The following is a 72,089-nucleotide window of genomic DNA, read 5'->3' as shown; positions in this document are numbered from 1 at the left end:
GGTCACAGCCGAAGTCCATCAGTAACCACACACTATGGCCAAAAGCCTCCTCTCTGTGTTCTCTGTGGAGCCAGGGCATCTTTATTTCAAACATCATGTATTCCTCCCATGGAGGGATTTCACAAAAGAACAGTCTGGAATAGTTATCAAGTTGCTTGGGACCCTAGCACGTGTGGGCCCTCCATTTGGGGGACCGTACTCAACCACTCAGGTTTTACAGCATCCTTTTTTTTTTTTTTTTTTTCAGACAAACCAACTTGTTTGTTAATTTGCCTATAAAGTGAGCCTTCATATTTCTCTGGAGACCCATTCACTAGCCATACCCAGAGTCGTGTTTTTATTTGGAATTGTTGCTAGAATAACATTCAAGGCAGGAGAATCACTGTGGTCCTTTCTCTGTCATAACATATAAACATATGCTGACAGAAGGCAAAGCAAAGAAGAAATACATGTGTTGACTTTGTCAGACTAACTTCCTGACTTTCACAGGCTCTGCTTAATGACCCTACCCATGCCTCAGAGACGTGTTTCTGGAAGATCATGTAAAACTCTATTGTGAGATTTCACAGTGGGCATCACTAATGTCTGACACTCCACACGTCACTGGATGGCTCCAGGCATGTGACAGCAAACGCTCAAATGGAAATAGTTTTCATCCCCTTTAGTTGCCAAATTCCAACAGCCACTCAGCTCTTTCAAGAGGATGGAGAATTCCCAATCAGCTGCAGCGGAGCACCACACAGCTTGAGATATGAGATCAGTTGGTCCAGACATTGGCTCATATCTCAAATACCAGCACCCATTCTTCTTTTATTTGCTTTCAACATGGCTCGTTGGCACACCGTCTGGAGACCAGGCACCATGTGGGTGCTGGGAAAAGATAGCTTTTATAGTCTCACGGTTTGCGAAATAAGTTTTCATCCTTGTCATGTTGATTTTTTTTAAAACCCTTTGTTTATTTGGCTGTGATATGGGCTCTTCATTGCATCATGAGGTGTATAGGCTCTCTAGCTGTGGCTCACAGACTCAGTAGTTGCAGCACATGGGCTCTTGGGGGCATGTGGAATCTTAGTTCCCCAACCAGGGAATGAACCCGCATCCTCTGAATTACAAGGCAGATTCTTAGCCACTAGACCACCAAGGAATTCCCATCTTTATAGTGTTTTAACAAGCTCCCACGAAGGCTTTCTTCCTGCCCTCTGACCTGTTTGCAGGGAGTTTCTCCTTTCCTAAGGCCCCCAAAGAGCTGACCCACAGGGAGAGAGTGCCCGGTGCCTTGTGCTTGAGTTCTTGCATTCACTAAAGAAACCCAAGGCAGGAGGACGGGGCCTCTTTTCCAGAGTAGTTGTGCTCCCTTTGTCCTCTAGCCAAGGTTCCCTTATAGAGAGAAGGGTGACTGTTGTTCAACTTGTTTGTCCAACCTCCCTCCTCCCTGCCCTTTGCTGTCTGTCAACTCAAACTCCTACCCCGACACACTGGGAGAAAAGCTGTCACCACTGAAAGGCCTCAACTGCCCTGCAGCGCTGAGTCCCTCTGCCAGCTCCCTCAGCCTGGGTACTGGCAGAAACACCGTGCCTCCATTTCAAGGACAATGAAAGGGGGTGATGAATAGAATTAAGCTCCTTTAGGTTTCCTTTTCAAGTACACTCCACCTCTAGGCACCCCAAAAAGGCCCCCAGGTTTTTCTCGCCTTCTTTTCTAGTAAGAAATGACCTAGAGAGGAAACACTACTGCTCAAATTTAAAAGGCTTCATCACTGGATTTTTCTATGCAAATCAAGAATGCTGATCAGCAGGGGCACAGGGAAATTTCCTCCTTTCATAATATTAATTTATGGAGCACTTGCCCCAGTTTCCTTCCTCTGACTCTGTTTGAACTGCCTTCTACTCACTTAATGAGATGCAGTTTTCATTCTCATTCCAAAGATCTTTGTGAGTTTGGGGGTACCTAACAGAGGAAGTTAGCTTGTCTTAAGGCCACCTTTGAAAGGTGGCAGAAAATGACTGAACCAGGATTTTCCAGTGCTAAGGGTTAAGTGTGTGTGCATTCAGGAGGAGCTTGTGTTAATTTAGAAAGAGGAGCAGGGCTTCCTTGGAGAAGAAAACAGCAACCCACTCCAGGATTCTTGCCTAGAGAATCCTGTGGACAGAGGAGCCTGTTGGGCTGCAATCTATGGGGTCGCACAGAGTTGGACATGACTGAAGCAGCTTAGCATGAGTGCATGCATTGGAGAAGGAAATGGCAATGGCAACCCACTCCAGTATTCTTGCCTGGAGAATCCCAGGAATGGAGGAGCCTGGTGGGCTGCCATCTGTGAGGTCACACAAAGTCGGACAAGACTGAAGAGATTTAGTAGCAGCAGCAGCAGCAGCAGGGCTTCCTTGGTTGCTCAAGTGGTAAGGAATCTGCCTGCCAATGCAGGAGACATAGGTTCAATCCCTGATCTGAGAAGATTCCACATGCCAAGGCGCAACTAAGCCCATGAGCCACAACTACTGAACCTGAGCTCTGGGGTCCGCAACTACTGAACCCACAAGCTGCAAATACTGAAGCCCCTATGCCCTAGAGTCCATGCTCTGCAACAAGAGATGCCGCTGAAATGAGAAGCCTGCGAACTGCAACTAGAGAGTAGCCCATACAACAACGAAGACCTAGTACAGACAAAAATTAAAAAATAAAATTTAAAAAAAAGGGGGGGCAGAAAAGCCTTCCTTATGCGTCTACATTTACATTGCAAACTCATTCTCTTTCTGTAGCTTTTGCAGAAGGCTGCAGAGTCTTTCTTCATTCACCTCTTCTCCCTCCTGGAGCAAAGCATGGCTGCTGGGTCCACAGCTATCTGTCATTCAAGTGTCATTCATTTATCTTTTTGGAACAAGACATAGATCACCATTAGCCACAAATTTACACACTCTGTGCAAGAGAGGGAGAAAATTAAAAAAGATGAATCAGGGACGGTGGCTTAAATAACCCAAGCTTAATGACGTGTTAGTGGTATTATGGATCACTCTTTCTGATAGGGTACACCCGGACCATAACTGCTGGCATGGGTTTTTGAACAAATAATTCCATTTAAAAAATATTACTGTACTGGTTTAGTTCTTCTATTATCTTCTAACTTATTGTCTATTTTATTGCTTTGTTCTAGCTATATTTTTTTCAGATTTTTAAAAGTTAATTGGAGTACTGTTGCTATACAACATTGTGTTCACTTCTGCTATACAGCAAAGTGGATCAGCTATATATATATATATACATAGTCCCCTCCTTTTTAGATTTCTTTTCCATTTGGGTCTCCACAGAGCACTGAGCAGATTTCCCTGTGCTATACAGTAGGTTCTCATTCGTTATCTATTTTATACACAGGAGTGTAACTACACTTCTTATGTACATGTTACTAAGCATTTTCTGATAACTCTCCATTGTTTATAATGAAAAGTAATATTGAAGAGTAGAGCAGGGAGGAGTCAAAGGATATTGCTAAAAACATCCCAAGAAACCCCTCATCCCGAGAGTCACCTCCATAGGCAATGCCCTAACGATGGATGCACTTATTCCCATGTAACTGATGAACTCAAACCCAAGCTCACCTTTCAGAGCCTAGTGAGACATGGTCCTTCTCTGTCAAACTTGGTGTGATTCTCAGATAATGTGTTTGCTCTGCCCCCAAAGTATCCTGTATGACTCTGTTGTGAATACTGCCTTTCACATCTCCCTCCCCAGCCAGACCATCAGCCTCTGAAGAACAGGACTGTGTCTTTCATCTTCTGAGCTGTGATGCTTGGCACGTAGTAGGGAGACAGGAAGCGTCTCCAGTGGATGTTTAAACAGACTTCTCCCCACCTCTTTCTCACCCTTCCATTTGCCTGAATTTCTGCTAATTGACCCAGAACATTTCCTTTATCCTTATCATGGCCAGTTGAGATAAGGATGCTTACCAAGCCTCTTTGAGAGTTTGGAGTGATATGACTATCACACAGATTGTATGAGTGTGTTGAATGTTTTTCAAAAGCTTACACATATGTTGTAGCACATTTATTATTCTGTCAATTAGATGATCATAAGCTTTTTTCTAATCCAGAAATAGAATCCCAAACTCATATGGTTCTTAAGTAATTTACACAGTCAATGCTTTGAGACTTCTTTTCCTCATCTGTGAAACGCAGGGATTGAATGGAGTTTCTTCGAAGGCTCTTTCTGGTCTTGAACTGTCCCTGAGGATTAGCCCAATTATGTGGCATGGGTAAAGTTGGGATGGGAAGCAGGAGGGAAATAACAGGCCCACGCAGCCATCATAGACTTCAAGATGCAAAATCTCAGAAGGGTCTATTCTGATTAGTTCTCATGACTGCCAGCTGCGACTTCAGTCACAGGGACGGAACTGAGGGAGAAATTTCCCTCCGTATGAAGTAGGCTGAGAAATGGACTGGGGTGAGGTCAGGGACAGACTCTGAACACTGATAAGCTTCTCTTTTATTAGCTATGAATTGTTTCCTTCTTCCTCTTGCTATCCATTGCAATACATAAAAATACAAATAAAATATTTTTTAAAATAATTTATTTTTTTCCCATTAAATAATATTTGGAAAAATATATTAAACATGTTCTTTCTTGGTATTAGTATTTGGGGGGGGTCAATCTTCTAAAAGATACCCAAGAAGAAGCTAAATAATAGTATATAGTCACAGCACACTTTCATATGTTACTGATTCAGTTGTGCAGACTTGTTTGTGACAGTTTTTCAAAATATAACCCTATGCAAAAAAGAAGTTTCAGATCAAAACATTAGCTTATAACATAGATGATTAGAAGGATTATTATACTTACATTTTAAAAATTGTGAATGAGTCTATAAGTGGACATGTGCCAGGTCCAGAAAGAAATATTTTGAAAGATTTCCAGTGACATGACACTTATAAGTAGATATGTTGTAGCTTTTGCTGCTGTTTTTGTTTTATTTATTTTTTTTTTTAGAGTCAGTAGGCAAGAACATTACATGTCATAGAAGGGATACTTAAGAGAAGCATAAGTTTCTTTCTCTGTGTGTAATCTTTCACTTTTGCTATACCGTTTGCAAGATTTCAGTGTTGCTCTGATGTTTTGATACTCTGCTCAGGAAATTTTGGTAATAGGGACAGCTCATTTATTCTGCTGTTCCATGTCTAAATTCTACATGACTAGTTACACAAACATGCAAATTATATTTAAATGAGCTTGACTGGGCAGATTCATGCATATTTGTTGTTGTGACTTTGCCCTTGGTTGTGCTATATCTTTTTTTCCTTTTTTTTTTTTTTTGATAAAACCTGAACAATAGCTGCACGCATGCGGTTTTGGACTCAGTAGTAAATTCAATGTCTTTTTTTCAATTTATGATGTTTTAAATTCTAAAGAGTCTTTTAAGGATGAAAATTCACATGTACATCCTATTTTAAAAATAAATAAATCAACATTCTATTGAATAAATGAAACGTGGAGATTATTTTTTATTATTATTATTTTATACTTACGGTTCTTCTGCTTACTATATTCTATCTTTTCATTACTCTTTCCCCTTCTAAGCACTTTATCAACCCCCCCCACCCTGACCCCTTCCCCCCCATACCCCATTCAGTGCTATCAGTACAGTAGCTTCTGTGATGCAGCCTCTAATAAAGTGACAGGGGATGGTGGCTGGCTGTGTTATAGCCAGCTCGCTGGTGGGATCAAGAAGCAAACTTCACCATTCACCTAAAGCTTCACCAGTAGGAGAAAATTGACCTTGGTCTAATTACAAATTAACAGCATTTGTCTTTCTAAAGCAGCAAATATTTTTATCTGTGGTTGTGTGTGTGTGTGTGTGATTTTAAAGTGACTGTCGACTCAAAACTGTCAAAATGAATGCTTTGTTATGCAATTTTTTTCAAAGCGCTAGGAATTGCATTCAGTCTTTAGGATCCTGCTAATGACTTTCCCCCATGTTTGGCTTGTTCCAGGAATACTGGATAAGAAGACAAAGAAGCAGCACCAGGGATGGGAACCCCAGACCAACACAACTTAAGTGAAACTGTCAACCCCCCAGGGAGACATTAATAGTTTATTGGGTATGGAAGATGCATAGCAAAGTGAAAGAAGAAGGCTAATAACCTTTAACATTAAGAAAAGTAACTATTATTGTGACCAGTGTAGCATGAAGCACAAACAGAATACTCTCTGGGCAACAAAAAATAACGTGCAGTCCACTAGAGCAATTAATAAAATGAAAGCGCAGTTTCTTGCAGATGGATATGCAAGGGAATAATGGTGCAGGGCTGCGCTGAGCTGTCATGCATCAGATACTACATCTGTTATGGAAATCAGGGGAAGTGGGGGCCTTTTGTTCATGTGCGAGCCCTCCCAACAGAGATTTGGCTGGAGTAGATTTTCTTGTTATTAAACATGATTTCTAGCTAGTCGAGAGCAGATGCTTCTGCAGCATTTGGAACTAATAACCAACCTTCAAGTGCGTGCCACCCCTTCAAGAGGCTGGTACTGTTGGAGAGACCAATTTCAGCTCAGAGATAATGTGTTCAGTTCAGTTTCTACTTTGCACATGAATGACACGGAGACCAGATGAGCCTTCTGGCCCAGAGTTTGCTGGAGACAGTAAAACAATGACATTGCCCTAAAGAGGACCTGAGCTTTCCAGGTGTGCTTGCGAAGGATGACTCAGAATCAAGATAGCAAGGTCGACTTTAGTTGCAGAGCAGAAAATGGGCATAAAGGGAAAAACGTGCAAACTTGTACAGTATTTGGCAGGCTCAGCCCAGGCCTTTACCTGCCTCTCACATCTGGGCTGTGACTTTTGTTGAATGAAAATGACTCATGGGTGCTGCAGGTCACCATCTAATCAGTAAAGAAAAACACTTTTCTTGATAAACTATTTGAATTTGACTATCTAACATGTTATTTCTGAAATTTTTTTCCCTTTATTTTTCTTTGAACACAACATATGAATTTAACAACAGCAACAAATAAGTAGACCAAACATCCCTTCCATCCTAACTCTTGTGTAGATGATCGTTTCTAAATAACAAATAGGCATTTGGATCAAATCTTTGCAATTGCAAAAGAAATTTGAATGTAAGTAAAGAAGGTTCTTTTTTTTTTTTTTGGTCTGAAACTCAATATTAATATCTGAAAAGTTCTAAAATGTAAAGATGAGGAACACAATTAAGTATATTTTTTACATTTGGTAGGTATTCTTATTAAAACAATAATATAGTCAGAAGTAGGTATGAGTATAGATATAGTCCGATTTCCTTCTATTTTTTATTCCAAGAAGTATCCTGTAGCTAGAATTTGCCTCCTTAGAAACAAGACAGTTGTTCTGGGATGGAACCCGTGCTAACCATGACACAGCTTGAAACGGTAGCATATTAGGCATTTCTAAACACGAAAAGCCTAGTCCCTGTTTTGTTTTTATTATTTTGCCCAAATTTAGAGGCTGCATTTTGAACTTTCTTACTCAACCCTTAGTTACACTTCGAAACTCTATTCCTCAATATATGAATTTTGACATCCTCTCCCCAAAGCTTCCCCTGTGAATCTATGTGGCTTGTCTGTTAACAGCTGCCTCAACCTGTTGAGTCCCCATCTACCCCATGGGGTCTCTTATTTCATTCAGACACAATTCAAAGTATAACTAAAAAAAAACACGTAGACACTGGGTCTGGGTCTAGGCACTGAATTAAACCGGAAGGTTTGATAGATTAAATCTACTCTTAAGAAACGTGCCTGCCAATTCAGAGATAAGCCTTCCAACTAAGGCTTTACGATGTTGCTCCGTAGCTGGGACCTGCAGGCACTAATACCATAACAACAGCAGCAAAGTTTGCAAGCTGCTCTAGTGTATCACGTGCTTTCACAGGGTTGGTGGTATTTGATTTGATCCTTAGTATGATTCAGAGAAGGAAGCCAGTGAATATCATTACCCTCAGTTTCCAAAGAAAGAAACTGAGGGTGAGGTGAGCCAACTGTCTCACTGGGACATAGCTAGAAAGTGGTGCAGATGGGGTTGATTCCTGGGACTCTGACCCAGAAAGGAAGGATCCATTTAAAAGAAACTTAGTTTTTAACTGTTTTATGCCCTGTTCCTTTAAAAGCACAATTGATTTCCACCCGCCCCCCAAGATTATAGTTAGAATTTTTGCTAAAATCCAGGACAAATAGGATCGAATTTTTGAAGCTGACACCTTCTTTCCGTAGCTGCTAAATTTCTGTCATGTTGTTCGGCAGGTGTTAGAGATACTGACTATAAGAAGGCTTTTTAAATGAAGTGTCAACCTGGACATCCCAGACACTTGTGATCTATAAAACTAGGGTGGGTATATATTTTTTATGACTATTTTTCACAAGCAGGGTTGTTAACCCTAATGCCCTGGCCCGTTTCCAGATAAAGGATTACAATTTGCCTTGCTAAAAACGTTCCCTGCTGCTTTAATTAGATATGGTATTTTCCTCTCCCTCTTCGGCACAGTCTGTAGCACGCTCTGTCCTGTCAGCCAGCTGCTATCAGTAACTCTAGGAGGATGAAATGATTCTTCTAATATCAAGAGACAAAGCAATAGCCACAAAGCTGGATTTCAAAACAATATATGAACTAAAATGACTGATGGTTAATATTTTAAAATTAAACCATAGAATAAGAAAGAAGCTTTGAAGATTATCCCTTTAAGCTGGGTCAGAGAGAGGCCACATTTCCAGGAAACCAGAGTACCAAATTAATTTAGCCAACTCTGCTTTTAAAAAATCTGTCCAATTCTGGCAAAAAAAAAAAAAAAAAAACAGAAAAAGAGAAAGAAAGTCAAACCAATTGCTTCTTGTAAAAGGGTCTACTCAGTTGTTCTGTGCATAGTAAGAAAGTTCAGCAGATTCCTATTAATTTCCATGACAGTAAATAATTTTCAACCCTCTACTAACATCCTAAATTGGATAAGGAAGCATTCAATTTAGCTAAGTGAAAATCATTTAAACCAAGGACCGGGAAAGCAAAGAAAAAAGAAAAGGAATATTCCACACCTTGGAAGTGGATTTGTGAAGAAAAATGAAATATTCATAATGTGTGACTGTAAGACAGTTTTTGTGGGATTATGTGGGGAAGGCTATATCCCATATGGTGTTTCCAGACTGCATCCCAGAGAGCTGCCATAAGGTGAGAGCTGGCTTGACAGAGGCAGCGTCCATCTGCATTTGGAGTTGCTGCCACCAGCCGAGCAGATCTCCGTATCTGGACCTGGCTCCAAAGCTGGACAGTCCACTTCGAGGCCACACAACGACTGTCCTCTGCTTCACAAGTGAGATTGCTGTGTCTGACTCTGTCTCCCAGATAGTGTAAATGACTGTCTCCCCACTACGAAAATCATTCCCATTGTGGGTTGCTTCCTGTGTGCATATATTTCCATGGATTCCTTTTATTCATACTGCTGCTCTACCTCACCGTTCACACGCTTCTCTCTCCCTTTTTTGTTTCACTGACCCATTTTTCTCCCTTTCATTCCTAATGAACCACAAAACTGGAATTTGAAAGAGGCAAGTACCATTCTTCAGGTCCTTAATACACTCATTTAGGAAAAGTCTGAACATTTGCGTAATAAATCTATGGGGTCTCAATGGCAAACATGGCAACATGGTATATTTACAGCATGGCACATGGAGCCCGTCTTGAATGCCTGTGTTCAGAGAGGTTATCAGGCCCAGCAATATAGAGTGGTGGGGACTGTGGAAAACTAAAGGGCTCATTTCCTGTGTAAAAGGGGAAGCTTCTACTTAGCATCACACTTGAACTGTGAAATATAGTAACTAATTAATTTTTTTTGAATTCCCCTAAAGTCAAGCTAAACACAAGTATGTCCACTGGCATAATGCCTTCTCAAGAGAATGGTTAGACTGTTTTACTGATATTAAGTTCAATGAAGCACCAAAGATTTACTGTAGAGCACAGGAAACAATATTTAATATCTTGTAATAACCTATAATGGAAAATAATCTGAAAAAATATAACTGAATCACTTTGATAAATAACTGAAATTAACACAAAATTGTAAATCAACTATATTTCAATAAAAAAACTCAAATTCAATGAAAGACTAAACCAGAGAACAGTCTATTGTTCAAAGATGAGAGGTTGGTTCTCTCAGTCACCCCACTTATGCAGAATTTCCCATCAGCAGTGGTCCCGTGAAGGGGACAGACACATCATAGGAAGGACAAATCAGATTACTGCCAACTCTAAGGTAGGATTCTAAGACTAGGGACTTTTCCAACTATACCAAAATCCTTTTTTCCTCATTACTGTACTTCATTCATCTCGGAGGTTTTTTAAGTGTCTGGTTAAAGCAGAAGTGTATAAAATGTTCCACATATAAGTGATATCATATCATATGTGTCTTTCTCTGTTTGACTTACTTCATTCGGTGTGACAATCTCTAGGCCCATCCATGTTGCTGGAAATGGCATTATTTCATTATTTTTTATGACTGAGTAGTATTTCATTGTGTATATGTACCACATCTTCTTTATCCATTCCTCTGTCAATGAACACTTGGAACTGCAGAATAATTAACCAATGCATTTAAAAAATAAAGAATACAAATCAATAAGAATAACTGTGGTTGACTACACCAGGTTGGCTACCAGGAGACCTGATTTCTTTGCTTTTACCAGATATATGTCCTTGGACAAATCATTTAACATGTGTTGAACTTGTATAAAATAAGGTAGTTGAACTATATCAATCTAGTCAAAGGCCTAGGTCAGTCTTACATTAACAGCAGACTCATTTTCTCAAATGAGTTTGCCTATAGAAACCACTAACAGAAAAGATAAAAGTAAAGTAGCTTGTATGAAAAAATTCAAGGCATCTGATGTCCTGTTGCAATTACAGGAAGGGCTCCTCCAAGCCCATTTTGAAGACACTGGACAAAATTATGTTTACATTCCTCTCTACGGTTGAAATTCAGATTCTCAATTTGCAAGAGTACATGCAATTCTACCCACAGTGAAATAAAATGATTTTTTTGCTAAAAATAAACTTCTTCCACAACTTCATATCAGTATTAACAATCCCCTATTATATGCCCACTGAATTTAAAAATTGTCCTTGCCTTCAAGAAGCAATGCATTTGTGAAGATGAGGTTTTAATATGAAATGAAAATCCATCATAATAAACCAACTAATAATGATAGACAAACTTTTCATATAGTAATTGCATTAACATAACTTAACTCAGCTTATCCAGTAATAAATGAAGTCAACATTATTTTATGGTCCAAATGACATGGACTCAAACTCCTAGTTCCATAATATCCCCTAATTATTTCTGGGACTCCGCAAGGGTTACTTCATTTGTGCTCACAAAATTCTGTCTGCTGGAGTCATTGGCCCTCAGTGAATAATCAACTGCTATAATCTTTCTCTGTGACTTAGTTCCTTCTGCCAGTGTCAATGGTCTTCCAAAGAACTTGTTTGTTATCCTGTTGCTGATTCTTCTCAGGCAACAACCCATCTTGTGGATGCTCCAAAAGTCCCCGCTCTGTGAGCTCAAGCAGCTCCAATTGCTGTGGAAATGAGAGATGCCCCACTCTTCCCAAGAATATGCATGCTCATCTGCCTAGTAGATCTTCCAAGCACTGCCCTGCATTTCTGGAGTCCTGAAATGACTCTTAAGAGCTGGCACTAGGGTTTTTCACTCTTGATTTTGTGATATAAACTCTCAGCTCACCTCTCAGTAATTTAAAATTGCTTTTAAGCAAATTATGCTTTCAGAGAGTAACCCCTAAACTGGAAGGTCACTTCTTTTATTGGCAAAGTTAGAGGTGCTTTTTGAAGATTTTCTTAATGTGTTGTTCAGGATAGGCTAGAATATATGCAGCATATTCAGGATACACAGGAACAACCCCTAAATCTTAATGACTTGAAAATCAAGATTAATTTCTTATTCCTGCTATCTACTAATCATGGGTGAGCTCGAGGTCATCGTGAGTCTTTGATGGACTCTGATTCATGCAGGAGAGGTGACTTGGTGATTTGCTGGGCTCTTCTCTATGTCATTCTATAAGGCAGAGGGAAAAAATTCAGAAAATCACACATTGACTCAATGTGTCTCAACCAGAAATATCACACATCACTTAACTTCTCTATTCATTGGCCAAAGTCAATCATGTACCCACACCTAGCTTCAAAAGAGCAAGATTCTATCCTACCATATGTCCAAATATTTGATTAAAATTAATGATTACTATTCCCCAAAACAATCTTCCACAAAAGCTAATTAGAATCTCTACCTCTAGAGATAGAAAACCACTTGCAATATTAAAGGCCATATTCTTTGCCCACCTTCTACTTCCCAATATTCCCCAAATCTCCAAAATTAGTATTACCCAGCAACTCAACTTAGGTTTGTTAAAACAGTTCAGAGCATGGAGTAGCTGTTGACATGGAGAAGTTAAGGAAGGTCATGAAAAGAGAAAGACTGTAAATTGGACCTTGAGGGAAAGGATTTAGATTTTTTTTTTAAGGAAATGAAAAAAAACAGTGGAAACAGGAAGAGAAGAGTGGGCCGGGAGACTGTGGGGAGCCATGAATAGGGAGTTTGCTTCACTGTGCTGTACTTTATGTACAATAATGAGACTGGTAGTTTAGAAACAGGTTGTGAAAGGCCATGATAAACAGTTGGGTCTTTGTTCTACAGAAAATAGGGGCCATTCAAGATTTTGAGATGGGGTGATGATTGCAATGCAAGAAGGTAAATATGTTCTTGGAGAAGCTGATGGATTGGTAGAAGGAAGGCTGATAGAAGAAGATAATTAGTCCACTCTTGCTATCATCAAGGCCTAGACAAGGATGGCGTCAGCAGGAATGGTGGGGGAAAACTGCTAAGGAAAGCTCGGGAGAGGAAGGTTTTAATAGGATTGGCTCTGTGACTACAGGAAAGGAGAAAAAGAGAGTAACCAGGTCCATGCTTACTTATGCCTCTGGTTAACCCTGCCAAGACTGACAGCTCTCTCTCAGTGCACTGGGTGTGTGTCTGTGTGTGTGTCTGGGGGAGAGAGAGAGAGATAGGGAGAGCGCACGAGGGAGGGAGAGGGAGAGAGAACAGTGAGGGGGAACTGATGTCTGTGGATGCCTCAGTAAGACTTCTATTTTTCTAGCTGCGTGTATTAAGTTGGCCCTAGGTATTATTAAAAGAGACTCAGTGTCCGATAAATTGGGTAGTATATGATAATGAGTGCCTACTATTTTTAGGATAAATGGCCATTTTGCTCATTGAATAGTATATTGCTGAACTAGTAGGAACATTTTGATTCCAGTGTTTTATCCTTAAAATCCTTCTCTTGGACTTCACAATTCAAATTGCCCTAAAACACAAACTAGATCTGGCTTTTCAGTTAATTGGTGCCAACTTCCTTATGAGTTCAAATCAAGCCTTCATATATTTTATCTCCCTACTCAGCCCATCTATCAGACTCCCCTTGCAGAATCAGAGTCTGTGACTTAAAGTTTTATCATATTTTGCCTGCGAACATAATTCCAGCAACATAATATTCATATTTGTAAAATTTTCTTTTAGCTTATTCAAGAGGTTTTGCTCATGGCATTTTTCCAACTGACTGATTTAAAGGATCCACAGGGCCAGCTGCAATTTCTCCTAAGGACTCTACATTCTGGACTTTATCCCCAGTTACTGCAGGTATTGCTTTCATATAGGATTCAAAAATACACATTGTATTCCCAGTCCTCTCCTCCTTTCTTCAAGAGCTGCCCACAGTCTAAGCTGCCAGCTATAAAACACACCTCAATATTTGCATTTTATACCCCAGGACTTGAGCTGGTTCACAGTGGAAGGAGACAGTTACCAAGTTCCCAAAGGTATTTTTATTCATAACTTTATTAAAACCATCATTGTGTCCAAGTTAATTATTTATAAGAAAGAAGATAATTTTTAAAGTGGTGTTTTAAAAAATTCCATTTTTTTAACTAAATTTGTTAATACACATCTCTCACTGAAAGTCAACACCAAATCAACTTTTAATCATAATCTGAAGTCCAGTATACTGAAAATGGTATCCTACTGATGTCAGAATGCACTGATCATAAACAGCTTTGAGAGTAAATAGATTATTATTCTCCAGAGTTTGGAGTCATATTTGGTCTGATCCCAGTGACTATAATCCTAACCACCACTCTTGGGCTCTTACTTATAAGATGTCAAAATACCATGCAACTTTAATAAAACAGTGTGGTTCAGCCATAATAATAGAGAAATGCTGCTGTGCTCAGTTGTGTCTGACTCTTTGCGACCCCAAGGACTGTAGCCTGTCAGGCTCCTCTGTCCATGGGATTCTCCAGGCAAGAATACTGGAGTGGGTTGCCATTTCCTCCTCCAGGGGATCTTCCAGACGTAGGGATCTAACCCGCACCTCTTGTATTTCCTACATTGGCAAGCAATTCTTTACCACTGTACCACCTGGGAAACCCATAGATAAATAAACCACTGGAATAGAAAATAGATTCCAAAAAGACATGTCTATGAGAGAATTTGGTACATGATGATGGTATGGAAAGGATGAATTATTCAACAAACAACACTTTGGGGGAAAAAATAAATTGTGATCTCACTTCAAACAGTATACCAAGGTAATTTTTGAATGAATTAAAAAACTAAGTGTAAAAATCAAACCCCTTCACGGATCACAGCCTTGTCATGGCATAGGGGTTTGAATAACTTATTGAAGCTATGAGCCATGCCATGCAGGGCTACCTAAGACGGACAGGTCCTACTGGAGAGTTCTGACAGTGTGGCCCACTGGAGGAAGGAACGGCAACCCACTCCAGTATTCTTGCCTAGAGAACCCCATGGACACTATGAAAAAGCAAAAATACATGACATCTGAAAATAAGCCCCCCAGGTCATCTCTAGAGATCTTTTCAAGAAAATTGGAGATATGAAGGGAATATTTCGTGCCAGATGGGCACAATAAAGGACAAAAGTGTTATGGACCTAAGAGAAAAGATTAAGCAGAGGTGGCAAGAATACACAAAAGATCTATACAAAAGAGATCTTAAAGACCCAGATAATCACGATGCTATGGTCACTCACCTAGAGCCAGACATCCTGGAGTGTGGAATCAAGTGGGTCTTAGGTAATATTACTATCAACAAAGCTAGTGGAGGTGATGGAATTCCAGCTGAGCTACTTCAAATTGTGAAAGATGATGCTATTAAAGGGCTGCACTCAATATGTCAGCCGATTTGGAAAACTCAGCAGTGCCACAGGACTAGAAAAAAAAAAGGTCAGTTTTCATTCTAATCCCAAAGAAGCGCAAAGCCAAAGAATGTTCAAATTACCATACAATTGTGCTCATTTCATACGTAAGCAAGCTAATGCTCAAAATCCTTCAAGCTAGGCTTCAGCAGTATGTGAACCGAGAAATTCCAGATGTACAAACTAGATTTAGAAATGGCAGAGGAACTAGAGATCAAATTGCCAAAATTTGCTGGAGCATAGAGAAAGCAAGGGAATTCCAGAAAAACATCTACTTCTGCTTCATCGACTATACTAAAGCCCTTTGACTGTGTGGATCACCACAATCTGTGGAAAATTCTTAAAGAGATAGGAATAGCAGACCACCTTAACTATCTCTTGAGAAACCTGTATGCAGGTCAAGAAGCAACAGTTAGAATCAGACATGAAACAATGGACTGGTTCAAAATTAGGAAAGGAGTATGTCAAGGCTGTATATTGTCACCCTGCTTATTCAACTTCTATGCAGAGTACATCATGTGAAATGCCAGACTGAACGAATCACAAGCCAAAATCAAGATTGCCAGGAGAAATACCAACAATCTCAGACATGCAGATGATGACACCTTAAAGGAAGAAAGCGAAGAGGAAGTAAAAAACCTCTTAATGAGGGTGAAAAAGAGAGTTAAAAGGCTGGCTTAAAACTCAACATTCAAAAAACTAAGATCATGGCATCCAGTCCCATCACTTCATATCAAATAGAAGGGGGAAAAGTGTTAACAATGACAGATTTTCTTTTCTTGGGCTCCAAAATCACTGCAGATGGTGACTTCAGCAACGAAATTAAAAAATGCTTGCTCCTTGGGAAAAAAGCTATGAAAAATCTAGACAGTGTATTAAAAAGCAGAGACATCATTTTGCCAACAAAGGTCTGTACAGTCAAAGCCATGGTTTTTCCAGTAGTTATGTACAGATGTGAAAGTTGGACCATAAAGAAGGCTGAGCACTGAATTGATCCTTTTGAATTGTGGTGCTGGAGGAGACTGTTGAGAGTCCCTTAGATAGCAAGGAGATCAACCAGTGAATCCTAAAGGAAATCAGCCCTGAATAATCTTTAGAAGGACTGATGCTGAAGCTGAAACTCCAATACTTTCTTTGGCCACCTGATGCGAAGAGCTGACTCATTTGAAAAGACTGATGCTGGGAAAGATTGAGGGCAGGAGGAGAAGGGGACCACAGAGGATGAGATGGCTGGATGGCATCACTGACTCAATGGACATGGGTTTGGGTGGACTCCGGGTGTTGGTGATGGACAGGGAGGCCTGGTGTGCTGCAATTCATGGGGTCGCAAAGAGTCAGACACGACTGAGCGACTGAACTGACTGACTGATGCACACATACATGCACGCAAGGACAGAAGTGGGGCAGGGTAACTCACTGCTAACAGGGGCCTGGTAAGAGAAGAGCTGGTGGGTGAGTAGAATATAATCTCTTTTTCATCTATAGTATATTTTACTCTATTGCCTACTCTTATTTTAAAAATTATCAGAAATTTTGACTACTTTGAAATAAAATAATTCTTCCAAATAAAAATTTGCTATTTCTGTATGTTGATGAAATGAGACAAGAATACCATAAGTTCCTTTCAAAGTCCTAGCTGTATCATTAGGCAAGCTATCTTTTCTCTTCAGATTTGAGCGTCAGCTTCCTAACTTGTCTCTTGCCTGCAGTCCAGTTCCCATTATCCCCTCCTATTAGTCTTCACAGACATGACATGTGGAGAGTAATGTCCCAGCCCCCAGCTGTGTCACCTTGGATGTCACTTCTGCAGATTCCCCTATCTAAATGGCTGTACTGTTTTAAAACATTGTGTGCTTTTTCCCTAATACCACACAGCACGTTTCTTTATTTACTATCTGCTTCACTACTCTGTCCATAAGAAAAGGGACCATCTCTGTGTGGTTCCATACAGAAACTTCATCATCTGGCACATGAAGCATGAAGTAAATAAGTAAATAATAAGGTAATTATTGAATGAATGAATGAATTTCTTGAATAGACAAATACAGATTAAACAAAGGAATAAGTAACTTATTCAAGACAGGAACCACCATTTACAAAGTATATCCACCACGGGGAAATAGAAACCATAAATATCATTTACACATAGCCAGAGGGGATTTAAATACAGGTACCCAGAGAAGAAGTGGGCAGGAATTGAACACTCTCTCTTGATTTTCTTAGAGTCATTTTGAAAAAGAAGCATTCCAGGAAGAGCTAAGTGATGAAGGTCAGGTTTGTTATTTACAGACCTCCCTGCATTTTCCAGCTGTATTTCAGGTCAGAAATGGCAAGATAACAGGATACGCAGGGGAGCTCTTCTTAATTCTGTAAATGAATGTTCTAAAAGAAACATTGGTGAAAGACACAGCTCTCAGACCCTGGAAGGAGCATAATGTAGGACTGGCCTGAGGGAGGGGAAAAATAAATCAATAGCTTTAACAGAGAATGAGACCAGTTTCTTTACAGCTAAGGTTGGCAAAGGGGGAAAGCCTCAGGGGCACTGATATTGGCACTGTCTCCATCAATTTCCTCTGGCTCTGCTTGATAACAGATAACCAGCAGGGCTTAGGGATGCAGTGGAGTTGGCTGAGCCAGGCAGGGGTAACCGGGGAAGCCCAGCTGGGCTTGCAAAGATGACTTCCCCCTGCTCAGTTCTCTCGATTCAGCCATTGGAAGCCCACGGGGCATCCACTAGGCGAGAGCTTGACCCCAGGAACATTAATTATATGGCTGAATCGAAATTAGGCCCCCAATCAAGAGCTTTTCCTTCATTAGCCATTGTATTCTAGCCACATAATGAAAAGAAATTAAAAGACTTTAACCATGAAAATCCTACTACTGAGGCTAGATCCTCTCAAATCATGCAAAGAACTAGGCATAGTACTCCTCAGTCCAATTGGTTAATGGTGGACAAACCTTTTAAACCTAAACTTTGTCCTTATCATAGGGGTCTGTGTTCTTTAAGGGAGAGAAAATGGTTTCCCATAACAGTATCCATTAATCAAAATCAATAACCATAAAAGCAATTTTTTTTTGAGTGGAGGGAGGAGAAACCATCTGGAAAGAGAAACTTGACTCCTCAGAAAAGAAACATCCTCAGCCTAGTATCCAAACTAAATAATCCCTTTACCAGAAAAGCAAAGTCCTTTTGTTAAAAAACAAAGCAAACAAACAATGATATCCTCTAACCTTAGCCTATGGTATAGTCTTTCTGTTTGGGTTTCTTTTGGTTTGCTTATTTACTTTTTAATATAGGCATCACTTTAGATTCCAGACTCTCATTCCTAAATTTAATTATGGCATCTTTCTAAAATTACATTTGTTGAGATGGATGCTCTGACCCATCTCTTCTTGGTCTGTCTTTCATAAATATCAAATTTTCATGACCCTGCCTCTCTCATCACTCTATCTTAACTACTTTGCCCCAATTTTGAGTTTAATGTGCAAATGACATTTATTGGTCATTTACTTAGAGATTTTAGTATTTATTTAGTATATGCTTTGGCCACCTCATGCAAAGAGTTTACTCATTGGAAAAGACTCTGATGCTGGGAGGGATTGGGGGCAGGAGGAGAAGGGGACGACAGAGGATGAGATGGCTGGATGGCATCACTGACTCGATGGACGTGAGTCTGAGTGAACTCCGGGAGTTGGTGTTGGACAGGGAGGCCTGGCATGCTGTGATTCATGGGGTCGCAAAGAGTCAGACATGACTGAGCAACTGACTTGATCTGATCTGATTTGATCTGATAGGCAATCTACAACTACAGAAAGTTAACTTAGAGGATGAACTAGAGAAAGTTAACTTTCTAACCTTTTCTTATAGGCTTTTAGTATTTTGATTTAAAATGAGAGTAAATAAGATTACCTTGATATGAGAGGAGAAATGTTCTTTTTTTCATTTTCTAGCACATAAGAGGAAATGTAAGACCTAATTAAGAATCAGAAGTCTCTAATTTTACTCTTTATATAGCAAACATTATTACTATTCATGCACCTTCAGTGCAACCTCTGAAGTGTAGCCTCAGCATGCCTATCATGTTCTTCTGATTTTTTGTGGTCACCTGGAGATGATGAAGTAAAACTTGGAGGAAGCCAACCTGTTTCCTCAGCCTGTGTTCCCTGCTGATGGCAAGGGAGTTTGAGGTCTACCTGTGTTAAAGCAAAGAGTTTCAAAAATTATTTAACTAACTTCAGTCATTTCTCTCTTGATCTCTCATAACTAAAAACCACATACTAGCATTTTTCAAATGCAGAACATAAGCTCCTACTAAGAGGCAGGATAGTGCAGATCTGAAGCTGCTTGAGAATTAAATAGGTTTGAGTTCAAATACCAACATCACAATACATTAGATATGTAAATTCGCACAAATACATAAATGCAAAAAAAAACACATACATATAAGTATACATGCTTGCTTGCTGAGTCATGTCCAACTCTGTGATCCCATGGACTGTAGCCCACCAGGCTCCTCTGACCATGGAACTTTCCAGGTAAGAATACTGAAATGGGTTACAATTTTTACTCCAGGGGATCTTTTGGACCCAGGGATCTAAGCTGCATCTCCTGTATTGGGAGGCGGATTCTTTACCACTGAGCCACCTGGGAAGCCCATATGCATATGTATATACTGTCTAAGTCAGTGGTTGCTATAAATCATTGCTAGTAGCAGTTATATTCCCTCTATACTCTATTCTCTCTATGAACAACTATATGGATCGAATGTGTAGATGTATTTCCCTTTGAGCTTCAGTGTCCCCACCTGAATCCTGACTTAAAGAGTTGGAATCATGTATGTAAAGCACTTGGCACCTAGTAGATGTTCATTGACTATTATTTTTAATATATTTTTTTTTGTTATATGAAAAGTACAATGAAATATAGAAATAAAATAAATATTTCCTAATAACAAAAAAACAATTAACTCCTTTCTTTTTCTTATTTGACCAGAGACCAGGTTGGCCAATCTGGACATGGAGTAGAAGCATCAGTATATTTTTTTTTCCTAGGCAATTGTGCTTAAATAGTAATGAGTAGTTTAAATATTTTTTCCTAATGAAATAATCTTGTGACTTTCCATGTTATAAAATTTACAGAAATTATCCTTCATTCAAGTACTGAAACTGGCAAGAAATTAATCTTAAGAGGAAATCTAGTTTAACTTGCAGCTTCTTGCCATCTCTCTGAGGAGATGCATGGTCAGAAACCTCCAGACTGTCATTTGTTTTTCGTAAATGCGGGCATCATCCATTCAGTAATATGTGTACTTTCATGAGGGAAAAACTGCCTGATCTGCAAGAAGTATAAAAAATTTGTTTGAGAGAAGTGATATCCAAACATAATTATCTTGTTGTTTCAAGAATTTATTTTTCCTTTATTACACAATAATAACATATCTGTCAAGGGAAACATTAGAAATACAGATTTTAAAAGTCATTCAATTCTGCGGTCCAAATATAACTGTTATTAATAATGATGAATAACAACCACTGACTTTAATCACTATGTATATATGTATATACGTATCTTTGTTTAAAAAATGATATGTAGTTTGAAACTTAAAAAAATAAAACTTAGGATTCCTTCAATTGCAAATGACAGGATTCTCAATGCCGTATGACTTAAAAGAGGGAATTTATTGGAGCTTGTACTGAAAGGCTGAGGAGACATGGATTAACCCACTGTAATCATTTGGCACTATAGACAGCACTTTGACAAGTATGCTGTGAAGGCAAAAGCAGATTCTACTATGTAGTAATAAGGTTTTGTACATGTGCTTAAAAATAAATATCTTTACATCAACACATACGCTTTTATAACAGTAAAAGGACAGGTATTTTATTTTCAGATGCTTTGTTTCTTGATTCATTCGATCAATTTCCTGTTGAACATGTATAGTAAGATAGTGATTTAAAAGGCAGACTTAAAACCTAGTTGATTTACCTTGGGCAAGTTACCTAACCTCAGTCCTCTCATCTATAAAATGAGGATATTGACAGCACACACCTGATAGAGTTATTTCAGATTTGAAGTGAATTAATTCATGTAAATAGTTCAGAGCAATTCCTGACATAGAATAAGTACTCAGGAAAAGGTGGTGGTATTATTATTATAATTCCTACTATTATTTATTGTCAGAGTGAAGAACATATTCTCTTATGTGAGATAAGAAATTTAGCAGTGTTTCTATTCTTTTTTCCTATTTGTTTATACAAGGTTAGATTTGGAATACATGATAGCATTTTTAGATTTGGAATCCATATCATTATTTTTATGGTATTAATGCTTACCTTCCAATTCTTTTACATATTTTGATAATATTTTGACATTTATATTTTGCTTTGTAGCTAAACGTATAGATATGTTGTGGGTGTGTGTGTGTTTAATGCTTTAATTTTGACAACCAGCTCCAGTTTATAACATGATCTCTTAGCTACTCATTTTATTTTTTCTCACATGGTATATATTTAAGAAATGTTTTTAAGAAAGAAACATAGATACTACATTTTATGTGTCTACTCATATCTGTGCATTTCTGATTTCTTTACACATAAAGGAAAATTTGACACAGTATGAAATTCTTGACTTAAAATTGTTTCTTTTGAAAACCTTTCAGGTCTGTTATTATTGTTATTGTTGTAGCTTTGGCATTCTATTATGCACATTGAAACTGGTTTATTTTTCTTTTCTTTGTAGTAAAATTTTTTTCTTTGAACTTTATATGGTTTTATTTTTTTACTTCACCCAAGATACATTTAGACATAAATCGTTTTCATTATCTAGAGCACGGTGATCCCATTCAATGCAGAGCTTCCTAAGGAAAACTTTCCTTTATGATTTTTTTCGTTGTTTTTCCTATTCCATTAAAAAAAAAAAAAAAAAAACACACAATTTCACATATGCTGGGCTTCCCTAGTGGCTCAGATGGTAAAGAATTTGCAATGCAGGATACACGGGTTTGATCCCTGGGTCAGGATGATCCCCTGGAGAAGGGAATGGCTACCCATTCCAGTATTCTTGCCTGGAAAATCCCGTGGACAGAGGAGCCTGGTGGGCTACAGTCCATGGGGTCGTAAAGAGCTGGACACGACTGAGCGACTAAGCACAGCACACACGCTAGTTTTCTGCCCTTCCCCTCTACGTAGTTCACTGGGTTGGATATTTTCCATTTGTCCCACAGATTGTCTCCATCTTTTCCACTATGTTCTATGCTCTGGGAACCTGATCTTTATATTGTATAACTGATTTTCCTGGCCCTCTACCTTTCAGTTGTCACTGGCCGGTGGGAGATATCTTCAGAAGGTCAGGGGGCAGGAAAAGTTAGATATTTATTTCCTGAGCTTGTTGCCTGCTGGGTCAAGGCTGAATCTAGCTCTGATCACAACTTCTGCAGGCCTTCTTTTTCTGCCTTCTCCAGGGTTCACTGCTTGCTGCTCCCTCCCCCCTTCTGACCTGGGGGTGGTGACTGGTCCTCATTGTTGCTAGTTGCAGAAGCTTCATCGGTATTTCTTGGTTTCCCTGGTGGCTCAGTTGGTAAATAACCTGCCTGCAATGCAGGAGACCTGGGCTCAATTCCTGTGTTGGGAAGATCCCCTGGAGAAGGAAATGGCTACGCATTCCAGTATTCTGGCCTGGAGAATTCCAAGGACTATATAGTTCATGGAGTCGCAAAGAGCCAGACAGGACTGAGTGGCTTTCACTTTCACTTTCCACCGTACCCAAACCGTTGCTCACAGTTCCTTCTTTAACCCTCAGTCTACTTGATTTTGTACTTAATCATTCCCCACAGGAATGTTTTCTCCTTAGAAAATTTTCTCTAATTTTCCTAATTTTTTTGTCCTCCTCTTCATCTATGCAGGTTTCTTAGTTTTATCTATGGATAGCGACTCTTTAATGCTTTCACTGGTGTGGAGGTATTAAGGATAATGAGCTATTACTCTACAATGTTTATATTTAGTACACTTGCATTGATTACTTATTCAGTTTTCTTATAAGGAAGACAGTTTATTTTAGTTATATTTTAAATTAAGTAGTTAGTTTGCTTTTAGCTGTGCTGGGTCTTTGTCGCTGCATTGCAGGCTTTCTCTAGCTACGATGAGCTGCTCTTTTTGAGCACAGTCTCTAGAGTGTGGACTCAGCAGTTACTGCACATTGGCTTAATTGTCCTGCAGCATGAGGGGTCTTCCTGGACCAGGAATCCGACCCATGTCCCCTGCATTGGCTGGCGGATTCTCAACTACTGGGCCACCAGCGAAGTCCCCTTCAGTTTCTTTTATACTTTACTTAGATTTTTTTTTTTTTAATCTCAACCTGTTTTCTTTTTAATAATTGTCAGTCCTTGCTTAGTAGAATACATATTTTCCCTTGCTATTTTGTTAGGTTGCAAATGTTTACAGACATTTTCCCCTTAGGGCTGCAGACAATCATTTTCAAAGACAAGAGCTTATTGTGAATCTTCTTGTTACTATTCCCTTCTCTTTCCAGCAGTCTCCCCCTCCACCCCCACTCCCTACCATGCCTCACAGGCTCCAGTTTTCTTTCTCTACTTCTCCTGGACTGAGGTGTCGCAGTGTAACGAGCCTATACCTCCCCGCTCTTTCTTCTCAGTTATTCCTGGGTTGTACGTAATTTGTATACACATAGAAAGATGCTGACAGGATGGTCGGCCACCGAGACGCACCCAGGGATAGATAGTGATGGTTGCCCAGTTCTTCACTATTACATGTTCTAAGTCTTAAAGTAATGGATGGATATTAGGAGAGTTGTGAATCATTTATGTACTTTTATTAGGTGACCCCTTTTGTGTAAAACAAAACTGTGATATACGAAGCAGTAGCATGTTATCTTAATTAAGAGTATAGATGTTCTTGGTTTTGCTGTCAGCTCCACCGTGTACTAACCTTATGTGAGTCACTTAACTTCTCTGTGTTTCTGTTTCCTTCAACTGAAAAACAGGGAAAATAATAGTAACCAAACTTACAGGATTGTTTTGAAGATTAAGTGATTAGAAAAAGGAAAGTCTGAGAACCAAACCAGGAATACAGTGAATACCATGTAACTGCACTGTTGCTGTGACTTGCACCCTGAGGAGGTTTTCCCTTGGTCTGATTCCTTTATAATTAATGCCAATTATCTAAGATCTTAGCAGTGAGTCATTTGTCGGTTACGGTTTTTGATGTTTTAGGTTTTCAGTTTCTTCTTTGTCTTCCAGATACTCTATGAAACACGCATTGAGCCATTTGAAAGAAATCTTTAGATTTTCTTGGAATGAGCTGGACCACCAATACATTGTATATGCAACCAATAATTTCTGAACACTGTAGAACTGCTTATACTTAAATGGCTTTCAGAGTAATTTCTAGACTTTTTAGATAGAAGCTGAAAAACCAAGTTTATGAAATTCAACATTACAGTTTGGAACTTTGGAAATGTTTTATCCTAAAAAAGAGAAGTACTGGGTAGGAGGTGTGTACTGTATTGACAGAGGAAGCAACATGCATGAGCCACGTGCACTGTGGTGAACCGTATCTCCAGACAATCTGGAACCAAGCTTCAAATCCTACCCGGATGCTTTCAGTCTAACGCTGCTTAAGGGAATCCCAGACTTTTCAGAGGAAATTACAAAGGCAAAGATTATACTGGCCTTGTAAACACTTGAACAAGGAAGAATTCTTTTCTGCTTTTATCCCCTTCAGTTTGCACCAGCTTATGTAGAATGTTTATTAGGAAAGAAAAATAGATGAAAAATGGGTTCCAACTTCCACTTTTGGTATTATCTATATATTTTTAATTCAATTTTTACTTAGCAGTTTCTAACATTATTTTTGGGTTTTCCTAGTGTCTCAAATGGTAAAGAATCTCCCTGCAATGCTGGAGACCTGGGTTCTATCCCTAGGTCCAGAAGATCTCCTGGAGAAGGGAATGGCTCCCCACTGCAGTATTCTTACCCGGAGAATTCCATGGGATTGCAATGAGTCGGACATGACTGAGTGACTAACACAGTGTTGTTTTTGTGATTAACACAACATACACAATGTTGTTTTTGCTTATAAGAAATTCCAACAAAAACTATTAATTACATAGTTAAAAAAATCCCAGAAGCAATTGGGAGCAATATTAAAATGTCAAACAGCTCCATAAATAATAGTTTGTTCACCAAGGTATTCACATCAGTTCATGTCTGATTTTTTTTAATCCAACTTTTAAATGTCATGTCCCTTCTATATGTACATATTTGCAATATGAATTGTGATTTAAATTACTGGGAGTTAATAAAAATTGCTGTCAAAAAAACTGTTCAGCTATTCAGTTACCCTTTACTGCAGCAAACTACTGTCTTGCACTATCAGCACAGTCATATTTTAAACAGAGTCAGCAATTTAATGAGTCAGAGAATTGATTGACTGTGAATTACATGGGTCCAAAACAACAGGGATGTAAATTATTTCTATGCTGGCATTTTATTTAAGTTATGTGATAATTATCTCAACTCTAAACAGGCATACTTAGTGTTCTACCAAAACAAATTGGTGATAGAAGAAGTTTAGGAAGGACCAGTATGTTTGTTTTAAATCTGGCGGGTCTATCTAACATGTAGTGAAGCAAAGATGTTGCCATTGTCTAATTATTGTAGTCTAATATGGAGAACCAAACTGAGGAATGTTTTAATTAAGCAGAAAATGAACAAATCTCCACTTGGTTATGGCTGTGCTGATGAAAGCTCAGGGACATCTCTGAGCAGTGTTTTGTTTTTAATGGTGTGCTTCTTGTGTCTTAGCAAAGAATCGACCTCAGTAGGATACCTCAAATGTGGGCATATATGTATATGTTTTCCCTCAAGTAAAAAATATAAATACTGTGCTAAAATTGTGGAAAGGAGAGGACCACACATGTAAATGAAAGACACTTCAGAGACTAAAATAAAACTAATGGTGTACTTAGAGCTCTTTACATGGCAATATGCCCTTTGATGAAGATGATGGGAGAGTCGGGAACTTTTATGTATGAGACGCTAGAAGGATAATCATGTCTTCAGCAAAAAGGCATGCATAAGCTCTGACATAAGTTTCACCTCCAAATGAGTGGAAGGGCAGGTTTTATGTTCCGGAGTTTACCCATACAGGAAGCAATTGAGTTTCTAAAGATGAAAGCCTGTAAAAGGTCTTGGGAACCAGCCAAAACCAGCTAACATCACTGACAGGATATGATGGATGATAAAAAACTATGTAAAGAATAGAGATATAATCTTTCAGTTGCTTGATTGATTTTCTACAAAGAAAGATTTTAAATATGCTTAAATACATAAATTCTTCAGCATTGTAATATCTAAGAATAAAGATCTGTTTTTAGTGGTACTTATTATTTACCTTCAGAGAGCAATGAGAATGACAGAAATGTAAGCACCTTTAAAGAAAGAGAAAGTGTTAGTCGTTCAGGAATATCTGATTCTTTGTGACCCCATGGACTGTAGCCTGCCAGGCTCTTCTGTCCATGGAATTCTCCAGACAAGAATACTGCAGTGGGTTGCTGTGCCCTTCTCCACGGGGTCTTCCCAACCCAGGGATCAAACCCAGATCTCCTGCATTGTAGGCAGACTCTTTACTGTCTGAGCTACCAGTGAAGCCAAGTATTTTTAAAGTGGTATTTTAAAATAAAAGTGAAATTTTACCTATGAAGTAGGACTGACTACAGCATTCTGTGTAGGAAATGCAGGCCCGTGTTGTCATTTACACTACTTGCTTATGTATTTCAGTAACAGTGTTGCATAACTTTGCGAAAAACTTAAATTTCAACTTTTTATTTGTTATCGTTTTACAAAATCCTGTTTCTAAAATTCAGTCTCAAGAATTCAAAACACAGATTAAAGTTTCTGATTCATTTTTCTTCTTCTTATGTTTCCTGTGTCTTTGAATCTCCCACCCCCAAAGTTTGCTCTAATGAGACATTCCTTTCTGCCTTCTTCCTGTTTCAAAACTTACCCCTTTTCCTACCCTGTGAAAGCAACCCATTTCTGACTAATTTTTAATTACTAGACTCTGCTAAGGAAACTAAGAAATCAGTTCAACCTAAATCAAATAGATGGTAACAGTTATTTATGTCACTTTTCCAGTGAGAAGAAGTCCCTAACACCTGGCAGCTGGCCCACCATTCACAGTGAGGTCTTGGTGTTGTCCTAATAAACACCAATAATTTCATAGAACATCAGCATCAGACCAGGTTACTCTGGGACCATGATAGATCTAGGCAAAAGCAAAACTACTCTGTAATAATGTCTGAACATGACGAAATACGAGCATGATCCATGTCACAAAGTATCGACTATCTCCTTGCCCAGATAATATGAATGATTATTGCTTATTTACCAATGACCGATTTAGTATCCCTTTCTTCTTTTTTTTCTACTTAAAATTCATTAAGATATCCAACCATAGAATTAATCCCATATTCTGACAGCACTCAATCCAGAGTGAGTTCTCTCCTCCTTGCCTCCTTCTTCAAGTCACCTAGCAAAAGCTCAGATCTTACAAGTCACTCTTAACACTTTCTTGTTGAGAGGCCCTATACTCTCTCATTGTCGTGAGAAGTATTCCCAATAGTGTTTTCTATAAGTGTATTCTTGGTCTTTTGTGTGGTGAACATCGACACCAGGTAACAACCAAGTTTAATAGCTTACAAAATTCAAACTAGTGACTAAAGGTGAGGTTTTCCCAAAAATGAATGGGTAATGCTGAGATCCTGTTGGTCAGATAAGCTTCCTCCCCTAAATGTAAGATAGCATTGCTTAAGGTTGTATATCCATTTTCATTTATTTAATCATTAATTCATACATTCTTTTGTTAAATAAATATTTGCTGAGTACCTATACTGTATTATATATACATGTATATAGTACATATACTATACTATATACTATATATGCCAGCAAATTTGGAAAACTCAGCAGTGGCCACAGGACTGGAAAAGGTCAGTTTTCATTCCAATCCCAAAGAAAGGCAATGCCAAAGAATGCTCAAACTACCACACAATTGCACTCATCTCACACGCTAGTAAAGTAATGCTCAAAATTCTCCAAGCCAGGCTTCAACAATATGTGAACCGTGAACTTCCAGATGTTCAAGTTGGTTTTAGAAAAGGCAGAGGAACCAGAGATCAAATTGCCAACATCTGCTGGATCATTGAAAAAGCAAGAGAGTTCCAGAAAAACATCTATTTCTGCTTTATTGACTATGCCAAAGCCTTTGACTGTGTGGATCACAATAAACTGTGGGAAATTCTGAAAGAGATGGGAATACCAGACGACCTAATCTGCCTATTGAGAAATGTGTATGCAGGTCAGGAAGCAACAGTTAGAAATGGACATGGAACAACAGACTGTTTCCAAATAGGAAAAGGAGTTCATCAAGGCTGTATATTGTCACCCTGCTTATTTAACTTATATGCAGAGTACATCATGAGAAACGCTGGGCTGGAAGAAGCACAGGCTGAAATCAAGATTGCAGGGAGAAATATCAATAACCTCAGATATGCAGATGACACCACCCTTATGGCAGAAAGTGAAGAGGAACTAAAAAGCCTCTTGATGAAAGTGTAAGAGGAGAGTGAAAAAGTTGGCTTAAAGCTCAACATTCAGAAAACTAAGATCATGGCATCCAGTCCCATCACTTCATGGAAAATAGATGGGGAAACAGTGGAAACAGTGGCTGACTTTATTTTTCTGGGCTCCAAAATCACTGCAGATGGTGATTACAGCCATGAAATTAAAAGATGCTTACTCTTTGGGAGGAATGTTATGACCAACCTAGACAGCATATTGAAAAGCAGAGATATTGCCAACTAAGGTCCGTCTAGTCAAGGCTATGGTTTTTCCAGTGGGCCTGTATGGATGTAAGAGTTGGACTGTGAAGAAAGCTGAGCACCAAAGAATTGATGCTTTTGAAGTGTGGTGTTGGAGAAGACTCTTGAGAGTCCCTTGGACTGCAAGGAGATCCAACCAGTCCATCCTAAAGGAGATCAGTCCTGGGTGTTCATTGGAAGGACTGATACTAAAACTGAAACTCCAGTACTTTGGCCACCTCATGAGAGGAGTTGACTCACTGGAAAGGACTCTGATGCTGGGAGGGATTAGGGGCAGGAGGAGAAAGGGACAACAGAGGATGAGATGGCTGGATGGCATCACCGACTTGATGGACATGAGTTTGAGTGAACTTCGGGAGTTGGTGATGGACAGGGAGGCCTGGCGTGCTGCGGTTCATGGGGTCTCAAAGAGTCGGACACGACTGAGTGACTGAACTGAACTGAACATATACTATGCCAGGAAAGAAAAATCAGTGACCACTCATCAGACTTACAGGTTAGGTCAGACATTAATTAGATAATTATTTATGAGGGCAAAGAATGAAGAGGATTTTTGTATTATATGACTGGATATTTCCTCTGTCATCCTGAAATTAAAACTGCTCTCATGAGACAAATATTCCTATTTGGGGCCATTTATTCAACATCTGCATTGGAGAAGGAAATGGCAACCCACTCCAGTGTTCTTGCCTGGAGAATTCCAGGGACGGGGGAGCCTGGTGGGCTGCCATCTCTGGGGTCGCACAGAGTCAGACACGACTGAAGCGACTTAGCAGCAGCAGCAGCATTCAACATATGGGGAATAAGGGGGTTTCCCAGGTAGCTCAGTGGTAAAGATTCCGCCTGCCAATGCAAGAGACACAGAGACGCAGGTTCAATCCCTGGGTGGGGAAGATCCCTTGGAGCAGGAAATGGCAACCCACTCCAATGTTCTTGCTGGGATAATCCCATGTACACAAGACCTGGTGGGCTACAGTGCATGGGGTTGCAAAGAACTGGACATGTCTGAGCAAGTGAGCACACACACCTGAGAAACTGAGCACATATTCATATGGGGAATATACAGATTAGTTTATTTATTACTGTGTTAGAAGATCTAAAAGAAAAAGGCTCTTTTTGCTATTGTAACTTAGATCTTGGAAGTAAATATTAAACATTAGCTATGATTCAAGGTACAATGTTTGAAAGTTTTTTCTGTTGATTGCCTAACCCTAATACCAAGAGTTAAATTCATTTCCCTAAAATAGATAACTACTTTCCACTATGCCAGGTAGCACAAGTGGTAAAGAATCCGCTTGCCCATGCAGGAAACTCAAAGGACTCCCTCAGTTGGGAAGATTCCCTGGAGAAGGAAACAGCAACTCACTCCAGTATTTCTTATCTGAAAAATTCTATGGACAGAGGAGCCTGGCCGGCTATAGTCCATGGGATCACAAAGACTCGGTCACGACTGAGCACACATGCTCACACAAAATAGGTAACTAATGAGAACAGATTGTGTAGCAAAAAGAACTCTACTCAATGCTCCTATTTAGGTGGTGACCTAAATAGGAAAGAAATCCAAGGAAGAGGTGATAAATGTATATGTGTGGCTGATTGACTTTGCAGTACAGCAGAAACTAGCACAACATTGTAAAACAACTATAATCCAATAAAAATAAATAAACTTATTTATCTACCAGTGGAAAGCAATGGAACTCTTAACTTCATCAACCTAACAAGGTATAGAGTGGAATGAAAATTAGTCTAGGTTACAGTCGTAACCCTATCTAGTGAAATTCTAGACACACAGCTAAAGAACTATTGATAACAATATATTCTGCTGGGAACAGTGGGAGAAGTTTCCTAGCCAAGAATATGGCATCACCCAAGAGGTCAGACACTAAGCTAAGTATCTGCTAGGTTACATCTCTTAATCTTTATTCATGGATATATTCATTCATTTATTCAAGTGTTCATTCTTCAAGCATCTACTAGTTCCAGAAACTGGGCTAGGTACCTGAGACATGCATTATATAAAGGGTCACAGATGTAAACCTAAGATTACAGTGTGATTGTGCTAAAAAGGAGGGAATACATAGTACTATGAAAGTGTCTGATGGGGAAAGTAAAAGTGACGGATTGGAAGGGTTAAGAAGAGCTTTCCTGGGATGGGGCTAATTATGCTAAGAGCAAAAAGAAGTTAAGATGTTCAACACAAACCTGTGTTATAGGTATTGTAATAATCGTGTCTTAGGAAAGAGAATGACGTCTCAGCTATATCTAGCCATGGAGAAGTGGGTGAGTCAAGACTGGAACCCCCATCTCTGAGATTTTTACAATCCAGCATGTATCCACCACATTGAGCAACTCTGTATATCCTTCCATTAGGATGCTCTTGCTCTGCTAGACATATGTGTACACACCTGCCTTCCCCATTGGACTGTGCCATCCTCGAGGGCAGAAACCATAACTTACATGACACACAGTTCCGGCTACGTGTTACTCTTAAAAGGTTGCTTAGATGATAATCAACATGTTCGATGTAATTTTGTTCATTTAAAAAGACCTTTTTGGCAGAGAAGAAATTTTGGAAAATTTTCGTATGTGCACGCTCAGTCACTTTTGGACTGCAGCCCACCAGGCCCCTCTATCCACGAGATTCTCGAAGCAAGAATATTAGAGTGGGTTGCTGTGCCCTCCAGGGCATCTTCTTGACCCAGGGATCAAACCCACTTCTCTGGTGTTCCCTGCACTTGCAGGTGGATTCTTTACCCTGAGCCACCAATCAGTAAAGCCCCTTGGAAATTTAATGAAATTTTAAACAAATATCCAAGGAATTTTGAATTTCTTTCCTCTCAAGTAAAGATATTTACTAAACATCATTCTATTTGAAATTAGGGCTGCCCTTAAAGCTGTATCACTTTAATCAAATAGCCTTTGCAGCCTAAACTATTAGAAGGCTTCCCTCTTTTTTTGCTTTACTAGGAAAATCAAGGCCAAAAATAAGGTTTATCTTAAAACAATTTCAGATCTGTGTGATATAGGTCTTGATCCAATTTATTTTCCTTTCTTCATGTTTTTTTCAGTGTATTTACTTGTTATCATGTTTTAAATGCACCTCCTGAGTCACCCCTAATCCTTCTTGGAATATGGCAAGATATTCATGAATAAACAAATACCATTTTTAAAGGCCTCACAAAGGAAATTAGATTTAGAGAGTGAGCTTCCATGAAACTAGTTCCATTTTTCTTCTGCTATGTTTTATTTTAATTTTAATCTTTGCATCTGGGAAAAATTAAGGAACACTCTTCTAGGAAAAAGAAAACAGAAAAGGGAATCTGGGGTGGGGGGCATGGAGGTGGAGCCATGAGGGGAGTTAAGTGGTGTCTTGATGATGATGTTAATGGTGATGGTGATGAGGAGACTTGGGGGATAATTGTGTGGGTATTTTCTACAGGACCTTTGTACCAAGAGTAAATAATTTTGTCATCTGGCTCTTGATTCACTGCCAAGTGCCAAGACTGAATGGGTAAATAAAGGTAATAAAACATGAAGGATATGAGTATTAAGACTGGTAAATGAGCAAAGATGGGGAAAAAAGGCAAAGCTACAGTCCTGGGTGAGTGTGGGTGGAAGAGAAGATGGGCATTTTATATAGCTGGTATTCTGGAGGACCTGATTTCCTATGTCTTATTTTAGAAAACTAAGAATACATTTATAGATTCCTTATGAAATTAATTTATTTCAAGAGCAGATATCTACAGAACAAGCTTTGCGGCTAGGATTTCTACATCTTAAAAATTCACCTACACTGCAGTCATCACAGAAGCAGCAATCGAATAAGAGCTCAATCTTATTTTCTCCAAAGTACTGTCCTCAGGCACTTTAAATCTTAAACTGATTACCATCAATTTTCAAAATTATCTCTTAGGATAGCTGCCTAACTAGGTCTTCTAAAACTAAATGACATCTAGTGGGGGAAAAAAAAGCAAACTCTGATCTAAGGTTAGTTTTTAAGGCAGATGCTAGGTTTGGTCAAACTCCTCTACAACAGGGAGATTTTAAAAGACCGTATGTTGTTAACACAAAGGAATTCTCTCAGAATCACCGAACACAAGAGACACTCCTACCAGTTTACAGAGAAGAGAACCTGAGTTTCGTGGGAATGTTACACCTGGGTTAATTTCACTGTTTAGTTTTATACAGAGATCTACACATCTGAAAAGAAGAAAAGTCAGGACTTTCTTCAGTGTATTTTATATTGCCGTGTGAGCAAATATTGATGCTCCTGGAAGATTTGGTTTGACTCTCTAACCAGCCCTAGTAGAACCACTCCCTTAAAGGGGACACGTCAGCTAATGATTTCCACCAAACCAGGTTGTTCATTAGAAGGATCAAGGAGATAGGAGAGAAAACAGTGGGTAAATCAACCCAGGGAAATTCCTCTGTTATTAGTTCAATCAACCATTAAATCAATACTTAGTGAATGTTTATCAAAGATACCAAGGAGAAATTCAGAGAATACTCACAGTTCTTATCCATCAGGCAATATCAGCCAGCACTCTAGTCTTTTAGTGATGGCTTTAATAATTTTAATAACAATTTAAACCCCATGCCAAATGCAACATAAATAACATATTTTTGGAAGAAATGTGCTACTCTTTACTCTGGTCATGATGAAGCAATTCAGAATTCTCTTCCATCTTTAATATACTATCTTATCCTATATTACAATATAATTCAATTATTCTAATTCTTATAGAGCATTAAGTGGGTCCACTTTTAACTCCATCCAAGTGTATTTCACTGCTAAAATGTATTTCTTGATAAAGAAAACCCATGTTTTTAGTGTATAATAATTTTTTTCATTGTTTGTTGATCAAATACGGTTCAGATAGTAAAGAATCCACATGTAATGTCGGAGACCTGGGTTCCATCCTTGGCTTGGGAGGATCTCCTGGAGGAGGGCATGGCAACCCACTCCAGTATTCTTGCCTGGAGAATTCAATGCCTCTTCCTTGGAGCCTGGTGGGCTACCATCCATGGGGTTGCAAAGAGTTGAACACGACTGAGCGACTAAGCATAGCACAGCACATTCATTTTACACTGGATACTGTGGGATATGGCACCTGGGCTCAGGGATCTGACAGCTGAGTGATCTGTATTACATGCATTCACATGACAAAATGAAGTCCTGATGGCTCAGTAGATAAGAATCTGCCTGCAATGCAGGAGACACAGGAGATGAGGGTTCAATCCCTTGGTTGGGAAGATCCCATTGAGCAGGAAATGGCAACCCACTCCAATATTTTTGCCTGGAAAATTCCATGGGCAGAGGAGCCTGACAGGCTTCAGTCCATGGGGTCACAAGGAGATGACTGAGTGCACCCATACACACAGAAAGGAATTCAGATTTAGAGAACTGTGTTCTCAAGAAACTGGTTCCACTTTTCTTTTTAAAAACTTTTAATGTCTTTAACCATATTAAAAAAAAGAGCCTATAATCTTCACTCAGTTTCAGGAGTACACTGGGGCACTGTGAGAATGCCACCAGGATGGTAAGCAATACACAGAAAGAAACACAAGCAGCTACATGAGGTTAAAAGAACAAGAACTATGAGACACTGAGAAAAAAGCAGGAAGGATGAAAAAATTATAGATAAGTGAGCCAGAAAAAAAGTCACTACTGTGTAATTATCTGTTACTCAAGGATGTGGTCCCTGTGGTTTCGGATAGACTTGTTTGAGGCATGTTCGTCTGCAGGGCTGGCGGGGTTATGGGCAGGGATTGGAGGACGAAGAAAGATAAATCTTTTGGAGGAGCAAACACAGAAGAAACTGTACTAGGAAGTCTCCTAGCTCCTAAACATTCCAAAATGTCTCCTGGACTAGCTTGTTAGCAGCTGTAGAAGTTACATATATTTTGAAGAAACCAAAAAAAAAAAAAAAAAATCCTGATAATATTTCCCATGAGGACAATGCAAAATTTTACTAGCAGAGGATATGGCATCGCCCCAAAGGCCAGGCATTGAGCTAAGCATGTGCCATTACTTGTCTCTTAATCTTTATTCTTGCATGTACACAGTTGACCCTTGAATACCTCGGGGATTTAGGGTCACGTTAGGGGTGCCCATCAGCTCAGTCAAAAGTCCTGAAAAACTTGACAGGTGACCCTCTCATTCTCGTTTCTGGATCCATAGATTCAATCAACTGCAGACCTTGTAGTAATAGTACAAATTTATTGAAAAACAAAACTGCATATAAATGGATCTACATAGTTAAAATCCATGTTGTTCAAGAGTCAACTATTCATTCTTTTAATTATTCATTCAGCAACCTAACTTTATTGAGCATCTATTAGGTTCCAGGTGCTGGACTAGGTAGAACACAAGTTAATCAAAGAATTATATATAAAAAGAATTATAGACAAAAATTTTAAGTTTATAGCTGTGATGAGTGATAAGAAGGAGGGGCCCATGGTGCCATGAGAGTGTTTCATTAGGAAAATGACATTGTTGACGGGGTTAAGAAGAGCTTTCCTGAAATAGTGCTAATCATGCAAAGACCTAAGCGAAGTAGGTGAATAAGATCCAGAGACCTTTTGTGCAACACTGTATCTCTGGTCAACAATACTACATCATAGACTTTAAAATATGCTAAGAAGTAGATCTCATCATAAGTGTTCTTTTCACAATAAAAGAAAAAGAAGAGAGAGAGAGAAAGAAGGGAGGAAGAAGGAAGGAAAGAAGAAAGGAAGGAATAAAATTAAAATGTTCTTGGCAAACCTATGTTTAGGTATTATTATATCTATCTCTTAGGAGAGAGAATCGAGCTTCATCTATATCTAGCAATACAGAAGTGGGTGAGCCAGGATTTGAACCTGATTCTCTGTGAGAATCTATGACACTGAGGTGCGTACTCTGAGCTCATGATGCCATGTATTATAATGTCGAGGGCTAGAAGGGATCTTGCTATGGGAAGTCTTCATCAACCTCCCCTTCACCAAAGTAGAAGCTTGTTCCAAGAATCCAGGACTTCCCTCAATGTCCTTCCTGATACTGTTTCCCATTAGCAAATTCTTCTTTGAAGCAAAGTGTATTCTGATTATATTTTCTGTTAGCTTCTATTATTCATTTCCTAAACAAAAATGAGAAATATTGACTACACGCCCTCACAGTTGATTAATGATAGCAGAACAACACACCTGAATTCCATGAACCATCTTTGGAAGGCAAGCCTTATTACTTTATTTTCTTATCCTGAAATGACATAGATTCCTTGAAAGCAGTAATGGGGTTCTTTTTTGCATTTAGAATATTCTTATTTTTCTTAAGTTTATTTTATAACAAGTTCTACTCTGGGCCCTTCTACTCCCTCTTCTGTTTGAGAGACTTGATTCCAGCATCACACTTCGCATTAAGGCCCTCTGAAAATGCCATGCCAGGTGAGATCCAGGTTTCCTGAAGATTTTCTTATTTGTTGTTACCTCCCACTCCAAGACTGAATATATTTTCTTAAACATAATTGCTTACTTTTTTCATGTATTCACTTGGGGTCATATTAAAAATGTCCTAGATTCTTTTATTTTATCAAATACAGTTAATTATGTTCCATATTCTATTTTTATCATATTCCATCTTTCCCTCTCCAGCTCTATGTTTAACTCAGCACATGTTCTTACTGAGTTTTACTCTCTTAGCTTCAGACTAGCATAGCCCTTGTTTTCTCTCTTCCTTTCTCCTCAGGTGGGTTAAAAATAGACAGGGAAAATATGGAATTAGTAACTTTGTGGTCTGTTCAATAAGCACATGTTTATTAAAAGCCTACCATGTGCCATAAATCAGCCCAAATGTTTGGTTATAATGATGAATGAGACAGATTGGTCTCCTTAGACTGTGATATATTCTATGATATAGGAAGTATCATAAATCCAAATAGGAACATCTAACCCAACTTGGGATGTCGGTGGGAATACATCTCTATCAGTATTATCAGGGTTGAGATTTGAAAGGTCAGAATGTGTTTGTCAGACAACAGTTGCCAGTCATGGAAAGAGAGAAGAGTCTTCTAGCAGAAGGTTTGAGAGTGTAACAGTGGCCTGCTTTTCTCTTTTTTCCTAATTTTTCATGCAAACTAAATAATGCAAAAGATTATACATTAAAAATGTACCATTTTATTTGAGAGGAAAAAAGTTTATATTTTATATGTGTGTGTGTGCTAAGTTGCTTCAGCCATGTCCGATTCTTTGCAACCCTATCGACTATAGCCCTTCAGGCTCCTCTGTCCATGTGGATTCTCCAGGCAAGTGTACTAGAGTGTATTGCTGTGCCTTCCTCCAGGAGATCTTCCCAATCCAGGGAGCAAACCCACGTCTCTTACATCTCCTGGATTGGCAGATGTGTTTTTTACCACCAGCGCCACCTGAGAAGCCCCATCTTACATATGTGTAAATTTTTATACATATGTATAAAAAATCATGTAGAATGATTGCCTATATGCTTTGGGATCAGATTAAAACCCACTTGAAGGGTCCATTTGGAGGGTCAACTGGTCCATGGACTGTGAGAGTCTTTGATTTAGCCACAGTTTCAGGCTTATTTCTGTTGTCTCACCAGTGAGGGTAGCAGTCATTGAATTCTAGCCAGCCATTCTTATCACTTCCTTTGATCTCCATTTACCCAGGTATAATGTAAATAAAAATAAATTAAAATGATACTTCTCCTATCCCAGCCTTATGAGAAACAACACCATTGGTAATTTTAGAGGGAGGGGGGTTTGATTAGAATAGACCCATATTTAAATTATCATCTAAAAGATTTTATCACCATCTAATTGTGGGTAACCCTTCAAGGGGGTAACACATACAAAAAAAGCAGAGATCTGGGGTCTGCTCTCTAGAAACTTACTATTTACTACTCTTTCTGTGGTCTCTCACAAACTATTATTTCTCTACCTTCCCTCAACCTGTTTTGTGTCATTGCTGCTGCTGCTAAGTCGCTTCAGTCGTGTCCAACTCTGTGGGACCCCATAGATGGCAGACCACCAGGCTCCCCTCCCTGGGATTCTCCAGGCAATAACACTGGAGTGGGTTGCCATTGCCTTCTCCAATGATGAAAGTGAAAAGTGAAAGTGAAGTTGCTCAGTCGTGTCCAACTCTTAGCGACCTCATGGACTGCAGCCTGGAAATCCAACCCAACTTTTCTCTTGCAGGATGTCAAGAGATGCCAAGGAAATTGTCAACATTCTATCCAGAAACTATTTTCTTCCCACCTTGGCAGGACTTCAGAATATGACAAAAGCAGCCATGATAGGAAAGGGCCACCTGACAAGTTTTGGTCCTTTTGGTTGACAGTTTCATTTTTGGATAAGTTTTATTTTTGGATCTTGCTTTGCCAACCACATTCTGAACCACGCAGCTGGAAAATTTACTTCAATAAATCTAGATGATTCTTTAAGCATTGTTATTGTTGTTTAGCTGTTAAGTTGTGTCTGACTCTTTTTCGATCCCATGGAACTGTGGGCCACCAGGGTGCTCTGACCACGGGATTTCACAGGCTAGAATCCTGGAGTGTGTTGCCATTTCCTTCTCCGGGATCTTTAAGCATAGAGGTAAACTATTTCTTTTCCTCCAGTCACCTATTTCCAAATTAAGTCAACATTATAGGGGAATTCTCTGGCAGTCCAGTGGTTGGGACTGCACTTTCACTGCAGAAGGTGTGGGTTCAATCTCTGGTGGAGGAACTAAGATTCTGCAAGCTGTGTGGCAAGGCCAAAAAAAAAAAGTCAATGTTATAGGTATTTTCCATCATCTTCCATTTAAAACTGTGGACAAAATGAGTAACTCTTGCCTAAGGTGGGTTTAACAGACCCTGGGGTGAGCATTTTGGGAGTTTCACACAGAAAAATAGCTTGGTATGAGAAAGAAAGATGGCACTTTCATTATCCATTTTTATGGACTTAAAGACTGGATTTGAATTGCTGAATTCTGTGCTTTAGGACAGCTCGGCTGTTACTGCTCTTTTGCTCCTGAAATTAATTGGTTCTACTATATGTATCCCGTCTTATCTAGAGACACACACACTGTAGAACTTATGCCTTTATTAAGAAAACGTGTGACTCCTGTATGATGATCTTTTATCTAGTTTGTTTCAGTTTTTCTATTTCATATTCAGTGTTCTCATTTCATTTAGCTTATGCTTTTCAATTTCTCCATCTCTTCTTTTTTTAAATGTTCTTTCTCAAGCCTTTATCAAGCATAGTAGAAAGCTTTTGTATACATATATATAAATATATATATTATATGTATAATATATATTATAAAATTTATGAATTTTTGCCTAACTAAAAAATTTATGAGATCAAATTGCCAACATCTGTTGGATCATTGAAAAAGCAAGATAATTCCAGAAAAACATCTACTTCTGCTTTATTGACTATGCCAAGGCCTTTGACTGTGTGGATCACAATAAACTGTGGAAGATTCTTCAAGAGATGGGAATACCAGACCACCTGACCTGCTTCCTGATAAATCTGTATGCAGGTCAGGAAGCAACAGTTAGAACTGGACATGGAACAACAGACAGGTTCCACATTAGGGAAGGAGTACTTCAAGGTTGTATATTGTCACCCTGCTTATTTAACTTATATGCAGAGTACATCATGAGAAATGTTGGACAGGATAAGCACAAGCTGGAACCAAGATTGCTGGGAGAAATATCAATAACCTCAGCTATGCAGATGACACCACCCTTATGGCAGAAAGTGAAGATCTAAAGAGCCTCTTGATAAAAGTGAAATAGGAGAGTGAAGAAGTTGGCATAAAATTCAACATTCAGAAAACTAAGATCATGGCATCTGGTCCCATCACTTCATGGCAAATAGATGGGGAAACAGTGGAAACAGTGGCAGACTTTATTTTTGGGGATTCTAAAATCACTGCAGATAGTGACTGCAGCCATGAAATTAAAAAAGACGCTTGCTCCTTGGAAGAAAAGTTATGACCAACCTAGACAGTGTATTAAAAAGCAGAGACATTACTTTGCCAACAAAGGTCCATCTAGTCAAAGCTATGGTTTTTCCAGTAGTCATGTATGGATGTGAGAACTGGACTATAAAGAAAGCTGAGTGCCAAAGAATTGATGCTTTTGAACTGTGGTATTGGAGAAGACTCTTGAGAGTCCCTTGGACAGCAAGACATCAAGCCAGTCTATCCTAAAGGAAATCAGCACTGAATATTCATTGGAAGGAATGATGCTGAAGCTGAAACTCCAATACTTTGGCCACCTGATGTGAAGAACTGACTCATTGGAAAAGACCCTGATGCTGGGAAAGATTGAAGGCAGGAGGAGAAGGGGACGACAGAGGATAAGATGGTTGGATGGCATCACTGACTCAACGGACATTAGTTTGAGTAAACTCCAGGAGTTGGTGATGGACAGAGAGGCCTGGCGTGCTGCAGTCCATGAGGTTGCAAAGAGTATGACACGATTGAGAGACTGAACTGAACTGAACTTAAAAAATTTATGACATTTTGATTCTACTTGTTTGACTTAGTATGAATAGAATGCTAGACTTCTAATTAAAGAAAAATAGATGCGCAACAAGTAACAAAGGTTTACTGTACAGCACGGGGAACCATAGCCAATATTTTATAATAACCCCTGATTGAGAATAATTTCAAAAATAACATATGTGTATTACTGAATCACCTTGCTGTGGACCTGAAACATTGTAAGTCAGTGACACTTCAATAAAATACATACATTAAGAAAAAAAGAAAATGTGTCACTCTTTTTAATATTGATATTAAGAAAGTAATACCCTCCAGCTTCTGTACAAGAGACCAGGAGAACATTCGAGACTTCTCCCTTTTAATCTTGGGGAAAAAGAGAGTTTGCATTTGGAGGAGAATGAGGCACGTGGCTTTTACCGACAGAATTGGACTTGTCATTGTTCTCCATCCAGTTTCAGAGGAAAAAATAGTAACCATTTGCAATGTGATCTCTTCTTTTTTGTCCTCCAATGCTTCTCAGAATCTGTCTTTGCAATTTAGGATGTAAGCAGAGGACTTCTTCACTCTGAATTGTGGTTGTATTTATCTTTGTCTTTCTCACCCATTGGACTGGCATTCACAAGGACAAGGTCTAATTCATCCTTCTCTATGCCTAGCACAGAACTCAGTTTCTGACTCATGGAGAATACTGGAAAAGTATTTGCTGACTACATCAGTGACTGGCTTCACAAAAGCAAAGGGCGTCCCTTACACAATGATCTCATTGTATAATGTTTCACCTTGGGAAAAGCTCTGTTGCATTGGCCAGTGGTGCCACATCAGGACTTGTAAGAAACCAAGTTCTCCATTTCCATCAAATGATTGATTCACAGTAACTGGTCCTCCTCATGCAATATTCTGCTCACCCATGAAGGTCTGGGAGAACAGCACTCAGGAGGCCCACTCGTCTATGCCATCAGCCTCCTTCTAGAGACCTCAAACAAGTCCCTTATTGCAGCTGGGTTTCCAGTCTCTGGTTTGTAGTCCACAGGAGCTGGCCACAGGAAATGCTAAGCTGGAGTGCACAGATTCATGGATGACTACCACAGCAAGCCTGTAAGCTTCCTGAGATTTGTGTGTGATGTGTTATGGTTGTATGGATGTGTACATGCTAAGTCATTTCAGTCATGTCCGACTCTGTGTGGCCCTATAGACTATAGCCTTCCAGGCTGCTCTGTCCACAGGATTTCCCAGACAAGAATACTGAAGTGCAATGCCATGCCTTCCTTATATGGATGTGTACACCTGTGCATTTTTTTTTTTTTTTGAGCAAAAGTGTTGATAGCTTTCATCAAGTTTTCTAAAAAAAATAGCTTCTAAAAAAAGGTTAAAATAAAATAAATTTTTTAAAAAGTAAGAAGTATTTGCCGGGCAGTCCAGAGGTTAAGACTTTGCCTTCCAATGCAGAAGGCATAGGTTCAATTCCTGGTTGGGAAACTAAGATCTTGCATGCTGTGCAATGTGACCAAAAATCTTTTTTTTTTTTTTTTAAAGTGTTAAAATAGACTCCTGCTGGGGTGGCGGTGGGGTGGGGCAGGGGAGGGGAATAAATACCAAAAAAAAAAAATATATATATATATATTAAGAAACTTCTAAAACTCCTCGAGCCACAGTGCTTCCCAACCAGCCCCAATTGCTCCTCTGCCCCTAATCATTCACTGCCTTTTGACACTTTAGCTATCTACATGTGTTCAGGCTAAACTTCATCTTCATTGTTTGAATCTGAAGCTTGGCCTTTGACTTCTCCAATTTTCCACAAAAACATTTTTTGGGAAAATTGTGATTGAAAATTTTTGTAGGTTTATTTTATCCCAGACATTGACTATTTCACCTCACAAGACATCTCCATGTCTTCCAGGATCAGGCTATAAATATCATCTACCCAAAAGGAGCTCCAAGGAGAGTAGAGGGGCCATTTGCTAAGACTGTCCATGTAAGAAGCCAGTGGGATGAGACACTGGTCCAGGAACATTGGGAGATACCAAGTGAAGAAAGGGCAGATTTTTAACACTCATTAGGAATGGCGGGTAGGCAATTTCTAAAAGGAGTAATTTGGGTCTGTAGTAGCAACTCAATGAGCAAAGGCCATGGCCTCATTATTTAAAGGAGTCAATTGTGGGACTTCCTGGGTGGTCCACTGGTTAAGTATCCACCTTCCAATGCATGGGACTTGAGTTTGATCCCTGGTTGGGGAACTAAGCTTCCATATGCTGCAGAGCTACTAAGTCCATGTCACAACTATTAATTGAGAGCTAGAGTGCTGCAACTACTGAGAAAAATAAATTTAAAAATTAAGGAGGCAAATGTGAGGGGTAAAGGAAGAAGACGGTTTAGTTAACATGCCTGTATCAGTTTCTGATCACTTGTATAACAAATTACCGCAGACTTAGTGGCTTAAAACAACATAGACTTATTTTCTTATAGTTCTTATGGTGAGCCATCTGCAACAGGTCCTCAGGATGTCATTCCTTCTGGAGACTCCAGGGAAGAATCCCTTTCCTTGGTCTTTCCAGCTTCCAGAGGCCTTTGGCTAATGCCCCCTTCCTCTGTCTTTAAGGCTATCAGCTCAGAATCTTCAGACCTCTCTGTCCCTCTGCTGAGTGTCTTGCCATGTTGCTACTGTCTGACTCTGATTCCTCCTGTGTCCTTCTTACAAGTATGATTACGTGGGGGCATAACTGGATAATCTAGAATAATCTCCCCATCTCAAGATCTTTAACTGATCACAAATGCAAAGTCCCTTTGTGTGCATGAGTGCATGCATGCTGTATGCTCAGTCGTGTACGACTCCTTGGCACTGTGGACTGTAGCCCACCAGGCTTCTCTGTTCATGGGATTTTCTGGGCAAGATTATTGGAGTGGGTTGCCATTTCCTGGTTCAGGGGATCTTCTCCACCCAGCAATCTAAACCCATCTCTCCTGTGCCTCCTGCAGGTGGATTCTTTACTCCTGAGCCACCTGGGAAGCCTGAAGTCCTTCTGGTAAGTAAGCACCCGAAGTCCAAATAAGGTAACACTCACAGTTACTAGAGCTTAGGAGGGAGACTTGGTTGGGGAGCCATTATTCAGTCCACCACTTTACCTTATGTTTGCTTACATCTACTTATTTTTTATTATGCTATAGTTCTGTAGGAAGTCATATTCATGGGTATTATGTGCAGCAAAAGCAGAAAGGGATATTACATAGCTAAGAACAAGAACAAGCAGTAATGAAAGAGGGAATAACTTTGTGCCCAGAGCTGAAGGGAACCTAAAATTTTTAATAAGCTGCCCCTCTGGGAACCTAAGGAATGAAGAAGCCTCCTCTCACCAGCAATTTGCCACATCTTCCACATCTACACCATTCATGTGGAAGACTGGAAAACTGGAGGATTTTAAAATAATAATCATAGTATTATATATTGTATTAATATTATAATACAGTTGACCTTTGAACAATGTAGACCTTGGAGCTCCCATCCTTATTAGTTGAAAATTCAAATGCAACTCAGAGCCAACATAGCTCTGGACATCCATGTTTCCTCTGTATCCATGGTTCCATATTCTTGGATTCAACTAACCATGGATTATGTAGTAATGTAGTCTCCTATTGTGCTTCTAATCTAGCACAGAAATCTAAAGTCCTTATACAAATAGGATGGTGATGACGGGCAACCATCATTTACACTCACACTGCTCTTCCATAGTCACCATTTATGGATATCACCCATTAGGATGCATTTGCAAACTTCTTTTGCACCATCATACCATAGCATTCTAAGTATGGTGTAACATGTCACTATTGCATTGGTGGTGGTTTTTGTTCAGTCACTAAGTTGTGTCTGACTCTTTGCAGCCCTACAGACTGAAGCATGCCAGGCTTCCCTCTCCTTCACTATCTCCCGGAGTTTGCTTAACCTCATGTCCATTGAGTCGGTGATGCTACCTAACCATCTCACCCTCCACTGCCCCTTCTCCTTTTGCCTTCAGTCTTTTCCAGCATCAGGGTCTTTTCCAAAGAGTCAGTTCTTCGCATCAGGTGGCTAAAGTGTTGGAGCTTCAGCATCAGTCCTTCCAAAGAATATTCAGGGTTGATTTCCTTTATGATTGACTGGTTTGATCTCCTTGGGAGTCTCCAAGGGACTCTCAAGAGTCTTCTGCAGCACTGCAATTTGAAGGCATCAATTCTTCAGCGTATCGCATTGGTACCTGTCTACATATAGGAATGTTTTCCATCAGCCAGTATCTAAGACTCAGTTAATGTCCACAGAGGTCACACCTGGACATGGTGCATTGTGGTTTGTTCATGACTGTCTCTCTCAAATCAATTATAAATTCCCTGGGACAGAGATTTTGTTTTGGGAATAATTATGTGTCAAGCCTAGTAAAGTGGCAGGCACATAGTAGGCAGTCAGTAAATATGTGCTTGATGGAAGGACAAAAATAAAAGCTAGATTTAGAACAGAATGCTAATGTCAAAATAGCCCATCAAAAAGGACATGGAACGTTAAGAGTTTCAGGAGTCTTAAGGATGAGTTGATTCTTTTTTTATTCCAATAAAAAATAATTCCCTGGGTTATTTCTAAATCTGCATTTAAGGCACATTCCTTACAAGGTGAGAATCTTCTAAGCAACTATTCCTATTGCTGGGAAAGATTAATAGAAGTGAGACACAAAGTCTTACTCAGAGTTTGAAAATCACCTTTTAGCATTTAAAGAGGCATTAATCATGATCATTAATCAATAGAAAGGAATGTTCACAGAATGCTTAGAATAAATGTTTGCTGAAGCAAAAATTCAGAGGAGGAAAGGAAAGCATACATGCCTAGGGCTGAAGACCAACTTTTTTCTTTTCTGTTGAACAAATTAAAGCCACTGGAAAAGAACAATTCACCAGAGGGAAACATTACTGTACAGCCCATAAAATACTGCCAAGGTCAGCAGAAACTCAACTGTTGGGTTTTTTCTCCTGTGTCGGTCATTGTTGAGAAACGAGTTTCTTGCAAGCCCAATTTAGATGTTATGCCTAAGAAGTTACTCAACACCAAGGATTAGGAAAGTCTTTTTATTCCCTTTACTACATGCCGACAAGAATCAGTTACAGATATTTTTGGTAATTCTGGGCTTTTTAAAAAATTTTATGAGACTATCCCATACTGTCAATGTTCTTTCATTTGTTCAGTCGTGCTTGTTAGATCCTTGGTTTCTGAGAATTGTTCTCAAGCAAGTCACTACATCTCAGATTTCTAAAGCCTTTCATAGAGATGTGGATGGACCTAGAGTCTGTCATACAGAGTGAAGTCAGGAAGAGAAAAACAAATATTTTAATATTAATGCATATATATGTAGATTCTAGAAAAATGGTACAGATGAACCTGTTTGCAGGGCAGGAATAGAGACAGATGTAGAGAAGGGACATGTGGACACAGGGGAGGAAGGGGAGAGTGGCACAAATTGGGAGATTAGGATTGACATATATACACTATCACGTGTAAAATAGCTAGCTAGTGGAAAATGCTGTCTAACACAGGGAGCTCAGCTCGGTGCTCTATGCTGACCTGGCAGGGGTGGGGAGCGGGGGACAGATGGGGGGAGGGAGGCCCAAGAAGCAGGGGATATATGTATATACACAGCTGATTCATTGTACAGCAGAAACTTAATACATTATAAATAAATTATATTCCACTTTTTTAAAAAGCCACAAGGATGTAGTTTTTATATGAAGTGACTTAACTGTGTAGAAATAGCTGAATTTTCCTAAATAGCTGTGAGGTACCCACATGGAGTATCTCTGGACATTTTTGTGAAACTTGCATGTAAGAGTCTCAGCTAAAAGACTGGGTTCATGGGCCACCATGTTTCTCTTGATCCTAAGCTTTTTCATGCTGAGGTTACAACTTTCAGGTCACTGAAGAAGCCTGAATTGTGCTGTTCTGTGTTACTTAGAGATGCTGCTACCATAAATAAGGCCTTTTTTTTTTTGCTGTTTTCTTTAATTGTTGCAATAGCTGAATCTGGGGTCATCTGCACAACAGGCCTCTGTGAACAAGAGCACACCTTGCAAGGTGGATGCCAGATTAGGAATTGAGGCTTGGGGCTACAGAGGCCACAGAAACAAACTAGCCCTATTATCAGAATTAACTTGGGACCTGAGACTGTATCATACTGTTATTACTGAAGGGTTGAAGGAAATCCCCACATTTTCTATGAATTAATCCTAGGCACTATGGTGGCTCTTTCTGTTTATGATCAAATTACTTATTTTAATTACACTCCACTTCCTTCTTGAGACTTGAAATCATCATGAAAAACTTTTATATACACAGATGTATCTTCCCCCAAGAAATTCCAACTTCTGCCAAGAAGCAAATAATTCCAAGGCCTACCCATCCAGGAAATGTGAGGCCAGATTCTGTAATCAACTCTATTAAAGAAAAATAAACAGCTAAATCAGGAAGTAGGTAATGAAAGGCAGCTCACATTTTGACAAAGACATGGTTACTTTTTTATTTGAAGAAACAAAAAAAAGTATGTTTTAATAAATACTGCAGAAACATTGACCAAACAAACATACAAAGTGACTTCAACATTTAAAAAACTGCAACGAAAGTTCTGCTTTATAACAGTTATAACTTATTTTCTTTTTACAATATTTAAATACAGAAAGCACTTGCCAGCTATTTTGTAATACTGCCCAAAGCATAATGCTGCATTAATCAGAGCATATCATGTTGGTAAAACGTCTGTATTTCTTGGGGAAAATGACTGGAATGGTATTTTCTTGCAGAGACAAAACAAAGTGCTTGTAAGACACAGACTGAGTGTTGTAATTACCTTAATCTCCTCTCCTGCCACAACTGAATGGGAGCACAGCTTCAACACTTCAAAAATGAAGCTTTATCATCGGAAAGAAAGCTCGTTTTCAACAAGCGCCAACAATAAAAAGGTCGGATCTGGTTTCTTCTCTGAAAGAAGCTCTAAAAGCAACTGGTCAAAAAATATCTGTAAACTATTTTAAAGGCTGATTATTTTATGTAACAATAGTGATCAAGTATGGAACACGGCCTTGGCAGAATCTGATTGAGGTTTAGCAATCACTCTCTAGAATAGTGTAGGACTGACATTATATAATTTTCCTCTAAGGATTCTCAAAAGCATGGAACAGAGGGCCACTCTTATCATGTTCATTGAAAGATGTTGAAATAAGCCAACCGATTATCAAATGTTGCCAACTTTTGGAACTTCATCCCAAAATAGGCCTTTTGCTTAGTACTTTTGGTTTCTTATCCAGACAACTTAACTCACAAACTGTGCTTTCTGCTACTATCCTTCATTCGTTATCTCGTCAGGTGAAAATATCAATAGTACCTACATTTTTTTCCCCCTTGGATCATTCTATGACGTCATACCAAGACACCTTTTATTTGACTTTGCATTTTTATCAACGATGGCAAAAAAAAAAAAAAAAAAATCACACACCCTCTTTTCTAAACAGCACACAAAAATATCACATTGAGCAATTTACCACTTTTTAATGACAATCACAAGGATGAACAGAACCATCAGACTGAATAAAAATGGACACTTTTCTTCTAGTTGACCTATTCAATCTTTGTAGTGCTGGTCTGCGCACTTTGCAACACTGCAAAAGCCTTCCTTGAGAACCATCTCGCTCAACTATCTTCAGGACAGCAAGATTTCAAAGCCTCACCAACTTTTCCTCTGGATATCCCGTGGGTCCTGATACAATTTCCATTTTAATGATGAGCTAGGAGAAAATTAGATCACATCCTCTAGAAAACTAAACGCTAAGGTCACAGTGCCAGTTCCCCAATGAGGATGGTATATTAATATATACTTTTTTGTAAAGGAGATTAAAACACTTAAAAATTAAATCAAAGTAGAGATCCGTGAATAGATTCTAACAAAGAAAACAAACACGCAAGCACCATTCAGAGTGTGATTTTTCTTCTTGGAGGTACTCGCATTTCTCTTCTTCAACCTCTAGCCCATCTGAATCTCTCTTTTTTGGCATATTTTTCAAGTCACATTTCAAAACTCTTCAATGAACTCACTTCCCACCACTTGTTCTACATGCCAAATCTAAGGACAGGTTCCTTCCAAATGCCTCCTAAGCCTCCAGAACACGTGACTTTGGCTGTGCACTTTGTTCAGACTTCACCTTTCTGTTTTGTTGGTGGTGGTTTTTACACTTAATTTCCTTGTCCTCATAAAAAAATAACCGAAGATTCACATCACAGTACAACTCTTGGCTTTGTCCTTTCGTAAGTCTGTAGCCACTGCCGAGAGTTCTGGTCTGCTGGGCATATGTGAAATCCGCTTTGTCGCCCTCTGCGATTTGTTCCGCTTAACGTTTTTATTTGTCTTGTTTACACATGCCAAAGTGGCCACGTGAAAAATGTCTCTGACGCTATTTTCTGACTGTAAAGCTGAGCATTCAATGTAAGTAGCTGCTCCAATCTGTTTGGCCATATTTGCTCCCTGTGAAACAAAAGGGATTGTGATCAGCAATAAGTCTCTGGGGAAAGTTAGAAAGTATATTCCAATACCTCAAAATTATAATGCATCACAAAATGTTTCTAATATGTAATTGAATTTTTAACATTTTAACTGCCTTCTTTATTATTGCATAAATATTTGCAGTCAAGGACCAGTCTTAAGATGTTCAATTGTCATCACTCAGTAGGCACTGCTTGACTTCCCAGAGGTGCTAAAGGTTGGCCTAATGACACTGGGTTATCAATAAACAGCCCAATCATCAGGTAGTCAGTATGGGGTGTTGCCAGGAAGTAGAAGTTTTAGGAGGTGATTTATCTTCACTACCAACTGTAACCTAGGGTAACTAGACACTTAGATCTTCCAAGTTACAGCAGAGTATAGAATTACCCAGAGAATCTTACTGCTGGCAAAGAGTGAAAAAGCTAAAGATCATGGATGTAAATGCTGCATTTTTCACACAGCTCTGGTAGTCATCTGGCTCTTCCATCCTATTTCACCACCTCATGGGGAACTCAACTTTTCTTTTGAGTGTAAATGGCACTCATGGAGTAGGAAACAGCAACCCACTCCAGTATTCTTGACAGGAAAATTTCTGGCAAAATTCTGAGCCTGGTGTACAGTCCATAGGGTCACAAAGAGTCAGACATGACTGAGCAACTGAGCAAATGGCACTCAAGGCTAATAGGCTGTACAAAAAGCAGCCATAAGAGAATTTAGAATCAGTTTTGAAACTTAAATGATTAAGGGCCAAAACAAATTGAGGAAAGGAATAATACTGTTACACATCTATAATTTAGGAGACATAAAATATGTAATTTTTAAATGTGGACCAGACAACAAGGGAACCCAAGAAGAGCATGTCTACATCAAAATAACTTATTTAAATAGCCAGAATTGTGTTAACTAGAATGAAAGACAAAGAAGACCACAGTATGATTGGTCAAACAATGAATAAATAGAAATCTAGCTATTTCAACAGGAACTGTCTTTAGAATTTGTTTGGAAGTTTTAAGAGAATGAACTTTAAAACTAATCCTCCTTCTTCCTAAATACTTGAGAGAAATGCCTGCAGGAATGATGAAACTCTAAAAGACGTTTTTTGGGGGGGTGCTCTATTTTACTGACAATGGCCTTTTGTAGTATTTTATTATGTTGCTGAATGTAAAATAAGATTAACTCTCTTTAAGAGTATTACTGATTTTGACCACATTCTCTCTTAAATCTATTTAACTTTAAAGCCAGTGAGAGTTGCAGAGAAATACAAAGGGTTGAATATGAGCCACTGTTTCTGCCCTCAAGTAATCAAGTATCACATGATTCTTCTGCTGAATGACAGAACATTTTAAAGGGTTTTCTCTCAAATTTGCCTTATGTATACATGTACACATATGAATCCTTACACAGTCAATTGCTCAATGTTGGAAAGCTTTTTGAGAAACTCACAATCAAAATATCACCATAATTTTGGCCCAACCTTGTCCCGGATCACTCTGATGCTCACTGGGCAGTTTTTACATTAATCTGAGCAATGGACTGCCAGGAAGGGGCCTGGATGTTTGCTGTGAAGCCAGAGGCACAGACACACCAGCCCCTTCCACCTCTGTTTACAGATGGGCACAGTCTGGACACAGGGAGCTCATTCTCCATCTCAGGAGAGGGACTTGCACTTGGTGGTGACCCTTGGTTGACCCTGTAGAAAAGTAGCTACTTTTTAGTTTATTTATTACAAGTGACGTTTCATTTCTGTCACTCTTTATAATCCACATGTGCGCACTGACTATATACATACCTGGTCATAGGACACCGGGGTCTGCCTGTGATTTGAGAGCTCTACTAATGTACTGACATCGGTCCGAAGATCAGATTTGCAGCCAACCAAGAGCATTTTGGTGTTGGGACAGAACTCCTGGATTTCACCTTTCCACTATGGGGGAAAAGAAGATGAAGAATTAACAGAGTGCTGGCATCCATACAATGGAAAACAATTTCTCTACTGGCAGACACTGGAAATAGGACAGAAGGGAGGTTTAAAAGAGAGTGTCACTTCAGATGAAGGAGCAAACTTGCATTTATTTGCCGAGTAGATATTAAACATTACTGCTTTTAAGTATGGGAGAAGGCAATGGCACCCCACTCCAGTACTGTTGCCCGGAAAATCCCATGGATGAAGGAGCCTGGTAGGCTGCAGTCTGTGGGGTCGCTAAGAGTCAGACACAACCGAGCGACTTCACTTTCACTTTCCACTTTCATGCATTGGAGAAGGAAATGGCAACCCACTCCAGTGTTCTTGCCTGGAGAATCCCATGGACGGAGAAGCCTGGTGGGCTACAGTCCATGGGGTCACACAGAGTCGAACATGACTGAAGCGACTTAGCAGCAGCAGCAGCAGCAGCAGCAGCTTTTAAGTATGGACCCATTGTGTGTGTGCTAAGTCGCTTTAGTCGTGTCTGACTCTTTGAGTCCCTTTGGTCTATAGGCCACCAGGTTCCTCTGTCCTGGTGACAGAGGAACCAGGAGATTCTCCAGGCAAGAATACTGGAGTGGGTTGCCATGCTCTTTTCCAGGAGATTTTTTCCAACCCAGGGATTGAACCCAAGTCCCTTAGGTCTCCTTTATTGGCAGGCGGGCTCTTCACCACTAGTGCTACCTGGGAAGCCCATGGATCCATTAGGGAACCATACTACTATCTATGAGCTTCCCCAGTGGCTTGGCAGGTAAAGAATCTGCCTGAAATACAGGAGATGTGGGTTCAATCCTTGGGTCAGGAACATCCCCTGAAGGAGGGCATGGCCACCCACTCTAGAATTCTTGTTGGAAAATCTCATGGACTAAGTGACTAAGCACGTTATTATCTGTTCTCTTTCTCTGTGACTCATTACTACTGTAAGAGACGTGTTGGGTGTTATCAGAAAGTAGCTAAGGCAATTTCTTAATTATTGAGGCATCTCTGAAAGATAAACGTGACTTAAGAAAAATTATATATTCTAACAAGTCACTATGTCCTTGGATATGTTTAGCTGGTACTTCCCAGCATGGGAAAAGTCAACACAAGCAGAGATACGCATTCACTGACCCCACCTAGAAAGACAGAGCAGTCACCCTGCATTGAAATCTCTACTGAGATTTCAGAGACTGGAGATTAGAGTTAACACAGTGGGATCTCCTGCCTTCAAGGAGCCTCCATTGGAGTGGTTGAATCAACAAAGACCATGACATTTGCAAAGGCCCATCTCCTGGGTTATCAGAGAGGCATCTGGTCCTATAGCTCGCATGCCCTCGAGTTAGTTTTATGCTATGTAAGTTATTAATTTAGTCTACCCCAGCCAGTTGTTTCATGGCCCAACAAGAACTCTAAGAACTTCCAGAAATGGCTGGCAGGGAATTCCAGTTGTCCTTTTAGAAGAACAAATGGATGAGTTTTTGTGGTTTCATTTCTTCAAGCTGGAGATGACCATCAGGATGGGAGTCAGGAGTTCAGACAGTTCATAGGACAGCTCTGGCATTGAAGAGGAGTGATCAGAGGTGCTGAGGTCAGGAATCTCTGTCTGACTCTCCCTCCCCATGTTCACAAATATGCGTTTAGTGCTCTAAATTCTGTGGTGGTTACAGAGATGATTACAATGTAGCTGTGTCTTCCAGAAAGGAATTCACAAGAGAGGAGGGTGATGAAGTCATGTCTATAATACTACATAAAAGGGACATCCTGCATGAGTAATTTAAAAGATCTCTAGAGGACACTTCTGGATCCAGAAGTGTGGGCAATAAACTCTAGTCCAAAATACACCAGGGTAGCGAAGGGAGTAATACCTACTTTTCACCAAAGTCCAGGGAATGGCAACCCCCTCTATTCTTGCCTGGATAATCCCATGGATTGAGGAGGAGCCTGGTGGGCTACAATCCATGGGGTCGCAAAGAGTTGGACACGACTGAGTGACTTTCATTTACTTTCTCCCTTTTCCTCTCCTTCCTCCCTTTGCCCCCAGTATTATTTAGAGGCATCTACCATGTGTTAGATAGCCCTGGAGTAAGAACTAGAAGGTGAATCGGAAAAAAAAAAAAAAAAGAATAAGATCTCTCTAGCTCTAAGTCACTCTAACCTCTGTGATATTCAAGGACTTAAAGGATTCAATTAATCTAGACAACCCATAGCAGGGGTTATCATGAGCCTTAAACCTCACACAAACGTAAAATACATTCATTAATATCTCTAAGGCCAAGTCACTCCTCATTTGGTCTTAGCAGACAAAAGCAAAATAAAACAGAAGCAGGGTTTTTCACCATAAATTATGCATAGCCCAATACTACATCACATAAGAACTCCAGTAAATAAGCAGTCTCTTTGATCCACAGACAAGCACGAGACAAGCTGCTCTGTCGTTCTTTGCTGTGTGATGACTCTGCCTCACATCTAGCAATTGTTCACAAGCTTCGAAGGCAGGAAAGGTGTATTCCTGCTGGAATCTGACAGTCCCATTGCTTGTGTTAAGACACAAACATTACTCAACACTGAAACGAGTTAAAAAGCTAAAAAGAGGCTTTCATCTTTTAAGAAATTAGTATTTCCTTGAACTGTGTTTGTCATGTTTAGTAAAGAGATGGGGCTGGGGGGAGGGGTTGATTCACCTTAGATCCTAATTTCATCATGACACACAAGGCCAGTAGTCAAACATAAGAGGGAAAAACAAACTAATAAAAACAGACAAAATACAAGGACACTGCCGTGCTCTCAAGCACATCCTCTGATGAAGCCTGAGTGCATGGAGGAGAAGGGGGCTTTAGAAAGGCTTGACTCTGAAATGTCATGGCATTCAGACCAGGACTGAAGAGTCAACTAGAGGCTGCCCCACAACTGGCGCTTGGACAGGCATGTGCCTTCTCTAGCTATCCTGGGGCTCAGTCCTAGGTTTCTCCTCCCTCTCCTGGCCTGGCCAGGACCAGAGACCACCTGCAACACGGTCCCTTCTTCCTGACCTTCCCGGGGTTCCACACAGAGCTTCCTAGGGCCCCCTCGCCATGGACAAGAGCTTCCTAGGGCCCCCTCGCCATGGACAAGAGCTTCCTAGGGCCCCCTCGCCATGGACAAGAGCTTCCTAGGGCCCCCTCGCCATGGACAAGAGCTTCCTAGGGTCCCCTCGCCATGGACAAGAGCTTCCTAGGGTCCCCTCGCCATGGACAAACCTCCCTTACCTTTGTCTCCGGACACTAGCCATGTGATATCACTTACAACCTGAATACAACCACTGTGTTTATTAGTGTACGACAACACCCCGATCACAAGTCACCTGGTCTATTGCCTGAAAACGTAGCCCTATTTCTCCCCTATGCATTATATTTCTGTTTCTAATAAATAACATCATTACTGAAATACAGGGTTTTTTAAACTAAACAGCTATGACTGCATTCATTTCAAGCCCTGAATCGAGGTCATATATATAAACCTGAAAAGTAAGCACAGTCTACACATTAATGAAAGAAGGAAGAAAAGAAGGAAGACACACTGAACAGTAACAGAGTATTGTTATTGTGAGTCGCACCACTGCCACCCAAAGTATAACACAGAGGTTCTTAAAAAGGTATTTTGTTTCTTAAAATGAGATCAAATGTTAAGCAGGTTCATCATCAAAACTTAGGTCACATATGAGTGGAAACCCTTTTATAATGTGAGAGTGTCCTTTTCAGTGTTTTAATTGCAGAACATACAGCAGGGTATTAACTGGAGTGTGTGAGCTCCCAGTCAACCAAATGTTTCTAATTTATAATGTAGCCAGTATCGATCTGTGTCATCACTCCCTAGAACTTACCTTTTTTAGGACACTGTCTAGAGTCTCTGGCCTACTGATGTCAAAGCAAATCAGCACAGCGTCCGAGTCTGGGTAAGAGAGGGGCCGGACATTGTCATAGTAAGGAGAACCTGAGAAGAAACAAGATATACAAGTTGTCAGATGAAAATCCCCTTTGCCAGTCATGCATGAACTTTGCCCTTTTGAGCTAAATCTTTGGAGGGTCACATGGCTCCCATCACCTCTAATTCTTGGAAAAGAAAGCAAACAAAAGTCCAGTAGTGTTGGGCTGGCCAAAAACTTCATTCGAGTTTTTGTGTAACAGTCATACGTGCTGTCACTCACTCGCGTCCGACTCCTTACCACCCCATGGACTGTAGCCCGCCAGGCTCCTCTGTCCATGCGATTTCCCCAGGCAAGAATACTGGAGTGGGCTGCCGTTCCCTCCTCCAGGAGATATTCCTGACCCAGGGGTTGAGCCCAGGTCTCCTGCATTGCAGGTGGATTCTTTACCATCTATAACAGTACTATATTTCTTTCTATAACAAGGCAAGGAAGCCTCACTGTTTGACTTAAATTCAAGGGGAGGAGCCAGGATCTTTAGTGCAAAGAGTAGAGCCCGAAAGGCAGCTGGGTCAAGGGCAGAGCATCTGGGACCCAATGTCCTGAAGTGCAAATCCACCTCTACCCCTGCAGGGGAGGGGCAGGTAGCTTCAGGTCACTGCTTCTTCAATTCTTCACTCATGAAATGAAGACGACGACAGGACCTACCTTGGATTAAGTGAACCTGGGCAGTGCCCGCACTTAGTAAGAGATCAAAAAGTCTTAACTATGGATATGGCTGGGCTAAGGGCTTCCCAGGTGGCTCAGTGGTAAAGGATCTGCCTGCCAGTGCAGGAGGTTGGCAGATCCCCCAGAGTAGGAAAAGACAATCTACTCTTGTATTCTTGCCTGGAAAAATCCCATGCATAGAGGAGCCTGGTGGACTACAGTCCATGGGGTCACAAAGAGTCGGACACGACTTAGGGACTGAGCACACACCACATGGCTGGGCTACTGCAAGCTGAGTGCAAGTAGGAAGCACCATAACTGGAACTACTTCTTGGCAAGGAGCCCCAAATTCAAGATCATTCTGTAAGTACAATGGAGGCTGAGGGAGAGAAGAAAAGGGTAGGTTCAGCTATGCATAGAGAACCATCGTGAACCTCATCTCGCACCACCCTGTCTCCAGGTTACAATGAGCCATGACCTTTGAGCATGCTTACTTAAAACTTATCCCCAAACCCTATATAGACTCTTCCTGTTACAGAGAATGAATGTAATAACTGCCATACTGAATTCTGTCGCTTTTTTACACAGTTCCATCTCTGGGAGTAACACCTAGGATATGAGACTGAGTTAAATCTAGCCTAATTTAAATCCTAAAGCTTCAAGTTACCAGCCAATTAATTTAACCACAGAACCCTCTTCTAATTATATAGGACATTTATTCTGTTCTTTTAAGAACCCCAAACGATGCGCGATTGCATGAGGCCAATTATAAAATTAAATAACAGTTTGTCATGCTATTTATTTTGATTTGAAAAATCATTTTCAGTATACTGACATTGCACAAGCACAACAGGAAAATCATTTTATATATATATATATCACTATATATATATATATATATATATATATATATATATATAAAATTGACTCCAGCATAGAGGAAAAAACCTCTAAGCTACCAGTCTTTTTGAAACCCAATTTCATTTTGACATCACCTTCCATTTCCAGCAGAAAAACATGACATGTTGTCCCCTGATAAATCAAAACTTCAAAAGTCAAAGACAGGGAAAGAGAAAGACTAAAGAGGCGTTTCAAATAATCTTTTAAATTTCTATCAAAACAAAAATCTTCAGGAGGCTGCTCTTGAGATGTCGAAGTTACTATGTGTGGTTAGGGTGCACCATTCTCTTTTCACAGGATATGGTGGGTGCCCAGTACCCACTGGTTAACCCCAGGAATGCTGTGGCCTTTTCACCAGCAGTGACAATTTCAAGCCAGGTGTGTCTACCAAGCCAGGAAGAAGGGAAATGTTCTAGGCATAAGGAAGGAAAGTGTGAATAAATACAGACCAATCAAAGCCAGAATCAGTCCTGAGTTGCAGCAGTTCCTTGCCCACATCTGGAATCAGGACCCTGATGAAGCAGAGACTGACAAAAGAAAGGTATTTTGCCAAAGTTTAAAGGCTTTACAGCTAAAAAAATAAGCAATCACGCCATTTTAAACAGTAAGACTTATTAGAATAAGGCTGTTTCTGAAAATGACACACTGCAGCTGCTGCCTTTTCAGTCACTCAAAGAAAAAAATATCTGAGGTTAAGAGAAAAATTCACAAAGACTCCATCAACTTCAACATTTTTGAAAGGACTCAGAAACGAGATGGCTTATCACTCTACACAGACACATTGGGATTTCCATATTTGTTCTGTGAAGTTCAGACTTTCTCAATCGCAGCTTCTGTTTCCGAGTCCGAAGTCTAACCTGGGCACAGTTTCTGCCATAAACATCAGGGGATCTCTTTTTCCAAACACAGAATCAGAAAATTCCAGATCTTAGAGTGGGAATTCAAATACCAGCCACATACACGAGGATTTCCTCTGCTCTACCAAAGTAAGCAGGAGATGACTTGACCCCAAATCCAGAAATTCCCAGCGTTGCAACAATTCAGACTGTTAGAAGCCTAATCAGCCTTCAGAAATCTCCTTTCTTGGAAATCACTCCCACTGGGAAGAAAACTTTGTGGTTACTTTCCCGTCTCCAGCTCACCTGAGTCTCCAGTTCACCTGAACTTTGGAGGACAGAAACTTTGACTAAGATGAAAGCAAGTAAACACTCCTAATCTCTGATCTAAGACTGTGTTACAAAACAGTGAAAATCATCTTTTCCAAACACAAATTAAGGAAAGACAGTTGGAGAATTACAAAGGTACTTAAACAGAGTAATTAAAATTCAAACTGCAAAGAAAATCCAGAGGAACGGTTTTAATTTCTAAGCTAGCACATGTCTGCAGAGACCACCCTGCCCTCCTTTCTGTGTACTGGGTTTCCCTCCCTCTCCAAGGCCACAAAGGGGATGTGGCTTTGTCTTCAGGCCTCCTTCACTGCTGGAGACACGGGCTTCCTAGAATCAAGGAAGCAGCCTCCAGGGCTTAGTGGTGGTGTTGTTTAGTCGCTCAGTTGTGTCCGACTCTTGGGACCCCATGAACTGTAGCCTGCCAGGCTCCTCTGTCCATGGGATTTCCCAGGCAAGAATACTGGAGTGGGTTGCCATTTCCTCCTCCAGGGGATCTTCTCGACTTGGGGATGGAACCCATGTCTCCTGCTTTGGCAGGCGAATTCTTTATCACTGAGCCACCTGGGAAGAAGCCCCCTGTGCTTAGTGATTGTGCCCAAATATCTAAAAAATGTAGACATTGGCCTGACTTTAAAATAAATGAAGTCTGCAACTTAAACCACATTCTTATGGAAGTTTGATTCTACTTTTGTTTTTATTGGGTTTTATATTTTGAATGAAAACACAACGTGTAAAAAATATACAGGTTAAGGTTCATGAGAAATAAACCACCTTGCTTGTTGAGGTTCTGAAGTCATTTTTAAGAGGTTTAACAAGATCTAATTAGGAATGACACTTTGATCTGTCCTATTACTTTTGCTAATGAACAGTGCTTTCAGATCAACCAAGAGTGTCCAAAGGTAGTAATAAAACTGATCTCCACATTTATTAGTTATAAGCATAATTTGCCTAACCACAAGAATAATTTGTCATTAAAAATAACAAGATCACTTATTTATTATAAGGCTTGATAAGGCAAGGTTAAAACTTTTTTTGAATGGAAAAATCCATGGTCTGCTTTTTTTCAGAGTAAAAAGGAAAACTGATACAGATTAAAAAAAACAAAAACAAAAAACTGTCCTGCCAGGAAGAATCTAACAATTCAGCAGCTAAGCAGAACCTTCAGGGGAAAAGAAAATATCCAGTTCAACTTGCAGGTTCTTGCTCTGTGTCTAAGCACCTGGAATTCTTGACTATAAAGCCAAACTACTGCACAAAGCAAGGAGGAAAAGCCAAGCTTAAGAGTGCACAGTGTCATCACAGGCATGAGTGGGATAACTCACCAGCCAAAAAAAAGAAGAAATGAAGAGGAATTCCAGGAATGCCCCTGTGAAGTGAGAAGCAATACAGGGAGGCAGAAGTGACCCCAGAGAAAGAAGCAGAAAGTAAGCCAACGAGACAGGAAAAGTAGCAGCCCCTCCTCCTCCATCCCATCAGAAATGTCTTAAAGCATTCTGTTAAGCCAAACAGGAAAAGATTAAGTTCTACATATTCTTTATTTTAAATAAAGAAGCATGTGAAAAACTTCCAAGGTAACTATAGAACTAAACACAGGGCAAGAAAGAACACTGAATGATTTTGTATTATGTAGAAAAGTACTGAACTTCAGGGCTTCCCTGGTGGCTTAGATGGTAAAGAATCTGCCTGCAGTGCAGGAGACCAGGGTTCAATCCCTGGGTCGGGAAGATCCCCTGGAGGAGGGAATGGCAACTCACTCCAGTATTCTTGCCTGGAGGATTTCATGGACAGAGGAACCTGGTGGTTACAGCCCATGGGGTCACAGAGTTAGAAAGGACTGACTGAGTGACTAACACTTTCATTTTCTTCTTTACCATTTCAGTTAGTCTAGGTACTGAGCTTTGCTTATTGAATAAAACTTTCTCACCAGTGAAGTAGGCTTCATGCACATGTTAGTTCTGATGCAGCATTTCTCTTTTACTTTGTGTAACTTTAAGTACCTAGCACTACTCCAAGGTCCTTTCTATTTAAGCGTCAGATCATCAAAGGGAAACTTTCAGAAAATTCCACACCGTAAAGAAACAAGGACACTACATACACAAAATGTGTCCCCAAACCTCGCAAGGACCAAGCTTTGCAGGGCGAAGACTGCAATAGAGCCCTGTGAGGTTCTCTGAGTTTCGGCAGTTTGGCAAACATCAGCAAAGTTCTAAAAGGCTTCTGAATCTTCAGGTCTACCCATCCTTGTCTTCAAGATCATTAATTCTGGGCGAGAGCAGTCTTTCCAGCCCAAGAATAGTCACAAAGTGCCTCACCCAGAAACTACTTTTGCAGATACATACCTGTCTGCTTAAGTCATCTCTTCACAAAGATAGAACACACCATATATGTACATAATTAAATGTATATGTTTGAAGATTAATGCCCAAAAGGGAGGCTTTGTGGAACCTTTTGCAAAACCAGTTCAAAGACTGGGAAGCTTTTATAGGAGCTTGAGAACTCAAAACTCATCTAGTTGAATATTTCATTAATGCAACTTTCTTTATTAAATCTCGAACCTAAAATTGAAAAACTTCACTTTCCGCCATAAGAAATTCCTACCTAGAACAATAAAATCAGGAATACTACATATTTTGGGCAGAGGAAACACATTCGCTTTTGGTATTTTTTTGTGACTAAGAGAATATTTGTACCCAACAGCAGTTACCATGCGGATGAACTGCCCAGTTTTATAAGATTCTATTTCCTGATGCCATCTCCACTTAAGAGTAAAAGCTCCAATCAGCAATCATCTCAGGAATGTGAATCAAGTCCAAGCAGAAACTTTGGTCTGGCTCCGTTGTAAGTAAGACTGTTGAACTCTTTTATTCCAAGCAGTTTGTACTACAAGCATCATGCCCTCAAACATGCAACAAGTATTCCCAGGAAGGATATTTTGTTTCTTCTATAGGTTAAGATCAACAGAAATTATAAACAGATTTTATGAAAATTTGGGGGGCATTTCTCTATTGCTATAAAATTAGAATAAATTTTAATTAATTTATATATATACATTTATATATATTTTACTTATATAAAAATTCATCACTATTTTCAGTTTTGGGGAACAATGTAGATACGTAGTTACATGGAAAGTCAAAGAGGTAGAAATAAGACTGTTTTTTTGAGCTTTAAATAAAGGTTTAGGGTTAAAATCCCAATCTTACTGAGATACTTTAAAAATATAAGAAATGAAATATTTCACTTAAAGTGGAACTATAGCAAGTCACAGAGCTTTAGAAAGAAGAGCACATAGGCATACATCTAAAAATATTATTTATTATTCAGCAACAACCCATGAGTGAAGCTGCTATGCCACACACTATGTCATCAGGCTTATCTTTCAAAGCCAACGTGTACAACTCCTGGTTGGACTTCTGAGGCAGCTTACCTTCGTGCCACTGAAATTCCTGTATTGTCAAGAGGGTCTCTGAGTAAGGCTGCCAGCATATAGTGGCTGACGTTTAAAGGGCATCAGAAAAGGGTGGCGACACAAGCAATTCATTTGGCACAGCCCACCAGGCACCCTGAGCTAACTGGAGGAACTATGGGTCCCCTGGTGTTATAGCTACATGCAAAAGAACTGGATTAATGAGGAAACATCCGGTTATTTACAGGTGGCATCAGAATGACCAATCTGGATGCCTCACCAAAAATGTGCAACTCAGCAAGAAAACAGTTTTAGACAGATATAAACTTTGAAAGATAGAAACCATTCCATAGTAGACAGTTCTCCAAATATAGTTTTAGGTATTTTTTATCAGATATCACCATTCTAACTCAGACCTGTTTTGTCTTAACCCACATCTCTTACAGAGTTTCAGGAAAAAATTCAAGTTAAGAATCAAAGCTGACTTTGAAATTCTAAGCTCCTGGAGCTCATTACTATCTTACGATATAACTAGTTTTGTGCAGTTTTCCTCTGACTCACAAAACAAGCACCCACGCTTCTTTGGCTTCTGTGTAAACTCTTCCTTTCTTCCTTTCTCTAAGAAGGTTAACTGAAGTTAAAATTCTTCAACTTTCAGAATCTTGGTTTCCTTGCTAGCCATTTAACATAATAAGCACGTTTTCAAGAGGCAGGGATATTACAGATTTAAGAACTGAGTCAACTTGTTAGAGATAAAGAAGAAACTGTGGTGGGCTACAGTGAGTCACAAGTCAGAGGCCTTGGGCTGACACTGCAGTCTTCGGCTCTTCTTTGGATCTTCTTGTTAAGTGAGTCCAGCTTTAGAACCTCTCAGCTCACCCTCTTAAGAACAAGTACTAGACTGTGAGTGCTCTGAGGGCAGGCACTGTGCTAGCCAGGTGTTGCACCTCCCTCTTCCAGCTCCCACAGCATTTAGCAGAGTTCAGGCACATAAAAAGCTCTAAAAAATGTTTACCGGTTTCAATTATTTCTATAAGTACTGATGTGTTAATTTGCCTATTAACTGACAAAAAAGGGACCAGTGACCCTTTGGATGCTGCTTTTCTGGATTAATTATATACTGATTACACTGCTGACATTCCCATCCCAGTTAAGAAATATTTCAAAAGTGCTTATCACTGAGACCATTCTTCAAACTTGATGCATAATCTACGAACATAACAATATAGATTTATGGATGTCGAGGAATTTGTCCTCAAAGTCAGGTCACGAGTAATCAAGACTTTGCTCTCTTACCTTTTCCTTTAAGTATAAAAGTTAAAGAATATTACCTTTCCTGTTAATACTGCTAAAAACTAGTACAGGAAGTGTTAATGTTAGCACTCATGGCCTTAAAGAACCTTGTATCAGGACAGGATTCAAAAAAAGTGTATAGGAGTTATCATGGGGGAATATTAGCAGCTAAACTGAGTATTTTAAAAACTAATAATATGCCTTAGATAAAATGTGCATTACCTTGCCTTGGTTAAAAGCTAAAATGAATGATTATTACTCCCTACATCACATGTCTTGAAATTACACTGCAATCAAATCACTTAGGAAAAGATATGGTGATCCTTAAATGGTGGATTTCTATTATTAGTAGGCACTGGCTTCATGCTACAGATTGCTTCTATGCTTGGCAAATGTGGCCAAGAATCTGAAGCACAAGACATTACCCACTGTTTTACAGAAACCCACTGAGTGAATTTAAAAACCAATAGGAGCATTTCTGCAACTTTTAATCAAAATGCTTATCATCAATAAAAAGTGAATATTTCTCATTAAAATAAAGAAATCATAGACCTATGTCTGAAGACTACCTTTAAAATCCCCCCTTTAACAGGATGAATTCACAATGCTGTTTTATTTATAAGAAGGCTTTGCTTCCTGGGTTTTTCTTTTTACATTTTTTTTTTTTTTTGGAGTATAGCGTGACTGATAATAGTGTTAATAGTGATAATAGTGTGTGGAGTATAGTGATGATAATGTGTTAGTTTCAAGTGTACAGCAAAGCGAATCAGTTACACATATATCCAGGGCTTGTCTGGTGGCTCAGATGGTAAAGAATCTGTCTGCAATGCAGGAGACTGAGGCTCAATCCCTGGGTCAGGAAAATCCCCTGGAGAAGGGAATGACAACCCACTCCAGCATTCTTGCCTGGAGAATTCCATGAACAGAGGAGCCTGGTTGGCTATAGTCCATGGAGTTGCAAAGAGTCGGACACAACTGAGTGCTTAACACTTCACTTCATAGGAATATCCACTCTTTTTTAGATTCCTTTCCCATATAGGCCATTACAGAGTATTGAGTAGAGTTCCTTGTGCTGTAGATAGGTCCCTGTTGATTATCTATTTTATTTATAGTAGCATTATAGGTCAATCCCAATCTCCCCATTTATCCTGCCCACCCTCCATACCCCCCAGTAACTGTAAGTTTTTCTACATCTGTGACTCTATTTCCATTTTATAACTAAATTCATTTGTATCATTTTTTTAGATTCCATATATAAGTAATGTCATATGATATTTGTCTTTCTCTGTCTGACTTACTTCATTCATTCAGTATGACAGTCTCTTAGGTCTATCCGTGTCGCTGCAAATGGCATTTTGTTCTTTTTCATTGTTTAGTAAAATTCCATTGTATATTGTACCACATCTCCTTTATCTACTGCTCTGTCAATGGACATTCAGGTTGATTCCATGTCCTGGCTACTGTAAACAGTGCTGCCATGAACACTGGAGTGCATGTATCTTTTCAAATTATGTTTCCTTTTAGAGGGACTGAAATAACTTTAAGCAGCCATAAGACACCAACTGGCAAATTGCCATCTGTGGTTGCTTTAATTGGTGTGTGCGCTGGGGGGGCAGCTAGAAGCATTTTCTACCTGAGGAGGATCAGGGGATCTATCAACATTAGGGATGCCTGACAAGGGAAATCCACAGCAACCAGATGAAAAGGGCATTTGGGTTCAAGAATCTGACAAAATCGGCTCATCACAGGTTGCATATGGGCCAAACTAAGTGGGGACAAACTCCTTCTCCTGGGTGTATGACCCTCAGCAGGTATGACAATATTTGAATTAAAACTATAATCTCTAAGGCCTCAGAGAGGGCCTGCACACAGTAGGTGCAGAAAGAAAGGGGAGAGAGTCTCTTAATATCTGGTTGGAGGCTAAGCAGGATGTGAATGCCATTGAAAGAACACAGTTCATGTCATCACTCTCCCTATGTAAGAGAAGTTACATGCCTCCTTTTGCTTCTTTCATAAAGTTCTAGAAGGGGAAAACTTTTCTCCAGAGTTAAATTGATAGCAGTTGGAAAAAATAAATGTAGCAAGAGGCGTCAGACATATACAGTTATTTTCACAACCTGAACTAAACAAATGTCTTAGTAGGCAAAGAAAATGTCAAATGTTTGTCCAAAAAAAAAAATCACCCTGTTCAGAAATGTGCCATGAAAAGCTTGAGATGAAACGAAAAACTGTTAATGATTAGTTGCTGATGAAATGGCTCTTGTTACATTTATTTCACTCATGAATGATAAACCATTTTTGGTGGAAGTAGTCTATTCTTAGAATCCAAATAGTGCTTCATGACTGTGTTTAATTAACTCACACTTCACCTCACAAACAACATAATGGGATTCTAAATAATTCCCTTATGCCTTTTTTCCACTATATATAAATCTTAATCTAAACTTGCCCTACGATTTCATTACTGGATAAATTTGCAGTGTGATATTTTTTTAATCACAGGTTTTTCAGACCTTCACATTTTAGTTAAATACACGTATGTTTTGTTTCATTAAATAAAAATACAGTGATTATTTCACAACAGACTTCATTTCAGGTAATTATCTTTAATCTGATGAAAGGCAATGTTTATAAAGTTGCCATTCTTTGTGCACAGGTAATTCAGTGATGATAAATGTCAGGGAATCTCATCTCCTTGGAAATGATGCATATGATTATTCATTTGTTCATTCAACAGATTTTATTGGGTGACTATTGTGTGCAAGGTATGAGGCTATGTGTGCAGAGACAACAAGCGGTAGAGTTTGGTTTAAATATTTGAAACTATCTGAAGTGGTATTTATCTGCGCATGTGAAGCATAGCCTCCAACTATAAACTGCCTACATTGTTTATTTCCTAGCCTTTGTAAAGCATGTGTCTTTTTTCTCTTAAAAAAAAAGTCAATTTAGCCCTTTGGGCGCCCAATTTAAAATCTCCTTTGGTGGTCCTGTGACTGGAAGCTTGAGACAAGGAAGGGGTAAATAACCCAACATTCCTTTAAGGTTACCCATGCCCCCTCCCTGCCCAAATGGGTCTCCTTCCTAAATCCACCAGGAAGCAGTGGCTCTGTTCAGAATCCGGCTGGCTTCATGGGTGGTGAAAACTAGGGCGTGGGATGCCAGATCCACGGGGACTAAGAGCTGAAGCCAACCAACATCAGTGAAACAAAAAGATTTGTCTGTCTGGTGACCCAAAGCCAAGAAGTCTACAGATAGCAATGATCCTGCACATTATTTGCTTCTGTATCCTTTTTGCAGATGATGAAACGAGACTCAGCGAGGGAGAGAATCCGAACCTACATATCCGTGTAAGCAGTAGCTTAAAATCTAAACATAGCTCTTGTATCAAAGACCGAATCAGACTCACAGACCTCCATGTCTAAATCACTCTTATCCTGCATTAGGTCCAAACAGACTGGGAGAGGGGGGTGAGTGTTGGTGTTAATTATTGGTACCATACCAGCTGTCCTGCCCACGATGCATAAAAAAATACCATGATATATCTGGTAATTGGAGCCCATTAAGAACTAGGCTGTGTACAAATCTGACGATGGAAATGACCGAAACAAGCATTCCGTCTATCACCACCTTCCCTATAGTTTTGAGAGTGTGTGCAATTCTCAGCATAAAATCCAGTGAGGTTTTGGTTCTGCTACCCTTGGCGAGGTTCCAGGAAGAGCCCGACTCTCCAGGGAGAAACAAAATCAGCGCATCTTACTGCAGCCCTCGGAGCACCTGGCAACAACCGTGAGAGTCGCTCGCGCGAGACTTCTCACTTGCCTTTGTGCAGGGACTGCCTCTGGCGACCCTGTCAGTCTGGCCTCTTCCTTGTGCTCTCTAATCGCCTCAGTCCCTCCGGGGCTCCAGAGGTTACAGCCGGGGGCGGTGGGAAGCTCGCACAGCCCACAAGCTTCTACGCGAGGCCCCTCCCAGCTGAGCGCAGGTCCACCTCGCCGGCCTTCCCCGCCCGACAGTAAAGCCTGCGTGCTGGCACTTGCGCGCGCCTCCTCGCCAGTTTCACCCAGGATTTGGCTCGGTTCACCCGCAGCAGCCCAGCTCCCTGCTAAACTCCTAGACCTAAGCTCAGGGGCCTTCCCGCTGTCTCCTCCTCCTCCTCCAGAGGCTACACCCTTCCTGGAAAAGGCACTCCTACGCCGCCAGGCACCGCAGCAGGGTCGGCGGGTCCCCGGGTTCCAGCCGGAGAGTCTAGGTGATGTTACCGCCCCCACCGCGCCTGACCCAGACCGAACCCCTAATATCCGCGCGGGTAAGCCTTCCCCTTCGCGGTGTAACCAGCCCTCCCTACAGCTGCGTGCCAGGTTGGTGCGTGTGTGCGTGGGAAGGCGATAACCCGGCCTTGAACCCCAGACACTAGAAAATAATCCACCGTGCCAATAATTCAACTGGATGGGAAGGTCAAAGGCGAATAGGGCAGCCCGCGGCCTCGCACACTGGAGAGGGGTGATGCAATGGGTTAGGAGGGAACGGCGTGGGCCGGAGGACACCAAGTGACCACCGGGGCAGGGGAGCTCAGATCTGCAGGTCGGCACTGAGGCGGCGCGGGCGGCGGGCAGCTAGCAGAGGAGGCCCGGGGACCCCCGCCGGGTGCTGCCCGCGCCGCCAGCGCATTCCTGGCAGTAGGCGTCACGAGCGCCGCGGATGCTTGCGCGCCCCCTACTCTCTCCGCAAGCGCGGAATCCGCACGTAAGTGCGTGGCTTCGGGGGTTTTCTCCCACCTCCCACCACCCTTTCGGTGCTCCCAGCCTACCAGCCAAGCAGCAGGTTAGATCCTGGAGGGGCGCTCGCATCCTAGAGCCAGCTGATACCGACAAGGCGCACACATCCCCCCTAACATTTGGCTACCCTGGCCACCCCGAGAGGACTCGGGCACAGCTCCGCGAGCCAACCGCTCCCTGGACACCCGGCTACAAGCATTTTACATCCCGGGGTGACCCTTTGGGCCCGGAGCTTCCTTTTCTTCCCACAGCTATTGCCCGACCCAATATCTTTCCCCCACCCCCATTCAGAAGGGGCAAATTTTTCATCCATCAGGGAATCCCTCATAAGAAACAAAGTTAACGGAGGAACGCAGAACGGGCGCTGGCGGGTGCCGAGAGCGTGCCAGAAACGCGGGGCCCCGAGACCTTTGCGCACCCCCCTGAACGCCTGGAAACCCGCCCGAGCGCCACGCGGTCAGATGATTCTCTTACCCGAAGTGTCCCATAGGCTCAACTCTATTCTTTGTGTGTCGATTTCAAAACTGGCCGTGTAATTCTCAAACACTGTAGGGACGTAATTCTGGATAAAATGGACAGAAGTAAAGAGGGCAAAGAGGTTATCTTAAAATGCACGACAGCTGCAGTACACCCTTTGAAAATAGTCCCTTTACTCTCCCATTAAAAAACGAAGACCCCCCCAAATCCACACGCACCACATCTCATACTAAACACGCAGATCCTTTCCGAAAGCCCTAACTTCCCTCTCGCCCCACCCGGATTCTCCAAGAGTGGAGGATCCGAATCTCCCAACCCCAGATTCTGCACACATGACCGAACAAGTTTCAGAAGCTAACAGGAGAATGTGTAAGCGTATCCCAACCCCTCCACGCTTCCACCCCACTTTTCCTTTCCCGGCAATTAACCGGGGCGAAAGTAATAAGCGGTGAGAAAGACGGCTGAAAAAAAAAAAAAAAGAGAGAGAGAGAAACGGGTGAAGGGTGAAAGCCAGGGAAACCCACCTCGAGATGGGGATCCCTTCCCCGCAGCCCGCCCGCAGCCCCAGCCGGCCACACTCACTTCGGGGAAGCAGTCTTTGGCGAAGACGTGGAGTAGCGCGGTTTTCCCACACTGACTGTCTCCCACCACTACTATCTTGCATTTCACGTTCTGATTAGGATCCATGATAGATTTACTGGATAATTTCTGGCTGGCTCTTCTCTCCTTCATTGATCTTGTCTTATTTTCTCTTGAAACAGGAATTTTCACTTAAGAGGAAAAAAAATATATATATATATATGTTTCTTTCTCTACAAAAAGCAGATATAAAAATAAACCGCAAGGGTGGTAGGAACCCCTGAGGCGCCGCGCGGACGAGGAGAGCTAGAGGAGCAGGCTCGTTACTCTCCTCCAACAAGTTTTATGCCTGACTCCAAACGGCGTTTCCAAGTCCAATTCCGATCCGACTGCTTTGTTTCACGCTCTCTGCGCGGCTTTATACGCCCGGCCTTCCAATCCTCTTTCTCAATGAGAGAAGGAAACTGATCCGCCTCCTCCCCTTTTATGGAGCCTGGGAGACAGCGCCGTCTAGTTACTTGCAGAAAATGTAGACAGTGCGCCCTCTAGGGTGACCATGCGGGATCGATTTCCAGTCCAAAGCTCGGCGACGACTTGAGGACCCAAACGACGCTGTGCTGAAGATTGGGACTGTACAAGTCCAGGAGGAAGTGGGGAACGGAATTGTCTGTGCATATTGACTTTTATTAGAATTTCTGGATAAACGTTTTCATGGGGGCTGCTCTAAGGAAGCCTCGTGAGCATTTATGAGAGCAAAAACATTTCTTACCCAAAACATCGTTATAAAACACTGAAAGCAAATCTTGGGTGGGGAAGGGTTAAGTGCTTGTATTTTCTTAGGAAATGTTTTGCATCAGGTATTTAGGCCACGGAACAATAGCTAAGCCAGGTTGTTTGAGATGCCAGAACTGGCTTGCTCGGGTCACAGCAACAGACTGGCTTTGGGAACCTCTGTTTCAGTGACTCAGGAGAAGAGGGAAAGGTTTGGAAGAGAGGGGAGGGGAGGTTTGTGAGTAGAAGGAAAAAAAAGTGGAAGATGATCATAACTGAGTAACAAAAGCCTTTGGAAAACTCAATCCTACTACACTAGGGACCTAAGCATGCAAGGTCAGCCATTGTCTCTGTTTCAGTGAGAAGAGGGGATAGGAAGGATTCCGACCCTGCCCTTTAATTCCTTTATCAGTAGTCTCCCGTTCCCTAAAATCAAAGCACCCTTGACTGACCCGGAAAATGCAGATATGCTTAGCTGAAAAATGCAGGTGCAACCCACCACTCCCTTTCCACTGCCTCAACATCCACCCCCCCCTACCCACCCACCTGAAAGTCTCAGAGAGGACTAAAAATAGCCATATATTTGTTCTCTCTTCCCTCTAAAAGTCCTTCTTTACTCATCTTCATTTCCTGTGCTCCAAGTGATCAAAAGGTTTCACCCATTTTTACAATTTTTTAATTGAGGTATAGCTGATTTAGAATATCATATGAATTTCAGGTGTACAACATAAAGATTCACAATTTTTGAAGATTATGCATCATTTATAGTTATTATTAAATATTGGCTATATTCCCAGTGCTATGCAATGTATTCTTGTAGCTTATTCAATTTATACATAGTTGCTTGTATCTCTTAATCCCCTAACCCTATCTTGCTCCTTCCCCTTCCCTCTCCCCACTGGTAACCACTAGTTTGTTCTCTATATCTTTGAGTCTGTTTCTTTTGTTATATTCACCAGTTTATTTTTTAGGTTTCATATATAAGTGATATCATACAACATTTGTCTTTCTCTCCGACTTACTTCACTTAGTACAATATCCTCCAAGTCCATCCATGCTGTTACAACCGACAAAATTTGCAGAGGTTTTAGCTATTGTACTAAGGACATTGGCCAAAAAAAAGTATAGGTTTCCTGATGGACATTTCTAGTTTTGTAAATGAGAAGATAAGGTGAAAAATCAGAAAGTTCAGTATGGGGAGCGAAAACGCACAATGAAAGATGGTTAAAAGCACAGATGTAAGTATTAACCCTAGGGCCATGAAGCCTCAGGGATCTAAGGATTGTCTCTTCTTCCTTTCAGAGCAAAGAAAACTGGAGCTCCCCAAAGGAAGACTAACTCAGACTCAGTTTGTAAGGCTGTGTTCATATACACAGAGAACTGACCTACAGAAAAAGGGATTGCTGGCCCTGCTCAGGTTCCTAAAGCAGCACTAGCCAAAGTCTGCACTGCAGAAAGGGTCCTCACAAAAAGGGTCTTATGTCCCAGTGAGTGATGGAGACACTATGCCTGTATCACCCCTTGAAGATATACCATGCCCTTTGATATATTACAATAGTAAGAGGCTCTGTAGAAAAGTAGCCTGCCTAACAGAGTTTAACCCAGCATTCCCCAAAATTATCAAAATATTTACTTGCTTGGGAAGCAATGAACATAGTGGTTGGGAGTAGAAAAACATAAAGAAGTGTATCTGTGTGACCTTGGATGAGTTACTTAACCTCTCAAAGCCTTAATTTCATCATCTGTAAAATCCTAATAGTAATGATGAGGAAATGTGAGTGAAGTTTGCAGGGTAGTTTCTGACACCATAAAGAATCCTCAACATTACTTAATATGTCACACGTAACTCTTATTTGCACTTCTCAGAATTGTTGAACATATCTTGGGAAATTCTGGCCTTGTTAATGGACTGACTAATTGATGCTAAGAGAATAGATTTACCCCCACCTTTTTTTCTCAGAGTTTTAACTTAGGAAGTTGCTTCTTTCTGGAGATATGATTTGACCTTCCACATTTCTGAACTGATGAAGTTTATGTAGTTAAACTTCTCTAACTAACAATAAGTTATGAATTATTAGTACTTGGCTGACAGTAAGATGACCATGTAATTCATCATATATGCTGGGACAACTTTGAGAGCAAAAGGAGGTACCATTGATGGTCAGAACAACAGCTGTAAATAGGATGTGGCCCAGGCAAAATAAGAGACCTCATCACTTTAATGAATAATCTGGAATCATAGACCAATTTTGGAAATCAGGTGACCTGAATTTCTAGGAATCTGCCAGTTGCTGAGTGAAATTTAGCGGCTGTGTAATTGAGTAGAAACCCAACTGCCCGAAGTCACCAGGCTTCAAATTTCTTTAGGGTAAGAATTCTTTCCACACTGAGTCTCTACTATTCAGTGTGTAGTAGATACTCAATATTTTTAAAAATTCACTTAGCATTTAGTTCAACAGATATTTATTAAGCACCTGCTGTATGCAAGATGAGCTTCCCTGGGGTCAGTGGAATCTACCTGCCAATGCAGGAGACACGGGTTCAATCCCTGGGTTAGGAAGATCCTCTGGAGAAGGAAATAGCAACCCATTTCATTATTCTTCCTGGGAAATCCCATGGACAGAGGATCCTGGCGGGCTGTAGTCCATGGGATCGCAAAAAGAGTCGAACAGGACTTGGCACATAAACAACATAACGATATGCCAGATACTGTTCTAGGGACTGTAGATATAAAAGTAAACAAGCCAGCCTGCCTGCTGCTCTTACATACACATATGCCAGACAAAAGATGAACAATAAAGAAGTAAGCAAGTGCACAAATAAGAATGACTGCACTAAGCTCTATGAAGACTAAATGGGATGGTGTGATGAAGCCTAGGAAGGTGGGGATCAAACCCAGAGGCCTGGCAACACCTCTCTAACGAGCTTAAGTCGTCAATGGTGAGAACAAATCAGCT

General features: G+C 40.3%; 1 protein-coding gene across 1 annotated transcript; it reads right to left on the bottom strand.

Annotated features, from left to right (window-relative positions):
- Window positions 1-47,172: 47,172 nt before the first annotated feature.
- RND3 (Rho family GTPase 3) lies at window positions 47,173-68,808 on the bottom strand. The gene is made up of 5 exons (XM_027561135.1): window positions 68,365-68,808; window positions 67,780-67,867; window positions 55,013-55,122; window positions 51,001-51,135; window positions 47,173-49,193 (listed from the first exon to the last, which is right to left on the bottom strand). The coding sequence occupies exons 1-5, from the start codon at window positions 68,512-68,514 to the stop codon at window positions 48,942-48,944; spliced, it is 735 nt and encodes a 244-aa protein (XP_027416936.1). The 5' UTR covers window positions 68,515-68,808; the 3' UTR covers window positions 47,173-48,941.
- Window positions 68,809-72,089: the final 3,281 nt, after the last annotated feature.

This window comes from Bos indicus x Bos taurus, chromosome 2 (genome assembly GCF_003369695.1).
Source record: "Bos indicus x Bos taurus breed Angus x Brahman F1 hybrid chromosome 2, Bos_hybrid_MaternalHap_v2.0, whole genome shotgun sequence".
NCBI classification, from domain to species: Eukaryota; Metazoa; Chordata; class Mammalia; order Artiodactyla; family Bovidae; genus Bos; species Bos indicus x Bos taurus.
The sequence above is the reverse complement of the archived record's forward strand: the minus strand, read 5'-3'. Positions and strand labels throughout refer to the sequence as shown.

What these genes read in the sequence shown, in the direction of transcription:
- RND3 (XM_027561135.1), bottom strand. Translation starts at nt 68,514, where the DNA reads ATGAAGGAGAGAAGAGCCAGCCAGAAATTATCCAGTAAATCTATCATG. An exon ending in CCAAAGACTGCTTCCCCGAA is followed by an intron (nt 67,868 to 68,364) that starts GTGAGTGTGGCC and finishes CATTTTATCCAG; the next exon opens with AATTACGTCCCTACAGTGTT. An exon ending in CCCCGGTGTCCTATGACCAG is followed by an intron (nt 49,194 to 51,000) that starts GTATGTATATAG and finishes TTTGTTTCACAG; the next exon opens with GGAGCAAATATGGCCAAACA.